Consider the following 72089-nt stretch of genomic DNA (forward strand, 5'->3'; position numbering starts at 1 on the left):
TTTGCGCATGTAGCCCAAAGCTAAGAACCTCCCCCCTGAAAGCGGCTTTAAACGCGTCCCACACGAACCCCATCTCGGTACTCTCCCTGTTATAATTAAAAAACTTGGCGATCCAGTTCATCATATAATCCTGAAGATTTATATCCAGCAACAATTTATGATCAAAAAAGAATTCCTGGGACTTGCTGGCTGAGCAAATAGATGTTAGAGAAAGAACAACAGGGCTGTGATCAGATGTGGCTCTCGGATAAACCTGTATTTGTGCACCAGAAAGCATGTATTGTGGTGCAAAAAAGTAATCTAACGGCACTAGCTTCTGGTGAGGCAAAGAAAAAAAGGTATAGCCAGGATTGCTATCCCTGAGATAAGACCATGAATCAACCAGTGCGTGCGCAATGAGAAGTGCTTGTAGTGACCTAAATACTTTTGGTTTTCTTCCAGTATACACATAACTGTCATTGCGCAGCAAATCCGGTTGAAGATTTATATTGAAATCCCCACATATTATAGCACGGCTGATTCATCGAAATTAGAGGCGTATATGGAACATAACGTACATTTTAAGGAGCCTATAACACATTCTGTTATTGTCCATCTACGTCAGCCGTCCTCTAAAATCCGACCAGTACTAATAACATGTTTGTTTGACAAAATGGCAACCCCACAACAAGTACACGTTTGTTTAGTACATACTAAAACATTATAGCCCAATTAATTTAAGAAATTCCATTTGGACGACACTACATGCGTCTCTTGAAGACAAATAATATCGCAGCGAAGCCACTGAAGTTCCCTAGCTACACGTTGTCTTTTATTGATGGAATTGTACTTAACCTTAGAGCTCTAGCAGCCATTCCATAATCTCAAATACAAAATAATGTCATTCATCCACCGTCTTGCAAGCCACAAGTAAGAAAAAGAAGTGTGCTCATGTACTACTTTTATATTTAACCCCCCCCCCCACCCTGGCTGCCCTGAGCCAACCCCACCCTCCCTTCCACCCTCCCCTCCCCTACCACCCATAACAGCGCTTAAGGACACTGTCCTCAGTGATGAGAGTGTGTGTTTGCTCCCCCTCTCCAGGGACCCCACCAGACCTCCACCTGTAGTTCCTATTTTTCCGCTTCTTGCGTAAAAAAATATTTCTGACCTGACTAACGCCACTATATTAGCCAGCATACAGTATAGCATATCCAACTGAGAGGAAATCTCTATTGCAGTTAAACCTTTAATAATAAACAAGAGAGAGAAAAGAAAATGTTGCCAGCCAGTCTGATGGTCTCAATTATGGATAGTCCCGTTAATCAACACGGAAACACAGTTTATTAAGCATGGAACTAATCTGTGGTTGTGCTACTAGGATTAGAAAAAAATATATAAATGGAAACTCCAGAATCAGCTGGGCTTCAATGTGGGACCTAGCACAAGAAGAAGAAAAAAAGAAAAAACAGCAGCAACATAGTTTATATTGCATTGCAAATTTAGGCATCCAGGGACTTCAAGTAATCTTGCGCCTGAGCTTCAGATGTAAAATGTTTAGTCTGGCCCTTGAGAATCACCTTCAATTTGGCAGGATTTAAAAGAAATACTTGTGCTCCCTTGGCTTGGAACAACAGAATCAGCTGTCTTAATTGCCATCTTTGCCGCACCATGGCAGGACAAAAATCTGGGCGAACAAAAAATTTGCAACCATCGCCTGTGCGGCGTCCGTCTGGACGTGCTAGATCGTAAATTGCCTCTCTCAATATGAAGTTGCTAAGACATATTAAAATCGCTCTCAGCTGGGCAATTGACCCCCCTGCCACACTGGAGTCTCCATAGTGCTTTCGCTAGGTAAAAGGAAATCTGTGTGCCCTGATGATCTTGTTCTCCAACTGCCAGTCACTTACCTCAGGGAAAGCTTTTGTAAATAATTCGATAATAAACTTGCAAACATCTTTCCCTTTTGTAAATTCGGGTATACCCAGGACGCGCAGGTTATTGCGCCTTGCGTGATTTTCCAAGTCCGTTAATTTCCATTCAACATCTGATCTTGTTGTCTGCAATGTCTCTATAGCTGCTTGCTGTTTAGTCAGCGAGTCCTCCGCACTAGAAATACGCTCCTCAGTTTCAGTAACTCTCGTAGTCAGCTCATTGTAAGACTTTACAATACGCCGCATTGTATTTTGAAGCTTCCGGCCTAAAACCCAGCAAAACGTGGGGGTAACCATAGGAAGCAGATCCTACTCTCCTACATTATTCACAAGGGGGCATTACACCACTTACTGTGGCTTAAAGTTAGCTTGTAAATAAGGCCCTACTCACATAGCCGCTTGTGTGAAATAGGCTTGTACTGTGTGTTGCAGTGGGTGCTTCACAACAGCACCCATTGCTGTATGATGTTGCCCCATCTTCACATGATATGGGGCTGTGCAATATATTTCAACCTGGAAAAACCTGATATGAAGCAGGCGATACCATGAGAAATTTTATATTTCTCCTTGTATTATGATATTCCCATATGTGCTGAATTCAGCTGCACACATGTATATAGCAAATCTCTTGAACAAATGGATTATGTATTGAAAAGTGTCCCTTTATGGACATGAACAATTGTCCTTGCTGCCAGACACCCTAGCAAAATAACACTAGGGTGTCTGCTCTGGCCCTACGCTGCTTCATTTGAACCTTTAAAAGGGTAACGCAGGGGTGAGTCACATTCCTGTACTTAAGGTGCATCCCTGCATTTTGAAACTGTGGGAGCACAGCTTTACCAATTAAGACATTATACTGCACTCAGCACCTTTCTCTTAATTATGTCCCTTCATGTGAATAAATTGCTGGCACTGCGCATGTGCCCCAAAGGAGGTACTCCATCTACAGGCATGTGTCATTTCCAGGTTAAAATGTGCATTACAGTCCCAATTCCTTGCATAAAGGGAGTGTTATGCAAGGCTCTTGCACAGCTTTCATTTACAATCTTACAATGTGCCAAAGTATTCTGAGAGTGAGTGTCTTGTGAAAGAGCAACATAAAGTGATAGGCTTTTGATGATCCTTGGCATACCACCTCTTATTTGGCTAGCATCTTTGATGTCTGCCATGGCTTACTCTGTTTTGCTAATCCCTGGTAGGTATCTGCTGCACAATGATTTGATTTGATTTGATTTGATTTGTCCACTTATAAAGCGGGCAGATGCCCGGAGGTGTCTTGGCGCTATGACAGACCGGCGACTATCGAGACCGGCAGCTAGAGCTATGCAGAAAACAACCAGGTTTTGACTGCCTTTCTAAAGGATCCCAAAGATGGACTGTTTTTTATGGCGAGAGGCAACCGATTCCAGGTTTGTGCTGCATGCACCAGGAAGCTTCTTCCACCCCAACTGGCTCGTCTAAATTTTGGGACCCTGATGAATTTCAGTTGGCTGGATCTGAGAAGTCTGGTTTGTTTGTATTGTTTTAGGTGGGACTTCAGGAATTTTGATCCTGTTCCCTGAAGTGCCTTGTATGCCAGGCATAGTGATTTGAATTGCACCCTTTTTGCAATTGGAAGCCAGTGTAAAGTTCTTAGTTTATGGCTGATTGGCTCGAATTTAGGCATGCCGAGCACCAGCCTGGCTGCTGCGTTCTGCAGGCGTTGTAGTTTGGCTAGGATTTTTGTCCTAGCCCCAGCGTACAAGCCATTCCCGTAGTCCAGTCTTGACAAGGCTAAAGCTGTCACGACTGTCTTGCGAGAGTCCTCTGGTAGGTAAGGCAGTATTTTTTTTATCATCTTTAATATGAACCAGATTGTTGAGGCCAGTTTGCTGGCTTGGGCGTCAAATGAAAGACTGGTTTCTAGAGTAATGCCTAGATTCTTCACTTTTTCTGATGAATCTGGACATCTGCCCAGATTATTGGGCCACCATGCCGGGGACCAGATATTTGTGTCGCCCACTAGTATCATCACCTCGCTCTTATCCCTATTAAGCTTTAGGCAGTTTTTTTTCATCCACTGGCTGACCTGTAGCATACATAGTTGAAATTTTTCTGCCATCTCCTTCACATCCTTGCTGATGGACACCACGATTTGGGTGTCGTTGGCGTAGGATATTGGAGTGAAGCCAAAATCCCTCATAATTTCTGCTAGAGGAGACACATACAAGTTAAAAAGGGGGGGGGCTCAGAGAGGACCCCTGCGGGACCCCACATGGTGAGCTAAATGGTTTAGACTTAGTATCTCCTAATTCCATGAGAAGGTTCTGTTACCTAGGTAGGAGGCAAGGAGGGCACATGCAGAATCATGAACTTTTGCTGCTCTCAAACGGGTTAGGAGAATCTCATGGCTGACCGTGTCGAAGGCCGCCGATAGGTCTAATAGCACCAAGGCGGCTTTCCCTCCATTGTCCAGCACCCTCCTAAGTTCTTTCACTGCTGTAAGTAGAGCGGTTTCGGTTCTGAGTCCCTCCCGAAAACCGAACTGAGAATGGTCCAGCCAGTTACCAACCGTCAGGTAGCGAGATAACTGTTTGTTTAACAGTTTTTCGAGGATTTTTGCAGCGAAAGGAATCCTGGCTATTGGTCTATAATTGCCTGGTTCCTTGCAATCCAGATTTGATTCTTTTAATAAAGGCATAATCGATATAATTTTCCAGTCGTCTGGGAAAGTGTTGGTTGTTAGGATTTGAGCAAATAGTTTTTTTAGTACCGAGCTCAGCTGTTCTGGCCAGATTTGCATTACTTTAGGCGGGCAAGGATCCATTGGACTGCCTGAATTAGTAGTAAGCACCTCTTGCCGAATTTGATCTGCTGTTGGTGGGATGAAATGGAACAGTGTGGATTGGGCTGATTGTTCCGCTAGATTTGTTAGGTGTGAGAGAGCCTGGGCTGCGTTATCTGGGTGGTGACTTTTAAAGGACTCATAAACTGAGGATACCTTGTTGACAAAGAATTCACCCAGTGTGTTACAGAAGTCTGACAACATTGCTTCCGAACTTTTGTTTTCAATTTTTTTACAGTGGCAAAGAGAGCTTTACTAGAATTTTTTGACTCATTGATTTTTTGCACAAAGTATTTGCTTTTTTCCGTCATTGTTAATTTTTTATAGCTGGCTAGGACCGCTTTATATTCTTGTTTGAGCTTGGTGTCGTAATTGGTTTTCCACTTTTTCTCTGCCCTTCTGCACGTCTGTTTTTGTGCCTTCAGTGCTTCTGAGAACCATGGCTGTGAGGGGGTTTTGCTTTTGAAAGTTACTCTCCTTTGTGGGACTCCGACCCCAACTGCGGCATCCAACCACCCATTAAATTGCTTACAGGCTGTATTGCTGTCCGCATCAAGAACTGGGTGGGATGAGCGGAGTGTGTCAAGAAGAGCCTGAGAGTTGACTTTTGACCAGTCGGGATATGTAGTATTCTTAAGAATTTCAGCGGGCCTCCCTGTGTCTTCTTTAATTTCTAATGAGAAGAAGACCAGCTTGTGGTCTGACCATGGGACCGGGAGAGTGCCAATTTTGTTTAAGCCCTGACATGAGGTGAAAATACCATCTAAGGAATGGCCAGCACAATGAGTGTCTAGGTATACCTTTTGGTCCAAGGCAAAGTTTGGGAAAACAAGGGGGAGAGCAAGGGATTGTGTCCACCCGCGGTGGACGAGGAATACTCCTGTTCCCCTGGTCACGGATATAGAAAACAAAAGAAGGAGTATCACCCGAAGTTAGAATGAAGGTTTTCCAAGAGGAGGAATAATTATTCCTTTTGTAAAAAAACCCTCACTCACCACCTAGTGGTGACATGCTTCATCAGGAAAACTCCCGGTATTCATCAGGACCAAGGAGATGGACGGTGTGGGTCCCCTAAAAGACTCACCCTATCCTACCTCGGTAGCCGAGCAGCGGAAGGTAGAAGTAGGTTATGGGCCTCTCCCCACGCCAGTAAACTAATACGTTGTACCTCGTGATGTGCCTACCCCCCTGCCCGCCGAAGCACTATAAAGAACCACAAATGGTTTTTACTTAAGCTCTACATTTTTTGAGCATTCCACCTTTGGCCAATTTGCCAATGGTATAGAAAGGATTTAGGATAGGGTGAGTCTAATTATTCCTCCTCTTGGAAAACCTTCAGCCTAACTTCGGGTGATACTCCTTCTTTTGTTTTCTATATCCAAGGCACAGTTTGCCATTGCATCCTTGAATGAAGCTACCTTGGGATCAGAGGTTTTCTCCAAGTGTAGGTTAAAGTCTCCTAGAATTGTGTAGTCAGGACCTGACACACTAGATTCTAAGAACGGACTTAGAAGCTCAATTAGAGGCGTTTTGGCCCTGGGTGGTCTGTAAATTAATAGGCCATTGAACGTGTAATTGTTTGTGATCTTGATCTGAAAGATCAGGGTTTCACAGTCCGGGTTACTCCCTTTTTCTGAACTCTTGATCCTAAGCCACTCTCTTGCTATGATTGCTAAACCTCCTCCGCGTTTCATTTTCCTGTCGGCTCTATAAATGGAGAAGCCCTCGGGGATAGCCAAGATTAGATCGGCATCCGAGGCTTCATCTGCCCAGGTTTCCGTAACAAACAGTAGGTCAATTTTTTGGCTTTCAATCAGTTCCACTGTGTGGGTGTTGTGTTTAACCAAGGACCTGAAATTGATTAAGCCAGCCTTGATAGTGGTGAATCTATAATTTGGCATCTTGGACTGGATTTGGGGCAGGTTTAGGTCCCCGATAAATGCAAATACAAAGGCGAGTGAGCAAGATGGACAGTTTTTACCTTCCTTCTGTAACTCGATAATGGAGCATGTAGCTCTGGGTCTTAGCAATAGGAGCTCCTGGCTGGAGTAACTCAGGTGCCCGCTGTAAGGGAGATTTTGGACAGGGAGTATGGTCCTGGGCCAGGTCCCGGCGCGGACGGGCGCGGACAGGCTTGCCTTAGGCGCGCATTCGGCGCGCCCGCTGCGCTCGTCCCCTGCGCGGCCGAGGGTGTGATGTCATTTTATGCTGTCCGGGGGTGGGATCGTCCTGCCAAATGCACCGTCACCCAGCACCTTCCCTAAGATGGCGGCAAAACTATCAATCAGTTTCCCCTCCCAGCGCCTGATCGGCTGCAGAGGGCAAGGCCACTAAATTAAATGGGTAAGGGTGAGTGGGATGTGCAAAATGAGCAATATTACAACAACAATGTAAACATTTTTAAAAACGATCTTTGAGCTGCTCCCGGCTTCCGCCTCAGGAGACAAGCGCTCTGTCAATGAAATGCGCTGCTGAGGAGGCGCCTTAAGTACTGACCGGGGGGGCGGGGGGGGGGGGATCGTCCGGCCAAATGCACCATCACCCAGCACCTTCCCTAAGATGGCGGCAAAACTATCAATCAGTTTCCCCTTCCAGCGCCTGATCGGCTGCAGAGGGCAAGGCCGCTAAATTAAATGGGTAAGGGTGAGTGGGATGTGCAACATGAGCAATATTACAACAACAATTTAAAAAAATTTAAAAACGATCTTTGAACTGCTCCCGGCTTCCGCCTCAGGAGACAAGCGCTCTGTCACAAGCCGTAGGGATGTGTAGATATGATGTTGTATGATACAATACCCTCAAAAACACTGACACGTAGCCTACACAAATTAAAATGTGGACCATTACGGACGATTACAAATATGTGTAAGATGATTATTTAATGGTGTTTGTATGCAGAGGGCCTCCGAAAACCATTACCTGCATATGTTTAGGAATTCTATATGTGCAGAGCATCATCCAAATCAGCTACATGTGTGTAGCTCGGTTAAGATGTCTGTCTGCAAAAGGCCAACTGGTGCATGTTTAATAGTTTCACATGCATGTATGACTAACCATCCTAACAAATGTGTGTCTTCCAGGTCTGTAAATGTGTTATCTGAACACTTACAACCTGAGCGGCCACATGGCCAATAGTGTAGCATATGTAGCGTGGTGTACTTGCATTCCTAGGGGCAGATTTATGTTAACTGGCACATCCCCAGGGATGCGCCAGTTAACATGCGCCACAGTGCGACACAGCTACGCCACCCATGGTGCGCCGCATTTATGATGCGGCACACCATGGGGCAAAAACGGCACAGATGCGTGACGCATCTGTGCCGTAAAAGTGACGCATTGCTGGAGTTGCGTCGCAAGCGCGACGCAGCTCCAGCAATGCTCTGGGGGGGCCTATTCTTTCAATGCTGCCTCAAGCCTTACGCCTGCTTCAAGCAGGCGCAGGGTTTTGACGCAGCATTGCCCTGAAAGTGACTGAGTGAAATCTCATAGATTTCACTCAGCCACTTTCAGGAGGCGTTCCTGCGCAGGAACGCCCCCCCCCTGCACAGGAACGCCTCCTCATGGCGCAGTGCTGTACAACGTGACGCATCTCCTAGATGCGTCACGTTGTAAATAGGGTGCAGGGATGCGCCACGTTTCCGCGCCGTTGCGTCACGCAACGGTGGCGTAAACGTGGCGCAAGCCCTTCATAAATCTGCCCCCATGTATGTGAAAAACAGTATTATAATATCTTGTACATGTTATGTTTTGTAGATGGACCTCTTCCTTTCAACTTCAGCAACCCCAACTTTACGGGTGAGTGTCTCAATCTGTGAACTAAGTGTTTTACAAGGAGTCAGTGTCATGTTAGATGTGTATGCCTGAATCATTGTTCAACCTGCTCATCAATTGGCTTCTTGAATATATGGAAAAGGTAGATCGATGTGGCCAAGTGTTGCACGTGTATCACCTTCTGAATAGTATTGATGGTTAAAAGTTGACTATCTTGAAATTACAAGATGAAAGTTGTGTGTTAGGTGTGAAATTTTCATCTGTCTGACAATGCTAATTCATGTGGTAATTGTAGAACAAGTGTGCCTGAATAGGGTGTTATTGCTACAGTATGTATGTCATATGCACATGTTGAAAACTTTCGTACATGTATACGGGGTTGGTATGGTCAACTATAGAGTTCCATAATGTCAAAAATGGACTTGTTTACAAGCCACTGCCTGATAAGGTGCACATTTCCTGCATCCATTATTACATTTTGTGCTTACAAGGTTATCTGAATAAGAAGAAATGTATCCTCAAAAGGTTTTTTTGTCCCATCTATTCCGAAATATTGTGATGCAAGTAATGTGATAGCAAAAGACACTTAATTGATGGACGGAATGCAGAACAAATCAAAACATTCACCCCCAGTCAAGAGATCTGGGTTAAATTAATCATTCTTTTGCTCACCATGCCCGACCAATTTACACCGGGCCATATGCAAATCAGTCTTGACCCTGTGACTCGTGGGAATAGTCTAGCCAGAACTTCAAGCCAGGTCCTGCCTGGACCGAAAACAAGCATCCTAGGACCAGTTTCGGGGTTTGACCCCTCATCAGCGAGTACAGCTTGAATCCAGTGGCAAGGTGAGCCCGGGACTACCCGGCGCACTAAGGACATGAAAGCAAAAGACACACAATTGATGGATGGAATGCAGAACCAATCAAAACAATCACCCCCAGTCAAGAGATCTGGGTTAAATAAATCATTCTGTTGCTCACCATGCCACCCTAGTTTAGACCTGGCCATATGCAAATTAGTCTTAACCCTGTGCCTCATGGGAACAGTCCAGCCCAACTGCAAGCCAGGTCCTCCCTGGACTGGAAACAAGCATCCTAGGATTGGTTTTGGGGTTTTACCCCTTATCAGCCAGGATACCTTGAATCTAGAGGAACAGTGAGCCCGAGACCCGTGCCTGGGCATACCCAGCGCACTTGGGCATGAAAGCAAAAGACACACAATTGATGAACGGAATGCAGAACAAATCAAAACATTCACCCCCAGTCAAGAGATCTGGGTTAAATCCATGATTATTTTGCTCAACATGCCACCCCAGTTTAGACCCTTCCATATGCAAATCAGTCTTGACCCTGTGCCTCATGGGAACAGTCCAGACCGCACTGCAACCCAGGTCCTCCCTGGACCAGAAACAAGCATCCTAGGACTGGTTACAGGGTTTCACCCCTCATCAGGAAGGGTATCTTGAATCCAGTGGCATAGTGAGCCCGGGACTCATGTCTGGGCATACCCTGCGCACTTAGGGCATGAAAGCAAAATACACACAATTAATGTACAGCATGCAAAACAAATCAAAACATTTACCACCAGTCAAGAGATCTGGGTTAAATCCATCATTCTTTTGCTCACCATACCACCCCAGTTTAGACCTGTACATATGCAAATCAGCCTTGACCCTGTGCCTCATGGGAACAGTTCAGCCCGAACTGCAAGCCAAGTCCTTCCTGGACCGGCATCCCAGGACCTCTTTTGAGGTTTCACCCCTCATCAGCCAGGATTGCTTGAATACATGTTACTGATTGAACATTATAGTAGCCACCTTGACTTTGCACTCAATGCAAATCACATAATAGATGTTTCAAAGATTACTTTAACTCTCACTGACTATCATTGTCCCTGAGTCTACGGACACAATGATAACATTTCTTTCAGTATGTGATGAAATGGCTGCATAGATTATCCATTGGTCAGACTTGGTAACAGACAACACACAGCTGGTAATTCAAGGTGCAAGGTGCATTAATTTCCATGCGCAAATTGAATTGGCTCACACAGGGACAGTTCACTGTATACCAACCCCAAAGGATGTTTCAAGCCATTGGATGTCCAGACAGAGTCCTTGTGGGAAACATGTCATGGGACATTTTGAGGATTTTGAAATTGTCAGTCAGGAGGATGAGCGCAGTGCCATTGGGGACGATGGCCTCCATTGACAGGCCACAAATGTCCAAGGTGAACATGGCAAAGTCAAGATGAGGACAGTGATAGCAGATGTTCCTAGGTATGTTGGTGAGTACAGGGCCAAGCAGAAACTGGACATTTGATACAGATGAATGCTACTGCACACTTTTTCTTTGAAAAGAGGTACTGTCCACATCTTCCTCCTATGTTGTGTGTGGTATCTCTGGCGAGGTAGTTTTTGTAGTTGTGGCAGGTGAGGTAGGTACAAACACATCACGGGCATAGGAGGTGGATGCTGTTTCTGAAGCAGCATCCTTCTGTGCCAGCATAGGAGGCATCACTGCAGTGAGGAGGATCTGCTGGTTTTGCAATACAGCAGCAATGTTGCAGTGCTTGTCAGCCATGTGGGAGTCCTGTTTCCGCTCCATTTTCTCCAAGATAATTCCAATTACCCCCAGCTCTTTGATCACATCCCGGGTGCCACTTTGGCAGTGCAATTGTTAATGGCTTTGCCTTAAGACATCAGCAATACCAGACTGGGACTTCTGGAGGACACTGAGCAGAGAATAGGCCCATGGACCCTCTCTAGTGTGGCAGCCAGAGTCTCCATCCCCACCTGCACCTGATCTGCCAATTCTCGCTAGACTCCTGCAGCAGTACATTGGAAGATGATCTGTGGGTCCTCTGAGTCCCGGGGTGTGTTGGTAGATGGTGCCTGTTGGCTGTTTACAACGTATGTGGGGAAGCTATGGTGCTGCTGAGCCTCCCCGGATTCTGGATATGATGTTCTAATGGAGTTGAGGAGCTCGTGGAGGGTGTTGAGGTCGACGGTTGATAGGTTTTCATTGTCATCGCTATCATCAGTGATGTCTGGGACAGGGTGCTGACCAGGAGGGAAGGGTTCATCCTCGGCAATGGAAAGGGGAAACTACTATTTTTGCTATCTGCTACATGTTGACATGTTGTTAAGCATTTGACAGTCAAAGTGCATGACACTTTCCATTCTCCTTTGATAGATGGTACACCTTTTACACTAGGCTGTAGATGGTAGTTTGCACTGTCCATAAATGTTACATATCAGGAGTTAAGGATTATGATCATTACCACTGTTTGCAAAAAAACCTGAGTGGATGAAGCATATCCTAGTAGTGAGAAAGGAATCACTGACATCCATTCTATTTCATTATGTGCAGAGTTGGTCATCTGCAGGATGTTAGGCAGCTAATAGATTTCTACCACCCATTTGTATGTGTGCATTGACCCCTCTGTGCATTCAAGAAAAGATCCAGACAACCAACGTACTGCCACACAGTGATGACAAAATGATCATGAGTGACTTATCCTGTTCCTGCTACACTTACATGATGTGTGGCTCCCTCCAACAGACTGTTATTGCAAGCTGTTACAAGGTAACATGTGTCATGCAGAACCCCAGATGATTGAATGTTTTGGGATGGTGAGCTGTAAATACCGAGGGTCCTTTTGACAAGATTTTTACAAGACATGGCACTGCAGGCACTTTATTTATGCAACCCAGAATATTTGCACATAAACAGGGCAGCATCGCACAAAATGAGTGTGCCCTTCCCTTGTGTTGTCCATGCACTGGCAATGATGAAGGCAGGCAAGCAACAACACACATACCTTTGACCAGGGTGCAAGGATGGCTGCAATGGTGCACAGCTGACCTTTTTGCAGCCGCACAGGGGTGTGCACAGGGATGACTATTACTCTAGTTTATATGGCCCTCATAAGCATTTGTGAAACGATATATGTTTACACACAACATTTTGTATACATTTGCATCCTGCCACTTTTGACTTTACCTATGGCCCATGTTCCACATATTTAGTAGGTTTCATTCATCCTCAAATTCAGGGGCATAATTACAAGTATATATCACCTCCAGAACGTGACTTTTAGCGACATTCTGGAGGCGAGATCCCCTTCTCCTTATGTACAATGACGCCACCTTGCAAATAAGCCCCCTTTTCATGCTTCACTAAGCATGAAAAGGGTGTGCAATGGGTGTTGCAGTAGGCATTTCTTTTTTAGGCTGCCCCATATTTGCAAGCCCAGGACAGCGCCAACAACTAAGGCCAGGTAAAATCTGGAACTAGGTTGGCGATACATGGATCAGCACACATAGAAACAGGAAATCGCCTGTAAGGATTTTTTATATGCAGGAAGGGAATCACCCCTGCAGCACAGGCACCCTTGCAACATGGCGCAAGGGTAACTGTGTTGGCGCTAGGCCACTATTTGAGCACCAGCACTATGGGAAATGCAGGGGTGTGCCGTATTTTAAAAAAATACAGCGCATCCCTGTGTTTAAAAAATAGATGGAGCTTGGCGTTACCATTTTTAAAATGACACTACACTCCGACATTATATTGTAAATTCCCCACACCCCTATTCTTTTCTGTGTAGTGGAGAGGTGTTCAGGTCGACCTTGCCATTGCAGCTGACCAATGTGTATTCTGAGTATGCATGGAATGACAGCTGTGTAGCAACTAGTGTGCTCTAGGTGAGTTTTGAAGTGAAAATGTCCATGTCCTCATATATAGGTACTAGCCATTGGCCACAGACCCCCCATCCCTCAGGTCTATAGTTGATCCTGTGAGATGGCATTTGTATGTTATGTATAACCAGACTTGCTTGTTGTGCATTGGCCCAGGTGTAACGTAGGGACATCATTGAAAGACATCCGTTAGTGTGCTGCACAGCACAAGAAAGGATTATGCTGGCTCAAACTGTGTGAATCGTTAAGTGCAGGTTTGCGCTGTGTGTAGGTGTTAGAAATGGGGGTCTCTTATTGGCAATGGTTTGCACCTTTGTCCAAGTAGGGACCCTTGCTTCTAGTCAGGATAACGGATTATGTCCTCAGACAACCCCTGCTCACCCCATTGTTAGCTTTGCATGAGCAGACAGGCTTAGCTCAGAAGCACTGTGTAAAGCATTTTTGCACATATACTGGAATACAATGAAAACACAACAAATGGACACCATGCCAGCTTAGACAAATAACTAATCTTTATGGAAACCAAACGACAAAAATCCAACATACAGTAATCTTTGATATGACTTTTAAAAGGCAAAAACATTTCTGTCCATAGCAAACTATAGATGCAAGACTTTCAACACAAAGTACCTTGGATGTGTCAAAATCAGAAGCAAAAACACCTGCAGGGAAGGTGATGCGTTGGTTCCTTATGCACAGGGAAGGTGATGCGTATGATCCTTGCTCCAGGGGAGGTGATGCGCCGGTACCTTACTGCTACGCAGCGGAAGTGATGCATTGGTTCCTCACTGAGGAGGAGGTGATGCGTTGGTTTCTTAATGTGCGATGAGATAATGCGTCATTATCTTACTGCAGCCCTGGTGCAATGCAAAGGGATTTGGGAGGAGTCGGCTCTCAATGTGGTGGCCACGGCGTTGCGACGATCTCTCTAGCTTTGGTCCGCCAATGCGTCGGTTCTAGCAGCCGCTCAGCAGGGTCTGCATCTTAGTCAGTGTGGTGATCTTAGACTTCAGAGATCAGTGCCCAATATTTGGCATGCAGTGATTTCCCCAGCTGTGGGCAGGTTCTTCAGCGGCACTGTGGCGATGCGTGGGAAGTTCTTCTTGCCCTAAGGTGTTGCGTTGGAAACAGGTACAGATGCGTCATGCCAGCTCCCGGCGGCAGGTACAACCTCCAGAGGCACAACACAGGAACAGGTACCTCTTGGAAGGTCAGAACTCCAAACAATGGAGTTTAGGGGAGCTGGTGGTGAGGTCTTTGTGTCCCTGAGACTTCAGAATAGGAGATAAGCTCTGCTTCAAGCCTTTGGAGATCTTATTCATGCAAGATACCAAGCACACAGCAAAATATTTGTCCGCTCCTTGGCAGAAACAGTCACTGCAGGCCAACCCCAGACAACAGACAGCAAAGGGACAGAACTTCTCCTTCCGCTTTTCCAGCTCTTCTCCTTGGCAGAGGTTCCTCTTGAGTCCAGAAGTATTTTAAAGTTCTGGAGTCTGGGCCCCAATATTATACTCAATTTCCCATTGTTCTCTTTTGGCAGAGAGGCTCCGTGCTCAGTCAAAACCGATTCTGTCTTCCGTGGCCCAGCTTCCCGGCAGGAGGTGAAAACACAATTGTGTAAGGCAGACCAGGCTTTTTCAGGTGCATGGCAATCATCTCCTCCCACTACTCTAAATGCAGCCCAGATCTATTCAGCCCAGCCCTGACTCATTCATGAAAGGCAGGACACACCTCAACTCCCCCAGTGGCTTTCTACAGTGAATGAACATCCCCAGCCCCTGTCACATCAAAGCCAGACAGTGAATCAAGAAACCAGAAGAGGCACACAGGATAGCTAAGCAAGAAAATACAAACTTTCTAAAAGGTCGTATTTTCAAAAACACAATATAAAAATCATTTTTACTAAAAGATGCAGTTTTATATTCTGACTTCAGGCATACTAAACTCCATCTTTCCATCTTGTCTCACTTAAAAGATGTTATAAATAAACTCCCATTCTATCCTATGGGTAGATAGCCTTTCAATAGTGAAAAACAAAATACACTGTATTTCATTATCAGAACATGTCACACACACCAGTACATCTCCTACCTTTCACATACACTGCACCCTGACCACAGGGGTACCTTGGGCCTACTTAAGGGGAGACTTAAATGTAATAAAAGCGAAGGTCAGGGCTTGGCAAGTGGGTGTACTTGCCAGGTCGACATGGCAGTAGAGACTGCTCGTAGACACTGCACTGGCAAGTCTAAGACCCCTTTGAAAGGCTGCTTGCGAGGTTGGAAGAATCAGTGCTGCAGGCCCACTAGCAGCATTTGACTTACAGGCCCTGGGCACACACAGTGCACTGTTCTAGGGGTTTAGTAGTAAGTCAAATAAGCCAATCATGGAAACAACAATCCATAAACACAATTTACATGAAGAGCACATGCACTTTAGCACTGATCAGCAGTGGTAAATTGTACAGAGCAATAAAACCAACAAAAACAGGTCAGAAACAGGAGGCCAAAGTGGGGGCGTGGCCTAGCGATCCACCATTGCGGTCGCATTGTAGATGAGCTCCGCTGAGCCCGCTGCTGTTATCCTCCATCAACTCTGTTTGACACTGTGAAAGTGCCGTGAGGGTGTGAGACCTGCTACGGCTACCTGGCAGTGGGGCTATCGATCAGTCCCGGGCACTTTTCAGGATGTCCAGCCGAGGTGTGCAGCTGGTGGGCCTTGTGACCCACTTGAGGTAGTGAGGAGTAACTGGGCCGGGCTTGTAGGAAATTGGAGACTTGCGCTGCCCTGCACCATATCGCCGACATCGGCCCTCGGCGGTGGGTCCATTGACCCGTATAGAAGTGGCGGATTGAGCAGCATCGATCGATGGTAGCAGAGGGCGTGAGGTGACCAGGTAAGTTTGCGGAGCATCCCCTACCCCCGGCTCTCCTGCTACGTTCTGCCGCCTTGAGCCCTGTGTGTCCTTTGCTCCGGCGGAGTCCCTGGCCTGTTGGCTTGAAGGGTGTGTGTGTCCCCTGCCCCTGCTTCGATGGTCAGGTCGGGCTACCCGGGGGGACCAGGTGCTGCTTAGTCGGACCTCAGTGAGGGACTGTACTGGCGTGCCATTGAGGCGGGGGGGTGAGGTGGCCCGGTAGGCCTGTGAAGAGTCCTCCCTCTGCGGTCCCATCAATCTTGGCAGCCCCCTAGACCTCTTCCCTGTTGCCCTGCCACTACTTTGGTGGCCAGATCAGGCCACACGCGGGCTGACTAGGGGGTGCTTGTGTTGGGGTGTCAGGCTCTGTGCCAGCTTCTGCAGTTTCTCTCCCCTCCCCCCGGACGTGCATTCGGTGGTCATATTGGGCCATATATACATTTGGGGGTTTCTCTGGATCCTCTGGTGCAACCTTTGGCCTTGTGGGGGCTACGATGGGGCTGAGATTTCTCCTCCCTTCTGTGTGATTCGGTGGCTGGGTCGGGCCACGTGTTGAGTGATTGCTTGGAGCGTTTACATCCTTTAGGGTGGTCCAGTGGGACCCTACTTACTGCTAACTGGTGGCTTATATCTGTGGGCTGCCAATGTGCCCTTGCAGCATAGGGGTGTGGCCCATTGTTGGTGCTGTATATACTGTGGCATTGAGGGTTCATCCAGGATTGGAGATCTAGCACCATTATGATATGGGACAGGCTCACGGGGGCTCGACCAAGCAGAGCTCTATGGAACGCTTTGCGGGGCCTACAGCCTCGCCTGTGGGGCAGAGGGGTGTCTCAGTGCCTATTATAATCACGGGTCCCACTCTGCAACTCTGGGCAATAGCTTGCTTAATCTCCACAACGGCCCCAACAGCGCTGGGATGCCTGGCTTCACCTTGGGGGTGCCCATGAGTGGACATTCCACAGGGAAGAAACAGGAAGGGTTCCTAAACGGTAAACTGACAGCACCGGGACACCTAAGTTGGAGGTAGCTGTGCGCTTTACAAATGGCGTATACATGACTGCATCTCCCGACACTACCAGACTCCTGAGTTTGTGCATCAGGATAGCATGGTTGATGGTATCAAATGCCACACTGAGGTCCAGGAGGATAATGGCAGCAAGGCCTCCCTGATTCAGGATCCTCCTGGACTCTTCTGCCACAGCTAGGAGAGCTGTTTCTGTACCATGACATGGCCGGAACCCCGTTTGTGAGGAGTGGAGCAAAACGTTTGATTCTGCAAATCCAGTTAAAGTCGAATTGACATGCCTTTCTAAGATTTTACTAACTACTGGGAAATTGGCTGATAGTTCCCCATTGTTCTAGGATCAAGATTAGGTCTTTTAACAATGCTTTAACCGTGGCATTTTTCCATAAAGAGGGGACCACTCCAGAGGAGATAGAACTGTTGGTAAGTTCTTGGATTACAGAAGAGTGGTATCCTTTGCCAAATTCAAGATGTGTGGGGGGCTGGGTCACGGGGTGAACCTGATTTAACCTTAGTGAAAATGGATTTGAGAGCACTCGTGTCCAAAAGGGGAATATGCTCTAGCTTTACCTGTACATCTGGGGGGTGGACATATCCGATGGATATGAGTGGATGTGAACTACTGAACCCGGGAATGTGAGATATATATTGTGAATCTTTTTATAGAAGAATTCAGCAAGGTCATTGCAGCGCATGGGGGCCTGTCTGTGCTAGCTGGTGGTGCGGGAAGTTTAGTAAGAGTTTTAGCAATGCGGAAAATTTCCTGTGTTGCATTCACGGCTAGAGTGATTCTATCCCCCATAATATGAGGCTTGTGCTTTTTAGGTCTCGCCTACGCAGCACGCATGGCCTGCATAGGAAAGAGACCTCTTGAGATTGATGCAGCTTTCCAGGCAAAAATGTGCATGTGGTGCATTGCTTTCAATGCCGCGCGGGCACGTTTTGGCGATTTCCTTGCGGGAGCGCGCAGCGCCATTTGGTTGCAGGCTGCCACAGGGGAAATGCTGCCTGCTCTCTGCCGCACCCCCCCTTGCTCACGCACGCCTGTGCGCAAAGCTTGTTTTAGTAAGCATTGGCCAAGCGCACACACAACTCCCGCTTCTCCCCCTCCCCACCTCGCACGCGGCCAATGCTTGTTGCTTTAGATGTTGGAGTCCTATTGAAATCAGGTATTCGGTTGCTAACCATGTTTGAATTTGTACATGTTTTTCCTGGCGCTGGGCCTGTGATTATTGAGCGTCCGTGAGCTCTTGGAGGGTATGCCACAGTGACTGAAACGGCGTGGCCTCCCTTGCATCTTCTCACAGTCCGCAAATCACTCATACGGGACCTCAGTGACACGGCCATTCTGAAGGTCAGATTATAGTAATGTCACTGTTTGGCAATACTAGCTGAGCCCCTGAAGGTTAACAAAGAGTATTGCTTTTGGTAATCTTTTTGGGCTTAAATACTGTACCTCTGGGGTGTTTGTAGATGACAGGCCGATGCGGGAGCGATGATTTACATCCTGTAGTGTGACCTTGGGGATGAAAGGTGGTCTTGAGCACATGTGCTCTTAATTATCAGATGTACAACGATAGCTCAGGTCTCACAGCGTGCACGACCCCAGACTCCTGTTAGAGACAGCATGTTTGTTTACAGTTTCCTTCGGTTCTATAGGATGAATTAACAGAAATATTATCAACAGTCTTTATTTGTTACAGAAAGTCTGCTGCCGTCAAAAAGTGAATATGGGTGTTTCAGCACCCTCCCACCCCTTTCCATTTTATATAGCTCATTTAGCCTCCCCAGTCCCACACATTTAGTATGGCTGTTTGCCCCTCCCCTAATAATTTGATTGATCTAAACACTATTCAATTGCCACAGGCCATGCCCACTGAGCTTTTTGGTGCAATTCACTTGATAGCGAACCATAAGGACACCCAGAATCAAAAAGACCCAGGTGAGGGGGCCCTGACAGTGCCAGTTTAGGTGGAGACAGCGAGAGAGGTGCGTTCAGAGGCGTAACACTCCCCGCCAAAGAGACAGGAGGAAACAAACTGGTTCAGTGCTATTTTGTATTCTTGTTGTGAAGTTTCCTTATACATTCTGCTATCCCAAAATGCCTGCTATTCCTAAATTTACATGTTCTAAAGTGAATTGTCGGGAGCTCCTGCGCGGGCCAGGACTGAGCACCACCCTCCCTCCGAGAGCCCGTGCTGCACTTCCTGAAACCAGGGTGGGTATGGGTTTTTTTGATGGTAAGGGTTTAGGATATGTGTGTTGCGTTTTCGGCTGGTAAGTTATTTTCTAGGGTTTAGGGTGTGTATGGGGTTTTGGACAGCAAGAGTATTTTTAGGGTTTAGTGTGGGTATGAATTTTTTTGTGGCAAGGGAATTTTGAGGATTTAGGGTGGGTAGGTGTTTTTCGGTGATAAGGACTTTTTATGGTGGGTATGGGTTTTTGGGTGGCAAGGACATTTTTATGGTTTAGGGTGGGTATGGGTATTTTGGATGTTAAAGGTTTTTATAGGGTTTAGGGAGGGTTTAGTCTAGCAAATGTTTAATCCATTGATTAAACATGTCATTGGCCACATTCAGATTGTCATTTTTAGGGGGTAAAATGCATAATAGTCTTCTTGGATAGAGTTGGTGGTCCCATAGTGGCCCATGAGAATGGAATTAAACAATGATCAGACCATGAAAGTTGGATTGATGTCCCTATCCAGAGATCCTCAATATTGGTAAAAATTGGGTCCTGGACGTGGCCTTTGATGTGCGTACATCCGGACACTTTTTGATTGAACTGAAGAGCTGAGAGGTTCTCAACTAATTCCACAATAACTGGATTGTCAGCCTCATCTAAGTGCAGGTTAAGATCTCCCATACCTGTAAAATTGGAGGGAGTGCTGGGTAAGTTGGTGACCATTTTGCTGAAGAATTTGAGAAACATTTCCGGTGTTCCCCGGGGATGGTCAATCATTGTCCTGAAAATGTTTGTGTCAGTGAAAAGCTAATGGAGATCATAAAGTTCTCACAATTGAGCAATAGGCCAGGTATGACACCACAGGAAAAACACTCCTTATATATAATGGCAATGCCTACACCAGAGCTGGGTCAGAGTCGCTAGACAGCCAGGTCTCTGTTAGAAATAATGCGTCGGGAAGCTCACCTTGTAGAAGCATGGCAATTTCAGTTACATGTTTTATCAAAAACCTACAATTCAGAAGGAGCATCTTATAAGAAGTCTGTTCTTCATTTACTGAGTCTTTACCAAGCAAAGGTGTGAGTGTGAATGAACACTGTCGACAGATTTAATGAATGATAGCAATTTTCATGTGTCTTCCCTCTAAGAAAACGGAGATAATTAGTTGTATAAGTGCATATACCTGTAGTAAAAGGTGCAGCGTCTGTGGCCCCTAGTCCCATCTGGGCGCGGACGGGCGCGGACGGGTGCAGACTGGCTTGCCTTTGGCGCGCCCGCTGTGTGCGTTCTCTGCGCGTTCTAGTAGTTATGTGGTTTTTACCGGCTCAAGCAGCTGGGCTGCTAACCCTAGGCTCCTCCCCCTTAACTCCCCTGAAAATGCCGCTTCTGAATGCCCCTGCTCCCTTCACTCAAATGGGACAACCTGCGGTGGACCAGGGAGTGGGAAGTAAGAGGCAGCCGGCTGAAGAACATTGCTGAGGGAGGAGTGTGCAAGTAAGTAAGACTTTGCTTAAAAAGTATGAAAAGAACTTTAAAAAGGTGCAAATAATACAAGGTACCAGATACGAAGGAGCTTAGTGCTGCCTGTCTAGGTCGTGCGTCCGCTGCGCGTTCCGGTAGTCATGTGGCTTATATCAGCTCAAGCAGCTGAGCTGCTAACCCTAGGCTCCGTCCCCTCAGCTCTCCCGGAAATGCCACTTCTGAATGCCCCTGCTTCCTCCACTCAAACGAGACAACCCGCGGTGGACCGGGGATCGGGTGGTAAGAGGCAGCCGGCTCAAGAACAGTGCAGAGGAGAAGCGTCAACTGCAGACCAACCAACTAAATTATCTTCTTTGGTGTCGGGTCTGGGCTGGGTAGACTCCTGGCGATGACAGCACACAAAGGAGCAGGGCTACACTTATTTTTCAGCGGTGCATGAATCATTTTCATGGTTAGATTATGTCTTCATACCAACTGCCATAGTTGGGAGAGTGTCGGACAGGGAAATCCTCCCCAGGGGTCTGTCAGAACACCCCCCGGTTGCGCTTAGCTTATGCTCTGCTCTTCAAGGCCCCCCTTTTGTTGGCATCTCTCCCCCTGGCATTTGCAGGATGACCAGAACCGGGCTCATTTGGGGCAGGCCATTGCACGTTATCTTGATGTTAATGTGGGCTCGGTGACGACTGCTGCACTGCTGTGGGAAGCAATGAAGTCGGCTTTTCGGGGTGTGCATATAGCCTAATGCTCCGTGGTGCGGCACTCCAAAAAAGAGCCCTTGGTACACTCGGAGGCCCATCTGTTTGAATTGGAATGCTCTGGTAGAGAGGAGAGGGGTCGCTGGCACTTCAACAACTACTAGTGGCGAGGCAATCGCACGCCAATTTGTTGCTGGATGCGGCCCAATTGGCGTGGCTAGTGTCACACAGTAGGATCTATCAATGGGGGGATAAGTCCATCAAATTGCTCCATCGACTATGCCAGGGGAAGGTGAGTTCCCTGGTTCGGCCTGGGCTTCTGGGGCCAGATGGGAAGACATTGGGTGATCCCTTAGATCTTGTTGAGAGCTTTGCGCATTATTATGCAGATTGTATGGCCCTTGGGAGTCCCTGCCAGAGGACATGGTTCGCCGTTTTATCATTAATCTTCCGTCTTGGTCTCTCCCTGATGAAGCTCAGGATGCATTAGATCTCTCGCTTATGGTGGAGGAACTGGATGCAGTGTTGGGTGACCTGAGCTCCTGGAAGACCCTGCGGCCCAATAGATTCCCCTGTGAGTTCTTTGAGCGATACTTCTCTCAAATGGGACCCCATCTCCTACAGGTGGTGGAGGAGGCGCGTGAGTGTAGGTGCCTGCCGCGGGACTGGAGACACGCTGAGGTGGTTGTTTTTCAAAAGGCGGGCCTCCCTCTAGACCAAAACTCTTCATACTGTCCCATTTCAATGTTGAATATTGAGGCCAAGGTATTGGCCAAGGCGTCGGCCACTCGCCTTCGTTCCCATATCACTTCGCTGGTCCATATGGACCAGGTGGGCCTCATGCCTCAACAGGCCACACGGCACAATATTCAGCAGAAGCACATTGCCATAGACATGATTCGGAGGTCAGATGTCCCAGCGGCGCTTCTGTTGGCGGATATGGACATGGCTTTTGATTCCCTTAGTTGGCCATATCTTTTTGTGATCCTAGATAATTTGAATCTGGGCCCGCGCTTTTTGGCCTATTTAAAACTTCTACATCCACAGCTCACAGCGCTGGTCGGGGTTGCTGGAGCTGTATCTTTTACTTGTCAGATTGGGTGGCGCACTCGGCAGGGGTGCCCGCTGTCGCCCTTTTTGTTCGCACTCGGGATGGAGCCATTGGCGACTTGGGTGCAGATTGATTCGAAAGTGGCGGGCTTCGAATGGGCGTCGGGACAATCGGACCATATTGCGCTCTACGCGGGTAATGTTCTTTTCTTCTTGATGAATGTTAATAGGACAGGCCCTAGATTGCTGCGTATCATGGAAATATTTGGGGAGACTTCCGGCCTACTTATGAACGCAGATAAGTCCGTGTTGTGGACATTAGGGCGTCCGGTGGAACTAGGCCCCTGGGCATTTGCAGTACAGGTTACCTCAGTCGGTATGAAATATTTGGGTGTCTTTTTATCCGGTTCAGCAGGCGAGTCTTGGGACAGTAATGTGGCACCGGTTTGGGTACATGTGCATGACCAATTGCAAACTTCTTCTCGGAGGCCCCTTCTCTTTCAGGTCAGTTGGGCATTTTTAAAATGGTCTTGTTGCCACAGTTGTTGTATCAGCTACAAAATTATCAATTCCCTGTTAAGTCTTCTTGGGGATGGGAAAATAGCTAGGGTGGCACTCCGGACTTGTTTTCAGTCCAGTCCAATTATGTGGTCTCGCAATGATTGATTGTGAATGAATGGTAGTATGTGGACCGCTCAGATCCAGTGTATGCAATGTAACAGTGTTAGATGGGATCCTTTTCTTTACACACAATCCTGTATTCGGCTTCTATTCGCAGGACGCTGCCGTCCGCTACAAGTGTACTTTTCCAGACGTGGATGCAGGCCCTGCACAGGATGCATTGGTGGGGCAGGTTGACACGGGAGACTACCCTGTGGTCTAATGGTGGGCTGCCGCAGCTCGCGGGTCTGTGGGGCTTCAGAGATTGGGATAATATCTGGATTTCTACCCTACGGGATGTTATGAGGGCACCGTTCTCAAATCTTTTCAGGATCTTCAGTGGGAATAACAAATGCCGAAAATGCAATTTTTCAAATATCTGCGATTTAGATTTGCTATTCTTCCCAATGTAGCGGAGTTGGAGTCTCTTCCCGGGTTTAGCCCTGTTGAAGCCAAAGTATTTATGGGGGACCTGCAAGATCATAAAGTCTCTAACACATATCAAATCCTGGTGACAAATAGTCCCACCGCACTAGATACTCTTAGGGAGAGGTGGGAAGATGACCTGGGTCCCTTGGATGAGGAGGATTGGACGGAAGCGCGTGCGTCCCCTCGGGGAACGGCGATAGCCATGCGTCTTTGGTTGATCCAATTTAAATATCTACACCATGTATGTTTTACTCATGTTCGGTTGTGGTGGGCTGGCCTGATAGTGTCCCCGGTGTGCCAGCGATGCGGCTCAGAGGATGGTACTCTATTTCTCACAGTTTGGCAATTCTCGGTAATAGAAAGGTTCTGGTGAAGAGTTGTGGCTTGCCTCTCAGAGGTTTTGGGGTGGGAACTCCATTACTCCCAAAAATTGGTGCTGTTACATGTAATGGAGGGGATGGAGGGAATATCTAAATGCGCCACTTGATGATGCTGGGCTTTACGCTGGCTAAGCGGGACTTTGCTCGTACATAGAAGGCTGAGGCTCCACCCCCTTGTTGGCGTGGAGAAATGGGATGGACTTTAATATGGGTCTGGAGGTTCCCATTTTTCAGGCACGTGGGTGCCCCATCAAGCATTATAAGATCAGGAAGAGATGGGCATTGTATCGGGGCTTAGATTTAGAGCCCCCTGTTGTGAGAGATGTGACACTTGAGGGATAAGCTGGGCAGACGTTGAGGTTCTGGGCTAGTTGGGTCCTGTGAATGGTGTTTTTTTATGTGGGGCGACTGTGTATTAATATCGGTGAGTAGAATGCATCCCTATTCTTTCCTTTCTGCTAGTATACAACTGGCTGTGTAGGACTTACACAGGTGCCTATTGTACTATGGTGCAGGCATTCCAGCATTGGTGTACCATTCCTATATGTGTCCCAGCACATGGAGTTACTACTGGAAAGCACAACAATGCACATGAGTGCTCTTATATTGTGTGTTAATATTGCCCAAGGGGGAGACTTGCAACACTGGTGTATCAATCAAGCAATCAATCAATCAGAGTACTTGTAGAGTGCGCTACTTACCCATGAGGGTCTCAAGGCGCTGAGGGGAGGAGGGGTGCTGCTACTGCTCGAAGACCCAGGTATTGAGGAGTCTTCTGAAGGCGAGTAGGTCTTCGGTCTGCTGTATGTGGGTAGGGAGGGTGTTCCAGGTCTTGGCGGCAAGGTAGGGGAAGGATCTGCCGCCGGAGGTTGTTCGCTGGATGCGGGGGACAGCGGCAAGGGCAAGGCCGGCGGAGCGGAGCTGGCGGGTGGGGGTGTAGAAGCTGAGTCTGCTGTTCAGGTAGGCTGGTCTGGCATTGTGGAGTGCTTTGTGTGTGTGAGTAAGGAGCTTGAATGTGATCCTCTAGCCGACGGGGAGCCAGTGTAGGTCTCTCAGGTGGGGGGTGATGTGGCTGTGGCGGGGGACATTGACAATCAGTCGGGCGGAGGCATTTTGAATGTGTTGTAGTCGTCGTAGGTGTTTGGCTGGGATTCCTGCGTAGAGTGCGTTGCCGTAGTCCAGTCTGCTGCTGACACAGTTCTTCTTGTTTCTGTCAGGATCCACTTGTAGATCCTGTGGAGCATGCGGAGTGTGTTGTGGCAGGAGGAGGAGACTGCGTTGACCTGCTTAGACATGGAGAAGGAGGAGTCGAGGATGAATCCTAGGTTGCTGCATTGTCGGTGGGTGTTGGTGCTGTTCCCAGTGTGGTCAGCCACCAGCAGTTGTCCCAGGCCGAGGGGGTGGGCCGATGATGAGGACCTCCGTCTTGTCTGGGTTCAGCTTCAGACGGCTGCTCCTCATCCAGTCGGCGACGGCCTTCATTCCCTTGTGGAGGTTGATTTTGGCAGTGTGTGGGTCCTTAGTGAGGGAGAGGTGAGCTGGGTGTCGTCGGCATACAACAATGCAACTGTGAAGGTAGAACGCCGGACTCGCGGCTGGGCGCACATTAAGGTTAAGGTCCAGGGACATACGGACTTATTATTGGGACACGTAAAACACGTTTTCAGTTGACCCTCTCGCCTACATTGGAGCATCCATTTATAATTACCGAAGATACACGGGAAGATCAGCTACAACTATTGAACGCACAAGATACCCTTACCGGGTTGGAAGTATCACTGGTCAAGTGGAATTACAATATACGCCATCATTTCAAGAAAGCCCTGAAGAGTCAGAGCAATCTGCACTCTGAGGAAACACGTGTCGGCTGGCGTAAGGTCTTTTGGGCAATAAACAACAACAATTGCTCAAACAGAAGAAGTGAAATATTATTTTCGAGGACTAAACCTATTTGATGTCTGTTCAAAATACGATTGTACCCAAATTTATACGTTGTGTGCATAGGAAATTGTGTTGCATATAGTCCAGGTGTTGTTTACGACACCTTGTAAAGGGTTCAGAGGGCACCACTGTTAACGTTGTCTCTAACCTAACAAGTTGTCAGAAACTTATGTAGAGCGCAAGTAGTCCCTGTCTATAAAACCCATTGCCTTTGAGAATATGGCGTAGGAGATGATGTTGAGGTCGTGCTGGCGGGCCATTTGTGCGAGGGGGGCCATGTAGACGTTGAACAGCGTCGGGCTGAGGGATGAGCCCTGGGGGATGCTGCAGATGATGTCAGTGGCTATGGATCGGAAGGGTGGGAGGCGGACTCTCTGGGTTCTGCCGGAGAGGAAGGATGTGGTCCAGTCAAGGGCCTTCTCTTGGATTCCCGCTTCTAGGAGGTGTGTCTTTACAGTGCGATGGCAGACTGTGTCGAAGGCTACCGACAGGGCCAGGAGGATGAGGGCTGATGTTTCGCCGTTGTCTAGTTGGCACCTGATGTCGTCTGTCGCGGCAATGAGGGCTGTCTCAGTTCAGTGGTTTCGTCTGAATCCAGAATGGGACTGGTCCAGGATGTTGTTGTCTTCCAGGTGGCGGGCCAATTGCCTGTTGATGATTTTCTCGATGACCTTTGACGGGAACGGGAGCAGGAGATGGGCCGGAAGTTCTTGAGGTCATTGGGGTCCGCCTTGGGCTTCTTGAGGAGGGCGTTGATTTCGGCATGCTTCCACCTTTCCAGGAATGTCATTGTTTCGAAGGAGATGTTGATGACCTTCCGTAGTTGGGGTGCGATGGCTGAGTCTGCTTTGTTGAATACATGGTATGGGCACGGGTCTGACGGAGATCCTGAGTGGATGGAGTTCATGACCTTGCATGTCTCGTCGTCATTGACGTTGGACCAGGAGGTCAGGCGGATGGCGCTGGTGGCGTTCACCGGGGAGGTGGAGTCTGGTGTAGTAGGGGCGGTTGTGGTGTCGAAGCTCTCGTGGATGTCAGAGATCTTGCGGTGGAAGAAGCTGGCTAGTGAGTCGCACAGTTCTTGTGAGGGCAGGATGTTGTTGGCATTGGCGCTGGGGTTGGAGAGTTCCTTCACGATGCTGAAGAGCTCTTTGCTGTTGTGTGCGTTGTTATCCAAGCGATCTTTGAAGGAGGATCTCTTGGCTAATCTGATGAGGTGGTGATGTCTGCGGGTGGTGTGATTGTGGGCTGCGTCTGGGTTGGTGGGGTCGATGGATGGGTTCTGGGCGAGGGTGGTCGCCGGCTGGTCTTCGGTGACTTTGCTCCAGCAGCGGCGAGGCAGCAGTTGGGTGCGGTGGTGCATGGTTGGTTTCTTGAAGGTGAAATGAATGCAGCGGTGGTCGGTCCAGTGGAGTTCGGTGGTGTGGTTGAAGGCGACATGGGTGCCTGTGGAGAAGACGGTGTCCAGCGTGTGGCCGGCGGCGTGTGTGGGTGTGGTTACAAGTTGTCTGAGGCCGAGGTTGGCGAAGTTGTTGATCAGGGAGGCGGAGTTGGTATTGTTGTTGTTCTCGAGGTGGAAGTTCAGGTCCCCAAGGAGGATGTAGTCCATGGAGGCAAGTGCGTGGGTGCTGGCGAGGTTGGCGATGGAGTAGCAGAACTGAGCCCGAGGTCCTGGGGGTCTGTAGATGAGTGTTCCTCTGAGGGTGGTGTTGGGGTAGGTGTGGATCCGGAAGTGCAGGTGTTCGGCAGTGTTGAGGGTGTCGTCTGCGTGGGTGGCGACCTTGAGGGTGGACTTGTGGATGATGGCTATTCCTCCTCTGATTCTGTTGGCGCGATCCCTGCGGGTGATCTTGTAGCTTTCTGGGATGGCTATGGCGATGTCGGGCCACCATGTCTCGGTCAGGAAGGCCACGTCAGGGGCGGAGGTGTCAAACAGATCCCAGAGCTCGACGGCGTGTTTGCATGCGGAGCGGGTGTAGAGGAGTATGCAGCAAAGGTGGTTGGGTCCAGTCCTTTGTGGTTTGGTGGTTTTCTTGCAGGTGAAGTTGCAGGTGCGGCAGGAGTGGGTCCGTTTTGGGGCGGCCTGGAAGCAGGTGTGGTTTCAGACAGCATTAAGTGCGTGGAGGGTGCTGGTGTCGTAGTGGAGTCTGGTGTTGTGGCGTTCGCTGGGTCCAGGGGCTCTGGCGCTGGGCATGGTCCAGGCGCAGACGGGCTTGCCTTAGGCGCACCTTTGGCGAGGTGGGAGGGAGGCACAGCTGGGAGGCGGGAGCAGCGAGTGGGCAGGGGGCGGGGCCGCAGGGGGCACAGCAGCGGGGAGACAATGGGACCGAAGGCAAAAGGGGCACGGGGGAAGAAAACCGAGTGGCAGAGGAGAAACAGGGCAAAACGAAGGGGAGACAGTGGCACAGAAGCGAAGGGACGGAGGACACTACCAGCGGTAGAGCAGCGGCACCAAGGGCACAGTCGGTGCTGCGTGGAGGGGGTACGACCTACCATATGCAAACATTTGTGTGAAACACGCGTGATATTCAATTGTTATTATTTCTACACATAGAGTACCTAGGTGGCTACTGTTTGACCTGTACACAGTGTGGGAGAGCACTGAGGCATAGGTGCCTGGACTGGACAACATGACCTATTTCCTCCCCAAGTCCCTTGTTGGTACTTACCATGTTGAGGCTGTAGTTGGTCATAGTCAGCGCTGTCCTGTCCCTCAACTCCAACCACCAACTCCTCACAGATCACTGTGTGCACCTGTTCCTCAAAGGGATCGAGCTTCTATTGGGACGCTGGACTACCTCTTCCAGTCTGCAATGCTGCCTGTTGGTTGGTTGTTTCTGCTTAGTATTGCGCTTGACATCGTACCAGCGCTTCTTGCAGTCCATCACTGTCCTCTTGACTTTTGTGATGTAGTTCACCTTGTCCGCTATGGACTGCCATATGGACTTTTTGGTCCCCAATGACACCTTAGAGCTGACAAAGAGCTTATGTTGATGTTCTGTCACCTCAGCAATCAGGATCTCATTCTTCACCTGTCTGAATCTCTATTTCCTCTTCCCCTTGGGCCTGGCTGTTAGTGGGGTGGAGGGTGGTTCTTGTCCTCTGCTGACCTAGTGGCTGGTTGCTCCATTGTGCATTCAGATTTTTTGTTTCTCCGCTTTAGCTATGTTTTTGTATGTTTTTTGTCATGCTGGATGCTGAAATGTGACATTCGGACGCATAGTGTGATTTTTCGTCTCGCTAATTGGCCGACAGTCTCTTTTTTCATGGGTATTTTTTTGATAACTTGACGCTACCGTTAGGGTAATTTTTTCCGGCTGCTACCTGTTCCTAATGTCACATAGCGCTGTACTGTAAATCTGGCTTTAGAATGGTATTAGGAATTGGCACACAACAGTGGCAAAAATTAGGCTAAACAGCGTCAAAACAGCAGGTTGACAATTCTTGTAAATATGCCTCAATGTCTTTTACTATTTTTACTGCAAAGGTTTTAAGCGTAGGATAAGCAAAGTGTCATTCATGCAGATTTGTAAAAAGACAAAGGACTTTCACCACTCCAGGCACAGTATTACAGCTTTGGATTTGTAAAATACTATCCAAACCAACCTGAAATAAACAAAAGCAACCCCTGACACTTGTTCCGCCATCCTTATATTTGTTCAGAGAGGGCTAGCGTTGTCCAGACACATGGAATTACCCAGTATAAATCAAAACAATTTCCCTTTCAGGCTTAGAGTACTGTATAAATTATGCAAAAAAGAAACAGAGAACTTTGGGTAGTTCACTAGTTTAGTAGGACAATAACTCCTGTATAGAACACCCTACTACATCAGAGACACTCTGATTTGGCTCACCTCAAATGTCTGCTTTTCTTTGAAAGTTTTTAAACATAGGATTAGAATAGTGTCATCCATACTGAGATAGAAAAGGGCAAAGGCTGTTGCCATTTCTACAGCAAAGACTTTAAGCATTAGATAAGCACTGTGTCATCTATGCCAAGCTGTTAAATGACAAAAAGCCTTTTACCATTCCAGGCACAGTATTACAGTTTTGGATGGCTAAAATAGTATCCAAGTCAACTTGAAATGAATAAAAGCAACATATGACATGGTTCGCTATCATTATAGCTCAGCAGAGAGGTTTAGCTTTGCCCAAATACAAGGGTGCACAAAGAATAAGTCAAAATAATACAGTTTAGAGTGCAAAAAAGAAGCAGAGAACTCTGGGTAGTTCCCTAGTTTAGCTGGAGAGCAACTCCTGTATTGAGCACCCTCCAACACCAGCAACACTCTGAACTTTCTCACCTCGAATATCTGCTTTTTCATCAAAGTTTTTAAGCTTAGAATTTGCACAGTGCCATTCAGATAGAAAGGGACAACGTTGTTTGCCATTTCTACAGCAAAGGCTTTCAGCATAGGATAAACATCATTCACATCAATATGTAAAAGTAAAAAAAAAGCCTTTAACCACTTTGGGCACAGTATTACAGCTTTGGATTGGAAAAATATTATCCCAGCCAACCTGAAATGAAGAAATGTGATTCGATATCATTATAGCTCTTCAGATATATACATATATATATATAAATAAATATGTATATTGCTATAGTTAGGATTTCTTTCAATGTTAAATCTCAAAATTCTATTTGGAATAACTTTGGCGCCGGTTGACGAATCTGACAGAAAATTTCCTCAAAATGGCCTCGCGGCGTTCCGGTCCTTCCCTGAAAGTTTGGGGGTTATTCGTCAAGCGGGGGACGAGATAAAAGGGGGGTCCCAAAACGCGTTTTACCCATGTTAATTTCCATAGGGCGGTCAATTTCACTTTTAGCCCGAACGGCTGAATGGATTTCAACCAAATTTGGCAAAATTGTAGGGACTGGTAGCCCGATGTGCCTTTTCTATGTCTCAAGATATGTGCTCCAGTGGATTTTGAGTAATTTAGGTTTAAAAAAATATATATATCTGTAGGCGCGCCCCGGTACGCGCTCCGGGGAGTGCCCCGGGCGCGACACGCGAGGTGCGCACGGAAATCTGATTGGCTCTTGGGTGTCTGTAAACATTCGAAACAGTCCGGAGCGGCCGCCATCTTGTGTCTCGGTAGTATCGAGACACAAGAGGTGGCCAAAACAAAGGGGGAAATGACCATAAGGGGGCAGGGTAGATCCCCCCTGACCCCCTAAGTTTGATGTGGGGTCTTAAAAAGGGCCCCGCAGGGCAAAACATTTTTTTTTTTTGTTTGGCGCGGGGGGCGTGCCCGGTACGCGCACCGGGGAGCGGACCGGGGAGCATACCATGAGGAAAAATGAATGATAGAGTTTTTTTTTAAATGTTGCCTTTTTTTAGAAATTGGAGGTAGTTCTAAAAAGAACTGTTTTTTTTCTTCTTTTTGTTGTTTTATATTTTTTATATTGTTTTTTGAACATTTTGTACTTTTTTGGGATTTTCTGAACAGTTTTAGATTTTTTTTGTATTTTTCATGGGGAATAACGAAAAAACAGGGAATTGAAAATGGCTCAACTGGAGCAAAAAACTAAAAGAAAAGAAAAAATTAGAGTTGATTGGGGCATTTATGGTTGTCCCCAGCAAGGACGATGAGCTTTACGCTCTGTTCTCCGTAGGAGATGGTCTTCCCACAAAATTTACAGATAATTCTGAAATCTGCAAATCGGGGCTGAATGCACAGCATCGTCTCACTTTCCTCTGGTGCAGACGCAGTGGGTTGTTTCCTTTTTGAGCTGGTTCTTGTTGATCGGGAAGGGTTACTGGCCAGTTCCCTCATTTCTGCAACAGAATAGTTTATAGGATGTTTGCGCTGCATGTGGCGTATCAGTGTGTAGTTCCCAAATGAATATTTTTTTATTTGGGTTTCCCCTGGAAAGTTCAATGCCACAAATTTTGCAACTGACCTTGGGTGCATTTACTTTTTTTTTCCCTCTGGGAGAGTAAACAACTCCCAAATAATGTGTGGTCTTGGCTGGTATGGGGTATTGTGTTCTTCCAGCCATCTTAAAGTCCCCTCCTCCTCCTCCTCCTCTTCCTCTTCTTGAAGACTACCAATGATATCTTGAGGAGGTCCTTTTGGTGGTTGTGGTGGTGGTGGTGGTGCAGATGCACCAGCTGCTGCTACTACTGAAGCCATTATTTTGAGCAAAAAAGTGGAGAGATCTACAAACAGGTCTTCCTAAGTCAAAGGACAAAGTCAGAATAAGGAAAAAAGGTGGGATCTTTCATCCTTTTGAAAAAAAAAATGAATTGAACCAATGAAAAGTGTTATTTTCAGGTCACATGACCCGACGCGCTTACGCTACGCACCCCGGGGCGCGCCCCGGGATGCGTTGCGTAATCGCGTCAGATGTTTACGTTGCGCGATCGTATTCGCTCGAGTACTTTCGGGTGCGCTTACGCCGTGCGTATCACGCTGACGCGGATACGCGATATGTCACGATCATGTTTTCGTTCGCGATATTGGCGCTTACGGGACGCTCCCCGGAGCGCGCCCCGGGGCACTTTATAAAAGTACGCTTTTTGGGGCGCTCCCTGGGGCGCGCACCGGGAGCGCTCCAAAGCAAAAAATAAATAAATAAAATAAAATAAAATAAAAATTGGGAAAAATTGTAGGGACTGGTAGCCCTTTTCTTAACTGGTTTTTACGAAAATTAACTTTGAAAAAATATATATTGTGCTACATTGGGATATATATATGTTAGAGCCAACATGTAGCCCAAATGTAGCCCAATGTAGCCCAAAGATGGCCACCAGGGACAAAAAAAAATATAGCCCAACTGTAGCCCAATGACAGAATGTACCAGAGTGTTCTAAACAACTAGAGCTCTAACAGTCTTACTTATAAAGTGAGACTTATAGTTAGGAATTAGCATTAAAAAAACCTACAAAATTCATTGAAAAAATCATAGGTTTCAGACCAGTTATAGTTAGGAATTAGCATTTAAAAAACCTATGAAATTCACTGAAAAAACCATAGGTTTCACACCAGTTATAGTTAGCTGGAAATTTTACTGACATAAAACCATTGAAATTAACCGTTATAGTTAGTTGGACTCACTATAACTTGCGCGTGTAATGCACTGCTGATGACGTCACATATTACATCATTCATGACATAGTCAGTGACATCACTCATGACATCACTGATGACATCATCCTTAGGACAGAGTGACAGACCTCCTTTCACTGTAATGTAACCCATGAAAAATTTTAAAAAATGGAGATACCCATACCAGTTACATCAACCAATTCAATAATTCCACCATCTATATACACATTCACTCATTCACTAACAGTTCTATATAGTCACTCATACATATACTCACTCATCATATGTAGTGATACACCTATACATCCTGTTACACACCGACAGTCATCCAAAAGTTACTCACACACATACTCACACATGCAAATAAACTATTGAACATCCATTTATTTGCATATACAGCTATACACACACTACCACCTTACTTCTAAGGAAACTTACACATACTTACTCTCTTAAACAATCACTTATAGAAACACATACTTATTTAAACAAGAACTCTTGCAATCTCTCACTCTCACATATACTCACTCATATACATCAATACTCACATATACTAGATTAAAACATATGTAGTTACTGATAAAGACACTAATGAGACAGTCATTCACTCACTAACACACGCATATACACACTCATCCACCCATACAGTCCTGCACATATGCCGTCTTCAAAACACATACAAACAGTGAGTCAGTCATTGATGCATCTATGTGCTAAGTAACACTCCCACCAAACCATACAGACACTCATACTGATACTAAAAAAAACATCTAATAACCCATATACACACACATGTAGCTACTCACCAACCCATGCAGCCATTTATACACAAAGTGAAACACTGATACATATATTTAAATATTTAAACATTACTCGTTAATATATGTATTCACTAAGATACACTTAATGAGCCAGTTAACCAATCATTTTTTTAAAAAAAAAACATCCATTTACACACTTATTTAAACATTTATTCTTCCATCGACCTTTACATATACATATATAAAACATATTTATTTTTCAGAAAGGCACACATTCACTGGATGGTGTCATGAGTGATGTCATGAGTGATGTCACTGACCATGTCATGAGTGATGTAATATGTGACGTCATCAGCAGTGCATTACACGCGCAAGTTATAGTGAGTGCAACTAACTATAACGTGGAATTTCAATGGTTTTATGACAGTAAAATTTCCAGCTAACTATAACTAATGTGAAACCTATGGTTTTTTTAGTGAATTTAATAGTTTTTTTAAATGCTAATTCCTAACTATAACTGGTGTGAAACCTATGTTTTTTCAGTGAATATGTATATATATGAACAGAACATCCAGCTTCCACAAAGACACACTCCATGGAAGAAGGCACAGGCACGAAGTGGTTTCAGGATTCGGCATCAATTTAATTAATCATGTGCCCTCAATCCCAGGTACAAGAGACGCGTTTCAGCCTGCACAGAGGCCTTTGTCAATCTAGTTTGGCGCCATTAATCAAGCACATTATATATCCCTTCCCACTGGACCTCATAGTGGACATAGAAAACACATTCTTGTGTAACCAATCGTTACAAAGCCCAAATAATGCATGTGTGTGTATCTGAAATACAGCTTGAAGTCTGCAACATAACAGGTCGAACATAATGTAAAAAAAATATATATATATTTATACCTATATATCATTTATAGGTATAAACATATATAAATTTATATAGTGGTGGGCACCACTGGGCAGTTATAGTTAGGGCCATGCTTTCATAGAAAAAGTACTTTTTGGTTTGCTAATAACTCCAACTCCTTCGAAAATGGTTTTGGGGTGATCCTTCCAGTAGGGGCCAAAAAAGGGGGGCACACAAAATGTATTTACCACATGCAATTGTTCATAGGAAAGCTGAATAGCAATACCACAAACATGGCTGAAAAGAATTACACCAAGTTTGACAGAAAGCAAGATCTTGGTCCAGAAAGCATACTCTTTGTGATTTGGTATAAATCTGTTCAATGGTTTTAGAAAAAGGACGGTTCAAAATGTATGTATATGTCACACCCCAAAGGATCCTCAGAACCAGCAGATCTAAAGATAAGATTTTATTGACTGCCAACACAAAGATGTGGTGACAGTCATTTTAGGACTTGGGTACTCAGTCATCTGCCCTAAAAAAAGAATGAAAAAAACATATTTGGGATTGAGTAGGGATATCTTGTCCCCACAGGCCTAGGGGGGAACCTGGGGCAAAAAAGTAATTTTTTTAACAGTACCCTGGATTCACAGCACTGGTTTAAAAAATGCCATCCTGGGTGGCTAAGGCCCAAGGGGGTCAGTGCAATGCAGTTTTCTTGGGGAAGGGCAGCATACCACATGACCTCCCTGAGTCTTGGCAGGGCCCCAAGGAATCCATCCCCTAGGCCCTTTACTTTATTTCGGTACGGGGCATGCAGCCCCCCCCCCCTGTCTGAGTCTTCTTAAGACTCAGGGACCCCATCCAATGGGGATGTACTGATAGTTTTGTGGGGGGGGGGGGGCATCAGGGCTATAGGCCCATAGGCCTTGGGCTCCCCCTATATCCCCAGGACTGACCAGTTGTGGGTGCCCTGGGTGGGCATTGCAGCATCCACTCTGAAAAATTGGCTAGCTCCCACAGGCACCTGCTATTAGTACTGGCTGGGCAGCCATCAGGAGATGCATAAGCCTTAATCAATGTAACGTTTGGGTATCCTGGGTTGTACAAGGGCACCCCATAAAAAAATTAATAAATAAAAAGAATAATAAATGAATGGCAGGAGCCCCTCATTTATTATTCAATGCCACAGGGAAGGAGCACCTCATAATGCCTTTCAAGGGTTTTTAAATTATATTTTTTGTTCCTGGTGGTTCCCTTAGAAGGGTAGAGTTCAAGTTCAAGATCAAGTTCAGAGATTTGTATAGCGCACTACTCACCCAGAGGGTCTCAAGGCGCTTGAGGGGGGGTGCGTGCTTTACTTATCGAATAACCAGGTTTTTAGCCTCTTTCTGAAGGAGAGGTGGTTCTGTGTAAGGCGGAGGTGGGTGGGGAGAGAGTTCCAGGTTCTGGCTGCTAAGTAGGAGAAGGATCTTCCCCCCATGGTGGATCTATGGATGCGCGGATTTGCGGCGAGGGCTTGATTGGACGATCGTAATTGGCGGGTGGGGGTGTAGAAGGATAATCGTGTGTTGAGGCATTCGGATCCTAGGTCATAGAGTGAGGAGATGGTGAGGAGAAGGAACGTTATTCTCTTGCTGACGGGGAGCCAGTGGAGGTCTTTCAGGTGACCGGAAATGTGAGTTTGACGGGGGATGTCCAGTATGAGTCTGGCTGAGGCGTTTTGGATGCGTTGGAGTTTTTTCTGTAGTTTGGCTGTGGTTCCGGCATAAAGGGTATTTCCGTAATCCAGTCGGCTTGTGACCAGTGCTTGGGTGACCGTCTTTCTTGTTTCGGTGGGGATCCAGCGGAAGATTTTTTTGAGCATGCGTAGGATGTTGAAGCATGATGATGAGACAGCGTTGACTTGTCTGGTCATCGAGAGGGAGGAGTCCAGGATGAAGCCCAGGTTACGTGCGTGATCTGTAGGTATGGGTGCTGTACCCAGGGCTGGTTGCCACCATGAGTCGTCCCAGGCAGAGGGGGATGATCCTGGGATGAGGACTTCCGTTTTGTCCGAGTTCAGTTTTAAACGGCTGTTCTTCATCCATTCGGCTACTTCTTTCATTCCTTCGTGTAGATTGGTTTTGGCGGTGTTTGGGTCTTTGGTGAGGGAGAGGATCAGCTGGGTGTCGTCTGCGTAGGAGATGATGTTGAGGTTGTGTTGTCGCTCAAAATATGCGAGGGGACTCATGTAAATGTTGAAGAGGGTGGGACTGCCGCAGATGACTTCGGTGGCCTTTGATTTGAATGGGGGGAGGCGGACTCTCTGGGTTCTTCCGGCGAGGAATGAGATGATCCAGTCCCAGGCGTTTCCTTGTATTCCGACGTTGCTGAGGCGTTGTATAAGGGTGTTATGACAGACATTGTCGAAGGCGGCGGAGAGGTGAAGTAGGATGAGGGCAGCTGTTTCTCCGTTGTCCAGAAGCGGTAAGGGCTGTTTCGGTGCTGTGTTTGGCTCGGAAGCCTGACTGCGAGGGGCCGAGGGATTTGTTGCATTCAAGGAAGGCGGCGAGCTTATTGTTGACGACTTTCTCGATGACTTTGGCAGGGAATGGGAGGAGCGAGATGGGGCGGTAGTTCTTAAGTTCAGAGGGGTCCGCTGTGGGTTTCTTCAGAAGGGCGCTGAGTTCGGCATGTTTCCAGATTTCCGGGAAGGTAGCGGAGTTGAAGGAACAGTTGATGACATCGCGGAGATGGGGTGCGATGATGGAGTCTGCTTTGTTGAAGATGTGGTGGGGGCATGGGTCGGTTGGTGATCCTGAGTGGATGGAGTTCATCAGGCGGATGGTGACTTCAGTAGTGATTGGATTCCAGGCGCAAAGGTTTTTATAATGCTGTTTTGGTTCGGGGGTGGGAGGAGTTGACTGGTCTTCTGATTGATTTTCAAAGCTGTTATGTATGTCGGCGATTTTGTTGTGGAAGAATGAGGATAATGAGTCGCAGAGGTCTTGGGAGGGAGTGATGTCGTTGGTGCCGGCGATGGGGTTGGTAAAGTCTTTTACGATGTTGAATAGTTCCTTGCTGTTTTGGGCGTTGTTGTCAAGTCAATCTTTGAGTGCTGATTTCTTGGTGGATCGGATCAGTTGGTGGTGTTTGCGGGTGGCGTTCTTGAAGATGGCCAAGTTGTCAGTGGTTGGGTTTTTTCTCCAGGATTTCTCGAGGGTGCGGCAGAGCTTCTTGGATTTCTTAAGGTCATCGTTGAACCAGGGGGCTTTTTTGCTACCTTGCTTGATTTGATGGTTTTTCAAGGGTGCTAGTTTGTCGGCGCTGAGGGTGATCCATTGTGTGAGGTTGGTGGCTGCTTGGTTTGGGTCCGATGATTTGGTGGGAGGGTTTAGGTGAAGCGAAGAGGAGTGCTGGGCGGTGGTGATTTAGTTCCAATTTCTTCGGGGGATAGGTTGTGGGGGGTTGTGGGTCGTGGTCTTTTTGCAGTTGAAGTGTACGCAGCTGTGGTCCGTCCAGTGGAGAGCTGTGGTGTGGTCGAAGGAGATGTGTTTGCTGGAGGAAAAGATTGGGTCGAGCGTGTGTCCGGCAAGGTGGGTGGGGGTGTCAACAAGTTGTTTGAGTCCGAGATTAGCCAGGTTGTCCAGAAGGGTGGTGGTGTTGTTGTCGTTATTCTTTTCCAGGTGGAAGTTGAGGTCTCCCAGTAGGATGTAGTTCTCGGAGGGGAGGGCATGTGGGCTGATGAAGTCAGTGATGTCTTCGCTGAATTGTGTGCGGGGTCCTGGAGGTCTGTAGATGAGGGTGCCTCTGAGTGTGGTCTTGGGGTCGGTATGGATCTGGAAGTGAAGGTGTTCGGCAGTAGCGAGGTTATCGTCGGAGCTGGTCGTGATGCGGATGGTGTTCCTGTGGACGATGGCTATGCCTCCTCCCGTTTGGTTGATGCGGTCCTTTCGAATGATCTTGTAGCCGTCCGGGATGGCTATGGCGATGTCGGGCGCTGATGAGGCATTCATCCAGGGTTCTGTAAGGAAGGCGATGTCTGGCGATGTGGTGTCGAGTAGGTTCCAAAGTTCAATAGAGTGTCTGTGGACCAGCGGGTGTTGAGCAGGATGCACTTTAGGTGGTTGTTGTCGGAGCTCTGTTTTGAGTTAGTGGATTTGGTGAGGGTCCTGATGCAGTCAAACTTGCAGGAGTGGCAGGTGAAGGGTCCATGGGTGTGTCCTGGAGCTGCTTTGTAGCAGTTAGGGAGTGGGCCGGGGTTAAGTGCTGAGAGGGTTGCGGCGTCGTATATTATGCGGGTGGAATGGGATTTGCATGGGCCAGGGGGTCTGGCACTGGGCGCGGTGCAGGCTGGACGGGCGTAGACGGGCTTACCTTTGGTGCACCTTCGGCGCGCATGGGGCGCGTCCGCTGCGCGTGAAGGCTGCGCGCAAAAGCTTCTGTCATATGTGGATAGTGGAAGGGGAGGTGCGAGGGAGGGTCAGCTGGGAGGCGGGAGCGGGGTGGAGATCAGGGCAGGGAGGCACAACAACAACAACAAAATGGCAGCAATCCAATAACGAAACAGGACTGGGGCACAATCCGAAATAGCGCGATGCAAATGGCAGTGGCGCCGGCACAATCAGGCACAAATAAATCTGCAGGCAGCACAGCATAATTTCGAATGTCGTACAAGCGCACCTTGGCAATCAAGCGCTACGATCTAATTAACCTCAGCGATTTAATAAATTATAATAGGCAGGTGGGGCAATCTAGCTCTACGAACTAAATTAAATAATTATACAGGCTAAAGCAGTTGTGGGTGCAAGGCGAGATCGCTACAATACCAAGTGAGGCAGGGAGCAGCGTGTGGAGCGACTGCTTCTGCTGGGAGCAGGACGGTCACAGCACTACCACGGCAGAGCAGGGTAGTCAGTATCAGTGGAAGGGAGGGTCAGCTGGGAGGCGGGAGCGGGGTGGAGATCAGGGCAGGGAGGCACAACAACAACAACAAAATGGCAGCAAGCCAATAACGAAACAGGACTGGGGCACAATCCGGAATAGCGCGATGCAAATGGCAGTGGCGCCGGCACAATCAGGCACAAATAAATCTGCAGGCAGCACAGCACAAGTTCGAATGTCGTACAAGCGCACTTTGGCAATCAAGCGCTATGATCTAATTAACCTCAGCGATTTAATAAATTATAATAAGCAGGCGGGGCAATCTAGCGCTACGAACTAAATTAAAGGCTAAAGCAGTTGTGGGTGCTAAATAATTATACAGGCTAAAACAGTTGTGGGTGCAAGGCGAGATCGCTACGATACCAGGTGAGGCAGGGAGCAGCGTGTGGAGCGACCGCTTCTGCTGGGAGGAACGTCCAACCATTTTTTTTTATGTTGTAGAGGGTTACAGGGGTTACAGGGAGTGCAGCAATCCCGTAGCAACAATGAATAAAACCACAGAAAGTCTCCTGGGTTATTGAATCAATAAACCCAGGAGAGCTTTCATATTCTTTTTAAAGAACTCCATGCTAGTGCTGTATGCAGGGACCCCTTGTTTTTGGTCCAATGGCTGCCCTTTATGACCTAAAAATGTTTTTTAAACTATCACAATTATTGAACATTGCAATGTGCGGATTTCTGAAATATACATGTGATTATAGTTATTATAGTTATTTGTGTTCTTAGACAAAGCCAATAGGTCTGCTTTACATATGTTGATGTGCTGACCCCTTGATAAGGTTCATAGTCACCCCACATTTTATATTTTGGTATTTTGATGCTTTGACATAGCCAGTTGGCCTGCCTTACTTAAATGGCACACTTTATATTGTTGCATGACATATTCAGCGGTGCACAGCAGGGGGGTTTTGGCCACAGTGGATCATACCCTTATTACCTCCCTCATGAGATGTTTTATGACATTTTTGCCCCCCTAAAATTACATCATTGATAATATTATTGCAACACCTGAAATTACCTCATTGATAACAATACTGCCATGGCCGAGGCACAAGTTATAGTTTCTTTAGGACACAAGTTATAGTTACTTCAGATAATGATAACTGGGGAATTTCAGAGTTTTGTTCATTTACAATGGTGTGTTTAAACTGACACTTTCACCTAACTATAAAAAATATGTACAGTACTTGACAAACACGCAATAAGGATTTTAGCATAAAAATGTCAATTGCTTTTAGTTTTTGTCGTCAATTGCATTAATAAATATTACATGATTGTGCATTAACTAACAATCACTAGCAAGCTGTAATGGCATATATTCTCCCTTAAATTAGATTTGGGTAAACCAAGAAGACTAATGAAGCCTTGGTTGCAAGTTAAGCCTCTTCCCATTACAAAGATATTTCAATACATGATCACTGTTAGACATTTATGATGTTAATTGTTAGGAAAAACAACTGTAAAGGGATTATTACTAATGAAAATGCATTTAGATGTGGCAAGAGTACAGTTTTATAGGGGTCACTGTTACAGAATGAGCAACAAAGTTTGGTCAAAATAGTTACCAGACAGGATAATCTCATAAGTAATTTATTTAAAGTAGGCACTTACACATTGGAAGAGAAACAGAAAGACATGCTATAGCACCTTTGGGGCTTGTTCACAAAGGCATTTTGGATTATTTAAAGTAGTACTCTACCAGTAGTCATTTACAGACTCCTACAGAACATGATCTATGTCGCAAAAATACAATTTAAGGATATACATAATTTCATTATAATACAGTAGCCGTTAGTGATCGGGTACGAATTAGCCACGACCACGCCAAATATTTTGCTACACCAACCACATATAATGTTGTACAGTCTGATGCAAGTATCCTAAGGGCTTCAGATTGGCTTCGGGTTCCTAACTTTAAGCACACCGGTTTTAACCACTTACGTCTGGGGGTCAGATACAATGGACAACAAAACAAGAAATGGGAGATGTGTTCAGTTTCCTCATTACAATGGTGACAATGTTCATCCCATGTCTGGGACCAATGCTTCTTAAACACATTTAAAGGTAATGTACCAATGCGGAATTGAAAATAAAGTTTTCTATCATAAGGTTTTTCAATTAGGTCCCAAAAAGGTTCATATGAGGGGTACATTTTTAAATTTAAAAAGCGAGATGTTAGATTTACGCTTATACTGTCACTAAACATTGCAAAATATATCATTTCCCAATATAAATCTTTCAGTTTTTCCTTAGAAGGGAAGCAAGTTGGGTCTTTGTTGTCCCATAAATGATCCAATTTCAATTTTGTAAGTAGTCCCCGCAACTCCCTTAACCATGGGATGGTATGGAAACGATCGAATTTGATGACATCCATCAATGCTGCTGCATAGTGGCCTAGTTCTGGGGTCACCATAATTCGCCTCCAATATAGGAGGAGCCGAAGCCTCGCTATATCCACAACCGATTTTCTACCCAGGTCTAGTTTTAACGGAATTGTTGGTGTGCTTTGGGGGACCATTACGACCCCTCTTAGGAACCTATTTTCAGCTCGGCCCAGTTCGCTCAAGTTTGAGAAACCCCATAATTCAGAACCATATAAACAAGCCCCCAGTACTTTCATAGAATAGATTTCCATAACACAATTCACAGGCTTAGTCAGTGAGGTTCGGTGTTTTAGCGAGATGGCACCTGCTAGCTGTCTAAATTTTAGTAGGGTTGTGGTTATGTGATGCTTCCAGCTCATGTTTTCTTGCAGAGTGATACCTAGGTATGTAAAAGAGTCCACTCTTTCTAAGGTTGTTCCTTTGTATTTTATTACACCCTTGAAAGAGGACTGCTGATTGAGGCACATAAATTTCGTTTTGGTGGTGTTTAATTCTAGGCCCCTTTCATCACAATAAACACCAAAGGCATCAACTACTTTTTGTAACCCACTAGGGGTGCGGGAAAGCAATAATGTATCGTCCGCAAACATGAGAACTGGTACACGAGAGCCGGCTATTACAGGGGCGTCACTAGCAATCTTCTCTAGATGTTTAACGATACCATTTATATAGATAGAGAAGAGAGTTGGCGCTAGGATAGCACCTTTGGGGCTTGTTCACAAAGGCATTTTGGATTATTTAAAGTAGTACTCTACCAGTAGTCATTTACAGACTCCTACATGTCTTTGTAGATTAGCTCCAAAAACATCTAAAATGAAATTCTCATAGAATTTTCCTATATAGTTACTACTAATAGAAAGGACTGGGTCCTCTTTGCAATATTGCTAGTAGGGAGTTGGATATTTTTTCTGATTATTCCAGAAGGCATATACAAGTATGTAAAAGAGTACACATGAAGTAATACTTCCTGTTGTCCTACTAATGAAATTGCTTTGCATTTGAGGGATAAATGGGTAGGAGAGTAAAATATGTGGAGAAAGAGAACTCTTAAGTATTGTAAACTATTTTATAAATATGATAATGAAAGTTGAATGATTTGTCTTCCTACCAGTTTAAATGTATTTAAATTTCAATCCAAACCCTCATATAGCCTTCCTTCATATTGATATATTTATCTTCTCAATCTACCAATCATCTTTTCTTGCTTACATAGCCACAACTGCATTGCTGACTGACTACTCAAATATTGGAACCACACAGTATTTTTTGATCTTCATAGCCATAGAAATTCATAGTTATGGTTTACGGTGTTGGACAAAATCGTAAAGAAGGCTGTTGCTACCTATCTAATCTCATGTATTAGTAACTTTGGAAACATTAGTGACTTCCATGGATGAGTTTCTTCAAGGCAACATATTATTTCATCTGAGATTCAATTGTATGCTAGCTTTTTTATGATCCAATCAGACCAACTTGCCTTCTGCATTGGCCAAATAACATTGCATTATGCACAGGGACAGAATGTGAATAAGTTAAAGTTATAGATTCACCCATTACAAAGGGAGACCAGGATGTGTACTTTCTTTTAGATTGAATTGTATGGCTATATCTACTAATTACCCCTCTTAGTGATCATGATATCCCAATGCACATTAGCCCCCCTCTATCATTTTGATGGCTATTGTAACTTTAAATAACTCACATATGTAATTACATAGTATGGTACATCCCAAGCATAGGCCTAACTTTTTTTAATCATTCTCCCTTGATCGTGGAAGATCTAGTCATCTTGTTGCATGTGTACCAATAAAACTCAGCCTTCAAGGTGTTTGTTCTGTGAGTCATTGTCAGTACTTGAATAAGGGATGGTCAGGGTGCGTGACTCCACTTTTGCCTCTTTCGTCCTGTCCTCTTCTAGCTCCCCAAGCTCCTATTCTCATTTGGCCAGTTGGTTTATTAGGGAGTCTGGTGTATTAATTACTAGGAAGCTATACATTCCATAGATTACTTTTTTGCCAACTTACTGCAGTATCAGCTTTAGTTCTAAAACTCTACACTAGCTCCCAATGTGTTCCAATGAAGTTTGATAGCATGATGCAGCTGCAGCTATCAGAAGAATTGCGATGTGTGTGGTGGGAAATGTATGCATAGTTGTTTAAATGATTTAATGAACCAAGAAGCCCTTTCATCCCATCAAATTCGATGTACGTAAGACTTAGCCCTTTCTGTTTTACAATATGGTAGAGGCATGTGTATGCCACAGAGGAGATTCATTTATTAACATCCCCTCCATTTGATGTATTGAAGACCACTGTGGCAACATGTAAAGGGGGCCACTATCTATCAAACAATAGCCAGTAATTTATCGGAAGTAGCTGGGAGGCATAGGAGTATAAGCAAACAACAGCTATCCCCAGCCCATAAACATAAGGGTCCCGTACCTTTTGAGGAGTCCATTGGAAGCTCTTCAGTCTATAGAAAATTGCTTATTGTGGATTGCAACTCTGTAAAGAAATCGTGCAGGATTGGGCACAGGTAGTTTTGGAGGGTGTTTAAAAAATGAGCTAGAATGATAAATTATTTTAAAAAGTGTTCCCCTTCCCAATATAGAAATTGGAAGAGGTGTCGACTCCTACAGGTCTTGCATTGTGCACTGGAGTAGAAGGTTAATAATCAAATCCCAACATTGACACAGGAAACTAGCCACATTTATGCTTCAGTATGTGAAGTAGCTTTCCGTAATATGCAACAGGGTATGTGTCAGACATGCCGACTTGTCTACTTTAATAGAACGTAAGTTGATTCCCCCCCATTTACTTAGAGGTGTGAGGTGTCGCTATTGGCCTGTAGTGGTTTAATGAGCCTTGGAATTGAATTATCATATTGTCGGATGGATAGCTGCATATCACCAGCCTTCGGAATTTCGAACATTTTAATGTAAAGCATAGATTGCCAGTCATATACATCCTCTTGAGGTCCAGAAAGACCATGAGCCAACTCATAGCGGACCAATTAGACCTGGGCGTGGCTTCCATTCTGAAACTTCTGATTTCTTAAGCAACAGTTTGCTCATATTACTAAATCATTTGGCATCAGCAGTGCTCATGTCATTACTTTGACCAATGTTTAACCCTTTGATTCCAACCTAAAGTTCTTCTTGAGTCTTTGGCTCGGACAGTTCTACACTAATATTCTACAGACAGAAGCACTAGATGTTACCCGAAATTGGCCATAATCCAGATCTCACCTGCACTCTATACCAACGGATTGTGTTGTGGATCTGACTCATTTAGTTTTGACTCCTAACTACTTCTTGAAAAGCGATTTTTATTGACAATTTCTAATTGTGGATTTTTTTGAGAAACAGTACATCTATATCCAATACATTCCTTCTGTTATGAACAGCTATCATTGGTTAAGCTATATTGATGGTGTTTTTATGATCTGAACTGGCTTCAAGATGATTGTTTGATGGAATCACGTATGAGTTTTGCACGCATGCCTTTTCAACGCTGGCATTAGAATGAACACATTGTTACAAAGCGTACTTTTGCACGCAAATTGTTGCAACAACTTGCCTTAGGGGGCGCTGGACTTTGGATTAGTATTATCTATTATTACAATTCCAGTCTGGGCAACAGTAGTGAAGGTGTGGGACTTTAAATCCAACCTGGCACACAAAAAAGTAACCGGATGGTAACCAGATGGTGTATGAGAACAACTCTACAAAAAGTCAAGGGGAGGGAAGGAGGGACAGACCTACTCATGTGTGAAGACGAGAACCCTCACTCACCCTAAGGTGACATGCTTCATCATTGGGTAATGCAATGCAAATATATACAATTTGCATTGTATCACTGGCCACATTTTAATTTGTTCTTATCTTTCGCCAGGTCACGCTGTGTTCTTCACCCATGTGTCCCGGCGACGTTCACTGTCACTAGCAAGTTCAGTGCACACTTGTGTGGTATGGTCACTGTATAATAATAAATTGTACTGCAGTGCTGTTACAACTACCTACAAATAATATTTTTCCCTTTGCCAATTCCGTTGTGGTCTCCCTTCTTTTGTTCTTGCCCCTTGTGATGTATACTATTGTTCTAATTGCCCTGTTCGAGTGATTTCCAGTTGAGACATTGTTGTTTTGTTACAAACTTCACCCGGTCTTACCTGGGTTAATGGGTTTACTCCTGTAATTTTTTCATTCCTCAATATTGATCCAGCGCTGCTCTAAAACAAACCTCTAAACCATCACTATATATCCTAGGAGCTATCACACTTTACTCGTCGGTGGGGCCCATAACACCACGAGTCACTCATTCACACAATCACCCTGCTCCCAAGATCAGTGAAAACCAGAGGATGAGCTGCTGGAATAGCGAAGTGTCCTACTTCATCTATTTAGTATAAATTCTATACATTATATACATATGCATTTTATTAGATCTTACCATGGTTTTAATTCTCGATAAAACATTTAAGACACCTCACTGTTTGTTCAATGGAGCAGCTAGTAAAAGTTAACTAATGGAGAACAAGACCAGCTTAATTCTCCATTTATTTAATTTTTATGTACAATTTTTAAATCTCCTAGCATGATCTTATTTTATTTAACCTTAAGTTCGAATCCAATTAAACATTTTATTAATTCACCTAAAGAAAGAGAAAATTAAATACAAACATTTATTAGCAGAATAGTTCAGAAAAATAAGTCAAATTCATATTACCAATCTTTTCGACAATAGAAATCAAGATTAGAACAGCAGAGTTCCCAAAAACTGCCTCTATATTCTTTCTCGATGATCACCACCTATCAGGACTCCGTCCCCATCAAAAGTTAAAGTCAGGAAAAATGTCGAAGTCTTTGCAACAAGGAAAAATCAATCCGTCCAACAACATGTCTTGGTGCGTAAGCAAGCTCTTTTCTCTCTTCAAAACAACCTATTTAATGCCCTTTTTCCCTAACTATCTAACTAAAATTTGAAACTTTTAGGGTCCACATTCAATTCTCATTGTTGCATTCAGGGCTGGACTGGCCATAGCGGGCACCGGACGATCCCCCGGTGCGCCACACGGGTGGGGGACAGTTTTGGGCCACTGGGGCCGTTTTTGTTATAGGGCCGTTTTTGAAGCATAGCTGCAAAATCGGCCCTGTACCAAAATCGACTGAAAACCGGCTCCGGCAAAGAGCTCATCAGGACCTCCAACCCCCCATGAGTAGGGAGAGGGGGCCGGCCGAGCACTTTGCCAGGGCCGGTTGTGATTCACAGTCTGGCCCTCGGTCCATTCAAGGGGTGGATGAGGATAACCTCATCTCCCCATTGCCCATATTTCCGCCTAGTCATAGCTCTAAGCACAATAAAGTTCCAATTGTTTGTGCATACATTCTTTCACCCTTGTCCTTTAACTTGTCACTCCTATGTATTTTCCCAGGCTCACAACACGGACATCTTAACTTGGCACTATTCTGCTCTTCAGGCCACGCTGACCTTGACACCAGCCGCACAGGCTGCTTGTACATCTCCCGAGCACAGTCTTGCATGAGTAGAAAGACATTCTCTTGGAGTTTCACTAACCCTCCATGTTTTACTAGGCGGCAGAGGCCAGCACCGCCTGTGCCCGTTCTCTCCCTGGCTGCCCCTGTGTCTCTCTGCCGGTTTTCTCCTTCTGCTCCCCTCGCGGCCCCGTGTCTCTCTGCCCGTTTTGCCTTCTGTTGCTTAACTACCCCTACATTTCTGTGACCTTTCTGCCCTTTCTTGTGACCTTTCTGCCTCTGTGCCACTCATTTCCACCCGTTTTTTGTGACCTTTTTAACCCTTTCTTAGGACCTTTCTGCCCTCTGTGCCACTCGTTTGCCCCCGTTTTTTGTGACCTTTTCTGCTGTTTCTTGGGACCTTTCAGCCTCTGTGCCACTCGTTTCCCCCCATTTTTTGTGACCTTTTCTGCCCTTTCTTGTGACCTTTGTGCCTCTGTGCCACTCGTTTACCCCCGTTTTTTGTGACCTTTTCTGCCCTTTCTTGGGACCTTTCTGCTTCTGTGCCACTCGTTTCCCCCCGCTTTTTGTGACCTTTTCTGCCCTTTCTTGGGACCTTTCTGCCTCCTGTGCCACTTATTTCCCCCGTCTTTTGTGACCTTTCTGTTCTTTCTTGTGACCTTTCTGCATCTGTGCCACTCGTTTCCCCCCGTTTTTTGTGACCCTTCTGCCCTTTCTTGTGACCTTTCTGCCTCTGGTCCACTCGTTTCCCCCCGTTTTTTGTGACCTTTTCTGCCCTTTCTTGTGACCTTTGTGCCTCTGTGCCAATCGTTTCCCCCCATTTTTTGTGACCTTTCCGTGCTTTTTGTGACCTTTGACCCTGCTTGTAGGCAGGTTGCCCCCACGCCGCTGCTCGTCACCTGACTGCCTGGTTCCTGCCTCCCTGCTGCCTCCTTGTTTCCTGGGTTTTTCCCTCCCCTCTGCCCTGTGCGCCAGTTCCCCCTTCCCTCTGCCACTCCCGATCCGGCCCTTTCCCTGTGGCCTGCCCCCCTTGCACACCCATTCACCTCCCCGCTCCCGCCTCCCAGCTGCTCCTCCCTCCCAAGCCACCTCATATGCAGGCCAAGAAGAGGCCGCTCAGCGGCCGTGCACAGCGGGCGCGACACTGGTGCGCCAAAGGCACGCCTAAGGCAAGCCTGTCTGCGCATGTCCGCGCCTGGACCACACCCTGCACCAGAACCCCTGGACTCTGCGAAAGCCATGACACCAGAATCCACTACGAGGCCAGCACCCTCCAGGCACTACCACCAAACCTCGTAGGTCTGGACCCAACCACCTCTGCTGCAAACTCCTCAATGCCCTCTCCACACGCAAACAAGCCGTTGAGGTCTGGGATCTGCTCGAGACTTTCACCCCAGATGTGGCTTTCCTGACCGAGACCTGGTGGAACGACTCCTCGGCACCTGACATCGCCATAGCCATCCCAGACGGCTACAAGATCACCCGCAGGGATAGCGCCAACGGAATCGAAGGAGGAATAGCCATCGTCCACAAGTCCACCCTCAAGGTTGCCACCCACTCAGACGAACCCTCGACACCACTGAACACCTGCACTTCCGGATGCACACCGAGCCAAACACCCCCCTCAGAGGAACACTCATCTACAGACCCCCCGGACCCCGGGCTCAGTTCAGCGACTCTATTGCCGACCTTGCCAGCTCCCACGCACTCGCCTCCACTGACTTTATCCTCCTCGGGGACCTGAACTTCCACCTTGAGAACAACATCAATGCCAACTTGGCCACCCTGATTGACAACCTCGCCAACCTCGGCCTCAAACAACTCATCACTGCACCCACCCATGCAGGCCACACGCTGGATCCCGTCTCAAGTCGCCTTGGACCACACCACGAACTCCACTGGACCAACCACCGCTGCATCCATTTCACCTTCAAGAAAACAACCACGCACCACCGCACCCAACAGCTGCCTCGCCGCTGCTGGAACAAAATCACTGAAGACCAGCTGATCACCTCCCTTGCCAAGAACACACCCACCGACCCCACCAACACAGACGCCACAGCCCGAAACCTCAGACAGTGGATCGTCGACGGTGCCAACACTCTCGTCCCACTCAAGAAACCCTACAACAGCCACGCCAACAAGAGAGCCACCTGGTTCACTGACAAGCTCCAGACCTCTAAACGTGCATGCCGGATACTGGAGAAGACATGCTCTACAAACGCACACCAGACAACCACGCAGCCCACAAGGACGACACCCGCAGACACCACCACCTCATCAGATTAGCCAAGAGATCCTCCTTCAAAGACCGCTTGGATAACAACGCACACGACAGCAAAGAGCTCTTCAGCATCGTAAAGGAACTCCATAACCCCAGCGCCAACGGCAACGACATCCCGCCCTCACTGTGCAACTCACTAGCCATCTTCTTCCACCGCAAGATCGCTGAAATCCGCGACAGCTTCCACACCACGACCGCCCCGACTACGCCAGACTCCACCTCCCCTGTGAACACCACCAGCGCCAACCGCCTGACCTCCTGGTCCAACATTAACGACGATGAGACACGCAAGGTCATGAACTCCATCCACTCAGGATCTCCGTCTGACCCATGCCGATACCACGTATTCAACAAAGCAGATGCAGCCATCGCACCCCAACTACGGAAGGTCATCAACATCTCCTTCTAAACAGCGCCTTAGACACGGTCTGCCATCGCACTCTAAAGACACGCCTCCTAGAAGCTGGAATCCAAGAGAAGGCTCTTGACTGGACCACGTCCTTCCTCTCCGGCAGAACCCAGAGCATCCGCCTCCCACCCTTCCGATCCAAACCCACCGTCATCATCTGCGGCATTCCCCAGGACTCATCCCTCAGCCCAATGCTGTTCAATGTCTACATGGCCCCCCTCACACAAGTGGTCCACCATCACGACCTCAACATCATCTCCTACGCTGACGACACCCAGCTCATCCTCTCCCTTACCAAGGACCCACACACCGCCAGAACCAACCTCCACGAGGTAATAAAGGCCGTCGCTGACTGAATGAGGAGCAGCCGTCTGAAGCTGAACTCAGACAAGACGGAAGTCCTTATCCTCGGACCCACCCCCTCAGCCTGGGACGACTCCTGGTGGCCGACCACACTGGGAACAGCACCAACACCCACCAACCATCCACGCAATCTAGGACTCCTTCCTCTCCATGGTCTAAGCAGGTCAACGCTGTCTCCTCCTCCTGCTAAAACACCCTCTGCATGCTCCACAGGATCTACTAGTGGATCCTGACTGAAAGAAGAAGAACAGTGACAAAGGCCCTCGTCAGCAGCAGACTGGACTACGGCAACGCACTCTACGCAGGAATCCCAGCCAAATACCTATGATGACTATAACGCATCCAAAACGCTTCCGTCCGACTGATCGTCAACGTACCCCACTGCAGCAACACACCCCCCACCTGGGAGACCTACAATGGCTCGAGGATCACCTTCAAGCTCCTCACCTACGCACACAAAGCACTCCACAACGCCGGACCAGCCTACCTGAACAGCAGACTCAGATTACACACCCCCACCTGCCAGCTCCGCCCTGCCAGCCTCACCCTCGTCGCTGTCCCCCGCATCCAACGAACGACCTCTGGCGGCATATCCTTCTCCTACCTCACCGCCAAGACCTGGAACACCCTCCCTACCCACATACGGCAGACCCAAGACCTACTCGCCTTCAGAAGACTCCTCAAGACCTGGCTCTTCGAGCAGTAGCAGCACCTCCCTCTTCCCTCAGTACCTTGGGACCCTCATGGGTATGTAGTGCGCTTTACAAGTACTCTGATTGATTGATTGATTGATTGATTGATTGATTGATAACAGGAACTATCATAGAAACAAACACAATTAAACGTTAGATTTCGAAGTAAAACCCTTCGGCTCACCCTGTTAGTGGTTACCTTGCTTTGAAGCCACATATATGCGTTGTTTTCTTACCATTCTCCATCATTTCTGCCACAATTATACATTTAAGAAGCATACATGCGTAGCCTTTCATTAGATTGTAGCATTTCCGCACTATATTAGGAAGACATTTTCACATAATTAATGGATTACGGTTTGCAACACAAGCAAATTAGTATCCCACGTGTATTTGTGTGTATGCTTTCTATTCTATGTTGGTTAGTTTTAATTTTAAAACCACACGATTAATACATTTACAGTTATGGGAAGGTGACTTCATGAGGGTTATACTAACGTTTTGTTTTCACCATCCCTCCATCAATATTCTAGACAGAATATGGTGGTATGGAAATCTTGGAGACTAATTGTCAAAACTGGAATATTGAACGGCAAGTAAGGATACATTTTCTATTCATAACTCAACGTATATGTACAATATATAACTTCAATGTAGGCGTATCTGAAGTTAGGACTAGAAAATCTATACTTCCTCCTAATGCAGTTACTTTTAGATGTTTTTGTTTTCGATACTTTGTCCATGAAATTATTGTATTGGTTAATCTTTTTGTCGATATTCAGTAATACAATCCCACGATCAAAGTGCTGGATGTCAAATTAATTGATTAAAAAATCTTCATTAGACGAAAACTAAACTTCAAAAATCTTTTCAGGGTAATACCCGTTTGAGATTTTTGAGAATATGTTGTAATTGTACATTACGACATGACCACTTTTCTGTCACTGACATCTAGGGAAACAAATTACAAAATTGTTATATTCTAGAAGCTTAATCAAACCAGCCTTTAAAAGGAAGTGCTACTTCAGCTTAAACTTAAAAAAACACTGACCCGGGAAACCAGGTAATTTGTGTGTCTTTATTCAATCCTGTTTCTAACTAACCTATCATAATCATGAAAACACTGCCTGGTATTCATTGTGGGCAATTCTGGGGCCTCATTTATGACTTTTTGGAATAAGGGAAGCGCAGCAGGCCTTCCTGCTGCGCTTCCCTACGGCAAAAGAAAAGGGCAGAAATGCGCCGTATCTATGAGATACGGCGCATTCCTGTCCTTTTCCCCTCCGCCGGCACACAATGGGCTGCCTGCGCCAGCGCAGGCAGCCTTGCACAATGGTGCAAGGGTGCCTGCGTTGCGGGGAAGATTATTTTTGTACAGGAAGGGAAACCTTTCTGTACAAAAATAATCACAAGAGGCTTTTCCTCTTTCTATGTGTGCTATAGAATGCAGCACACATAGAAAAAGGAAATACGAGGAGAAATAAAGACATTTCTCCCTGTTGCGCCTCCCTTACGCCTCCCCTGGGGAGGCGTAAGCTTTTGGCACTGCTTCAGAGTTACGATTTCTCGTAAATCTGGGGCAGTGTCAAAAGGCCATGGATGTTGCTGGGAACGCCCCCAGCAACACCCATTGCACGCCCCTTTAACGCAGTACACTGCGTTAAAGGGACTGATATTTATCAGGCAGCAGTACGCCACAAAAACTGGCGTACTGCTGCCTGATAAATACCACGCAGGCTTCTGCGCCACGGAACTTCATGAAAAGTGAAGTTCTGATGGCGCAAGGGGCCTCATAAATGAGGCCCCTGATATTCAGTTACATTTGAAAGATCATTTAGTGCATGCCTATAGGCCCACCTATCAGAATGAAACAATTGCTTCTTTCTGGGTCTTGCCACCTGTAAAGAAGCCTCACAAATGTGGCATTTGTTCTGATTGTGAGCTCACGAGTACCACGTTTTTGAAACCTGGTCAGTTTTCTTTATAGCTGTTTTCTTATTCTACATGCAATATTAATAAAGTCAATTCCTGCATATGGTTTCCAAGTGTTTTTATCTACTTGAGCCAAACAACCCAAAAAGCTGACCTAAGCAGCTCTCAACACCAGAGTGCAATTTGTTGCACGTCTCAAAATGCACACATGGTACTACACTCCATCAGGCAGACCACAATGAAAATGGCATGCCTAGCATATCATTGATGTGGCAAGAAGACCCTGAATATTAGTACTCTTCTGAATAGACAGGTTTGATAGATGTGACCTCATCGCTCATGGAATTAACAGCATGGAAGGACTACATTGTGTGGTCTACTTGTAGAGATTATTTCCTAATTGACAATGGGATTAAAACTATTAAGAAGGATCTGTTTGGAAGAACTGTACAATATCATCTGCGCTTTTATGCTACCATTTCTTTTATAATGTGAATGCTTGTACTCCTATTAGCCATGATGCAAAGTGGTCGCTGGCCTTATTGCCTGAATTTGTAGTTGGCGATCAATGCATTTCCTTTTATTCATCAATATCACATTTGGCTCGTACACACACAAATCCCAACTCATTGTACTGCGACTACATATGTCTACTTTTCCTTGTAATGCTGTTTTCTGTGACTATTCCAGATTGGCACCACCACAGCTGTGCCCCCAAGAAGATGGATTTCCGTTTGCTTGGATGTTGTCTGAGGTTCATCAATTCCTTCATGTGTGGTATTGTTCTTAGAGCATGCTGAATATTCCGGGTCATGAACAATCAAGACGTCTTCAGTCCAAACGGTGCCAACCAGGTGACTGCTTCGTTGCTCAAACCTTCTAAACAGTTAGGTTGCAAAAAACTGCCTGTCTGCAGACTTGCTCCATTTTTCTGTTTCAAGCAAGTTGAAATGCAAGGTACAAGGTTGATGAAGAGCAACATCATAGGTATTAAAACTGTCTGTCCACTGACAATGTGTCCCAGGGATGCTACCAAAAAATCATTCAACTCATTCTGGTTAAAACCTCTCGAGATCTATCTCAGGGGTTATCCCTTCCCTGTCCTGAAGCGCACCCTCGATGGATCCAACTAGAGGCACAGTCCCACAGGCATTCATATGAGCAAGTACTAAGATATCATCCACCTTAGTCCGCAGACCCTTAACTCTGCTGAGCTTTCTGGCAAACAGAGGCACCCTAACATGTAGGGAAGATAAGCTGAATCTTTATATCTGGCTAATACATGAGGTAAGTCAGTAGAACTTGGCTATAGTAATTTGGTAGTCTCTTCTTCTCTAGATTGGGTTTCTACAGTTTCTACAACGTTAGATGTACGAAAGTAACTCAGGTCCTGTCCCGCCAGCCTTCTGGACAGGCACTCAGGTAACCAAATGAATAAACTGTCAGCAAAAACAAGCATAACTATACCCTCCTGTCCTCGTCCCTTTCCTATAGTAAGTGGAGATGACCATATCCGCGACAGAAAAAAAAGGAACAGGAGCATGCTGGGATACCTAACCCACCCCCTCCCACTGGGAGTACATAAGTGGTACCAGCCCAGCATGCAGCCTGTTCTTTTTTCTGTCTTCTGACAGAATGGGATGTGGTTTGCTTGTTCTTACCTGATGGATTCTTCAGTGGATGTCTCGTCGGGCTGCTGGGCTGTCCTCGATGTCCTGTTCCGCATTCTCCTAGCCTGCCAGGCTTGCCAGGAGCCGGGTGAGTGGCGGCCAGACCATTGTGGCGCCTTTCCTCCCGGTCTCTTCTGGGTTCCTGAGCACGTCTTCCTGTGGCTTGGCCAGTCTGGAAGACGCACTGCTGCGGCTGTTTGGTGAGGCCAGGGGCTGAGCTTGGTGGTGCTCCGGGTCTCCCTGGCTGGCTGTTGTGGTCTTTTCATCCATGGCCCCTCTGCTGTTCTCTGTGGTGGTGCATGGGCAGGCCTGGCTGTGGCCTTGTGTGTCGGTTGCTGCATTCTTCTTCCTCCCGGCACTGGTTGCTGGAGGGCACCTAGGCTGGCGGATGATGGCGGTGACATTGTGTCTTTCCCTGCCACTGTGATGAGTACCGCGTAGAGGTTCCTGCTTTTACCTGTCACCATTCCTCCCTGGGATCGCCTGATCTTGGCTGTTCTCTGGTGTTGTGCAGCGGTTGGGCCTGGATGGATGCCGCCTGGTTTACCAGATGCTGTCGGCTGTTACTTCTCTGTGGCCCCAGCTGACTCGTAGCTCATGGCTCTCTCTGTTCCTGCGTACTGTGTTGGGTACGTGGCTTTCTGCTGGGACTGTCACTGCCTTGTCTGGCGTGCTGCATGGGGAGGGTCCTTCGGGGGATTCCTCAGCAGGTTGTGTATTCCTGTGCCTCCTGGCTTTCCGCTTGCTCAGCGCTTGTTGGTGTCTGGGCTGGATGTTGTGGGTCGGTCTCTATGTGGTGGTGTTTGACTATCCCCCCCCTTATGTACCGCATGGCGGTTTATTTTTGGTGCTGTGCTGCCTGTGCTGTGCTGCTGTGCCGGCCTATGGCCTTGGCTCCCTGTTCCCCCTGCGGTCTTTCCTGTGTTTGGTGGGGTCAGGCCTGGTTGGTTCCTGTCAGGGGGTCAGCTGGGTCTGCACTGCTGCTATGGGCTTCCTTGGTGTGTCCTGTTGCTTCCTGCGGTGGGGCCTTGCTTCTGTCTTGCTCGGCTGGGCCATGGTGGCGCGCTGGGGTGCGGTCTCCCCTTGGGGGCCTTGGCTTGGCGGTCCGACTGTGCTGCTCTGCGGCTGATGGGGCGCTTTCTGGCATTGGGTCTGGTCATCTGGGGCTGCCTGTCGGGCGTTTTCTTGCCCTTTGTGCTCCCACGTTTCCTATCCTTTGGGCGTGCTGTTTCCTGGGCTCCCTTTGGTGGCCTATTGCCTTTCCGCCCTGTTGGTTACTGTCCTTGTCTTGCAGGTACGGGCCTGGTTCGTGTCTGTCTGGGTGCCTGCCTAGGGCTTCCGGTTGCTGTGCGCTCCTTGGTGCCTACTTGGGCTGCTTGTGTGGCCCCTGCTCTGGGGTGTCTTGCTTCCTCTTGGCCTCTTCCGCCGGTTTACTGTGGCTGTTGGGCCTCCCTGTTCTTGGGTTCCCTTGTTTTCCTGGGGGGTGGGGGGGATGGGAGCTGTTGGGTCCTCCCTCTGTCCTGGTGGGTGGTTGGCTCCTGGGCGGTGGCCCTGGTGGGCTGTCTGGCTGGTGGTGTTGGTGTTTTCTTCTTGCCTTCTGCCAGTTTGTGTTGCCCTTTAGTTGTCTGGTGGGGTTGGGTTTCCGGTTTTGGTTTCCTTCTCCCCTCTTGTGTTTCTTTTTGTGGCATGGTGCTCTTTTTGGGGTCCTTTGTCTCTCGCCTGCCACTTCCGTTGCCGGCCGTGGTGGCTGGGTGTCGTGGATCTTCCTTGGCTTCTGACTTGGGTGGCTCCTTGTTCCTCGGATGACAGCTCCTGTACCCCGCCCTGTCTGCTGGTTCGATCTGCCCTGCGCCCTTTCCCTGCTCTCTGGGTGCCCCTCTGTGTGTCCTCCTGGCTGTGCCTGGTCTTGTCCGTGGCCGGTGGGTGTGTTGGTGGGGCTGCTGGTTTGGGGTCTGGTGTCGGCCTTCACTGGTGTGTGGGCCACGTTGCAGCTTTCCCGCTCCTCCTTGTTGGCCTTGTGGTTCTAGCTGACTTTGCCTTGGCTCTGGGGCTGTGGCTTTCACCTTGTGAGCTGTCTTTTGGGCTTGAGCCTTTTTTCGCTCCAGTGCGGGCTTGTTTTTGGCCTGTGGTGTCCTTGCTCTTTTGTTGGCTCTGCGGTGCTTGGGTCGGCCGGTGTTCTGTCTTCCCTTTTTCTTTCCGCTCCCGCCCTCCTCGGTGGGTTGTGCACATTTGGCTTCTCCGAACTCCTCTCCTTTGGTTTTGGTGGTGCCTGGGGTGTTCCGGTGTGCTGTTGGGGCCTGGGTTTTGCCTCTGCTGGGTTTTGGCCTTGCTGTCTCTGTGTTTGGCCGCTCGTTTGCCTGTGTGGTTGGGTCGCTGGTGCCTTGTCTGCTTGTGTGTGTCCGGCTTTTGGGTTATGGGGCCCTTCGTTGCTTCGGGGTCCCCTCTGGGTCCTTTCTTGGCTGTTCTTTCTCTGGTGCCTTGGTACTTTGTTTGGTGGAGCTTTTTTCGGCCTCTTGGTGGCTGGTGGCTCTGGGCCTGGTGTTCCTGGGTCCTGGGCTGGTCTTCTGTCCTTTTTCTGTGCTGCTCCTTTGCGCCTGGCTAGTGCGCTGGATCCTTTGTGTGGGTTGGCTGGTGTGGGCTGCCGGGCTCCCTCCCTGTTTTACTGCTGCTTCTCTCTTGGTGGCTTGGCTGTGGCTGGCTCCTGTGCCTTTTCCTGTGCCCCTTCTTGCTTGGGGGTTTTTGGGGTTCGGTCGCTTGACCCTTTGCCTCTCCTTCCGGCCCCTGAAGGCGCCGTGTTGGGAGCCTCCTGGTTGGCTGACCTGTCGGTTTGGCCTGCAGGCTTCTTGGGTGTTTGTGTGGACACATGCGGGGTTGGGTAGTTGGCTGCCCTGTTTGTCTCTCCTGTTTTGCCCTCCTGCTGCTTTTCTTGGGGTTAGCCTTGCGTGGTTCCTGGGTGACCTCCTTTGTTCTCATGGCCTTGGGTTGGCTCATGGTTGGTGGGGGGTTCTTCCTTCCCGGTTCTGGGGTTTGGTCTTCCCCTGTTCTGTGTTTGGCCCTCTGTTGTTGTCTCTCTTGGTTGTACCCTGGTCTTGAGTGCCGTCTGCTGCAAATTGCGCTTCGGGGCTCTCCCTGGCCTCTGTTGGGTGGGTTGCTGGGTTCATGTCCCGGTGCCTCCCGCTTTCGGTGTGTGTGCCTCGGGCCAGGCTAGTTGGCCGGTCCCTCTGCCCCAGGTTCTTCTCTGGGTTTGGCGACCTTTCTGCGGCTCTCCGATGTCTCAGCTGGGGTAGGCCGCTGGACGTTCCTGTCCTGTGGCTTGGGCCTCCTGCAGGGTTTCTATGCCTCTGGGTTCTCTGTTGCTGGTGTTGTCAGCTTGTGTTCACTTCCCCCTTTCTTCCTGGTGTTCCTCTGGGTCTGTGCCTGCGTTCTTGTCGGGTTCCAACCTCTTCGGCCTTTGCGGCTTCGCTGGTGGCTTCCCCTGGTGTGTTGGGGTTGGTCCTGTGGTTGGTCATGTCTTTCCTTGGTCTCTTGCTTTGGCGTGCCTCTTCAGTCTTGTCTTCTTTCTCCTCGACTTTTGGTGTTGTTGTTTGTGTGTTTGTGCGACTGTGAGTCACCTTCTTCTCTGTTCTGGGGTGTTCGTTCTCTGTCTTTCCCCTGTTGTGTTGACAAGTGGTCTTTCTGGGCCTTTGGCCGTGCCTCCCTGCTCGGCCTGCTCTTGCCTGCTCTTCCGCATTCAGATGGGTTGGCTTGGCTTATCCCTGGTTGGGCGGCTGCCTGGTGGTGCCTAGTGCTGTGGGCTTCACCCTTGGCGGTTTCCTCCCTGGGACAGGGGGTAATGCACTATTACTTACTGGTAATCTTCATTACTCTTGCTCCTGTTGTTCTCGTCCCATTCCTAACCTCCTCTCTCCCTCCAGAGGAGCCGGCCTTCCCGTTGGCTTGGTGTTGTGAGGCTGCATGCTAGGATGGTACCACTTATGTACTCCCAGTAGGAGGGGGTTGGTTAGGTATCCCAGCATGCTCCTGTTCTTTATTTACTGTCGCGGAAATGGTCATCTCCACTATCTATAGGAAGGGGATGAGGACAACGGGACCACTGGTAATGAAGATTACCGGTAAGTAATAGGGCAGATTCCACTATGAGCAAGGTGCAACGCATGCATCAAAGATAGATCTTCTCTCTGATTCAAAATATATTAAAGAACAAGGGTCCTTCTGGAGCTTATTTACAAGAATAATAAGACAATTAGAAGTGAAATTACTGCATAGAGTACATATATAGATATGTAATCCAGCATGTATTTATTTATTTCAACCCAACATTTATAATAAATATGTCAAAATATAAATTTCTAGTGAATCAATATTCACACAATAAGAAAGTGCGCTCTGACCCCAGTGAAAATGAAAAAAATCCAGGAGTCGTATGGTTTAGTAGAGGGATGTCAGTGTAATTGTTAAAGAGCAGGTGTAGGTGTCACGTCAAGACGTGAAGGACACTCTAAGAGGTACTCAACAGTAATGAGCTGACACTGTCAAGTAAGAAACGTGCAGGAGTGTGCAGGGCCACGAGTTCGAATAGCCTCAAGGAGCTGAGATCTTCGCTCCTTGTAATTCATTCACCCCTGGTGTCACTCTGTCTGGTTCGTTATCATAGGAGAGGCCCTCTGGATGTCATGCATACTGCTAATGAACACAGCCAAGCAGTCTATCATTAATACTGACCACGGATTATAGTTATTCCAATCTCCCATATAGGTGTACCATATACCTAGCTGTCCTGATGAGGTCTCAGTGCTGCAAAAGAGGTTGAAAGGGCTTCCAAAACCAACAGTACACAAACTCAACAAGATTTAATCAGTTCTTACATAGGGCTATGCTTTCAATCTCAAATAGACTGTAGTTGTATGCTTCAAACATACACACAGACACAGCTTGTTTCACTCACTACATATTCACTCCTTTTCTATGTGTGTACTTTTTTTTCACTGGGGGCATTTATACACTAACACCGGCTCAAGTCTTGATTAATCTGCCAAACCGTCTAAGCAAATGGTGGACAGTACGGGCCTTATTTATGAGGCCATGCAACAGTTTTGCGCCGCTGTTGCGCCACTTTTTGTGACGCAATGGTGGCGTAAAACATGACCCCTGTTGCGTCCAATTTACAAAGTGACGCATCTAAGCAGATGTGACACTTAGTAAACCCCTGCACTACATTATACCTGCATCAGGTATAATGTATGCAGGAGGGGGCATTCCCATGCCAGTAAGCCTCGTAGAAGTGACGCAGTGAAATCTATGAGACTTCACTGCACCAATTCTAGGAAGCAAATGTGTCAAAACGTTATGTCTGCCATGCATAAGGGTGACACAGTGCTATATTCATAACACTCCCCCCTGCATTGCTGGAGGTGCGTCACGCTTCTGACACAACTCCAGCAATGCGCCATTTTTGCGCTGACAGATACGTCAGTAAAACTGACGTATCTGTCATTCCTTGCGACGATGCGTCATACAGTAAATATGAAGCATCCATCATGTCGCAAGGAAGGCGGAATGAAAAGTGGCGCATCACTGTTTTCACACAGCGATGTGTCACTTTTCATAAATAAGGCCCTACATTATTTAAAAAACAGAAAAAGCAATAAATTGCTTTTATTTTTACAGTGTCAAGAGGGCCTATGGAATGTCTTGATGATCCCAGAAAACCTCAGCACTTTCTTAGGAGCTGGCCAGTAAGACAATGCTTAAGCTATTATTCTCGTTTTCACTTCACCTTCTTTCTATTAGCACATCCCTCTGGACTACTTTATCAAGGAAGCAGACACACTTCAGGAGAGATTTACCTTTCTTTTCAGAGTTATAGCTAAAGATTTTCCCTTGTTCAGTGAGCATTTACTGACTTACAGCCCCCTGAAGAAAAATCTGGGAGGATGGCAGAAAATATACACAGTTAATTGTTTCTTGCTTTGATCTCCTGGTATTTTATAGATCCTTAATGGCATCGCCTGCAATTCTATGAATACAAAAGAAGGGTTGAACTGTGTCTTATAATGAAGCTGAGGAAAGTGCTTTTTAAACCTCAGTAACATTCGGTGCATCTGACAGCCATTGTTAAGTCTATTTTTTTTATTGTTTATATAATGAACAAAGTTACCAGGTGTCTGCTTGAAAGTATATTAAGAACCATGGTGTATGCAGAAGGTGTTTCTTTGTAAAGCACCAGGAAGTCAGTCATTTATTAGGTGCTTACTTGATAGCCCATTGATTAACCAATATGCTGATTGCTAGTCATTTTCTTGTTAACTTCAACCACCCTGAGGGTTAATTTATTACAGGGAATCAAAAGGGCATTCAGTCAGTTTCTATCGCGTTTTAAGTTTGCATGTATACCTTTTTTTAGCTCTTGGATACAGATAGTCTGTTGCAGACCTATAGGTTACATTACGTTCCATAAACTTAGATTGGACTTTCGTTCAGTCCCTTGCTGTATTGATGTGCTTGTCCTGCCCGAAAGTATTTAAATCTCTGACTGATGTATCTTTTCACTGCTGGTGTAAGTAAGACCTTAATTTGCAGTGCATGGGAAGGCTGGGAAGGCATCAGGAGTATGGGCCCGATGTAGGTGGCCCAAATACTGGTCGGTAAGGGGGAAATTCGGTAAATTTCAAAGTTACCGACCGGTATTTAGGCATGTGTGATGTAGGGGAGGATTCGGTCCAAATTACCGATTTCTAAATTACCAAATCTGTATTGCTGATTCCTTATTTACCGAATTGATAAATAAGAAATGGTAAAAACGATAAAAGAGATGTAGGTAAATTCGGTAATACCGAATTTCATGAAATTCGGTATTTAGGTGTCAGTAATTAACACTGACTGAAAGCAGGTGGTAATTAGCTGCAGTGTATATAACAGTCCCAAACGCAACAGTGTGATCACTGTGGCGGCTTTCTATGTGATTGCAAGGCGGCATTGGCTGCAGGCAGCAGGAGTGAGGATCTGGAGGAGGAGCGCGTATACAGACAGCGCATCACACTCTTCCAACTGACTGAGGCTGAGATCCATGAAAGGTACAGGCTACAGGCTACACCCCCACACCATCCTGGACTTGATAAGGGACCTGCACCCATTCCTGCAGCACCCAACACCAAGGGCGCACGCCATACCACCACATGTGCAGGTGCTCTGTAGCCTACACCTATTTGCATCTGGCACTTACCAGGGGGTGAGAGCTGCGGTAGGCGGGGTGTCACAGAGTTGCCTGTCCCTTTTCCTTAAGAAGTTCCTGGATGCCAAGATGCAGAGAATGCATCACTACATTAGCTTCCCATACACACAGGCGGAACTGCCGAAAACCAAGACAGACTTTTACCAAATGAAACAGTTCCCGCATGCCATAGGGTGTATTGATGGCACACACATTCCAATCTGCCCACCTGCAGCCACTGAGTATATCTACAGGAACAGAAAGTCCACCCACTCCATAAATGTGCAGGTAATCTGCGATGCTGCCAACATAATCACTGACATTGTGGGCACATTTCCTGGGAGCCTCCATGACTCATACATCTTCCAGAACAGTGGCATCTACACACGCCTGGCTGTGGGAGAATTTGTAGAAGAATTCCTGCTAGGTAAATCACTGTGAGACACCCTGGTAGATACTGCAGAGGAATGTGTTTTGGTATAAGTAATTAATGGCACTCTCTTTCTCACCTAGACCGTGCGGTCATTTATCCTTACTCCCTACCTAATCTCATCAACCCCGAGTGAGAGACGATACAATGTGGCACCCAAATCAACACTCAATGTTGTGGAGCGCACATTTGGACTATTGAAAAGCAGGTTCCGCTGCCTCCATAAAAGCAGAGGCGCACGTCAGTACACAACTTGTGCTATGCTTCACAACCTTGCCACTAAGAAAGGAACAGAAGTTGAATTAACTGACTCTGAGGACGATGATGATGAATTTGCACAGCCAGAGCCCAATGCACCAGATGGGAGACAAAGACGGGCAGAGATCACACGCAACTATTTTTAAGTAAGTAAGGAGACACAGGCAGTTGTTATATGTAAATGACATAGCTTTAATAATAGGGCACTATGCCACTACACAAAGGACTCAACCAGCCAGTTCAGATTGTGACAACCCCAAGAGGATGTCATGGGTTACTTCACCCAATTTTGTGCACAAAGTGCGGGCTTCATCAGCGTCTGCGGCCACGCACAACAGTGCTGTATTTCATCAGCTGACTGTCTTCATTGGCTGTTAAGCCAGTGCCAGCCCCATACCGTCTGCTGCTCCTCCGGGTGTCAGTTGCAGGGGGGGGGTTAATGCTGCTGCGACTGGTCATCTCCTCACTGTCCCCCATATACACAGGACCAGAATTGGCAAACTGAGTTGTCAGCAGCACCTCAAGTGCAGTTGTTACCTTGACCAGCTCCCTAGAGACATCACGGCTGCAGTGTTCCAGCCCCTCCTGCATGGTATGCACAAGAGGGATCCCAGTGTAATGGAATATTTGCATAGGGGAAACAACTTAAATCAAACCATTTAATACCAGAATTTGCAAAGAAGCGAAAGGGCACGTGAATTGCATCCAATGTTATTTAATCACATTGGTGGAAGTAATTGTTTACAAATATAAATTTAGCAACATAAATCTCAAAATTACTGAAAATGGCGGTGCCCGGGAAGGGGGGAAAGTGCCAGGTAGTTAGTGATGGGTAGGTTGGTTGGGAGGTAGTGACAATATATCACAAACAACTCTGGTATAGGAGTGCTTTTCATACCAAATAGACGACATCTAGACATTAACAACAAAAATGCCATACAGAACACATTGACATCACAGTTACTAAATCACTGTTGAATTGTTGTTGGCAGGTTAACATAAAGTCGACGTTTTGACCCCTTGTTTGTAGGTATTTGAGCCCTTACTCCTAGGGTCTTCATCAGGACTAGTGTAGTGTGACAGGGACGGATGGCACCTAAAAAGAAAGGGCGGTGTGTAAATACTGGACTAAGAGTAAATAATTAAATAAAAATCCCAGGGAACTGGGTCGAACTACTAGTGTTTACCATAGTTTGGCGTCGGGGAAGTGGGGGGCTCTCACAGTCCGGCTGTTGGAAGAGGGGGAGGTTGCAGAGCTCTCCAAGAATTCAGGTCGGTAGAAGTAAGACGTCACCTGAGGGATCAAGGTGAAAGTTAAACAGGGGACACACGATACTTCAGTGAAAGAGAACTAAAAACCAATGTTGTTCTTTTGAGCACTTACTATTCGTGCGATGGAGTAATACAAACCGGCATTGGTGATGCACTGGTCCTTATTACTGGGACTTCAGAAACTCATTCAACTGAGTTAATCCGGGTAACAGAACAGAATCAATCTGGGGAGGAACATAACCAGCCAAACATTAACCTATGCCAGAAGGCAGAATGTCGTGGCTTGTACAAAAACAACTAGCGATGGGCATGGGAAATCTATTGTGCGGATGTTAAAAAGAATGTAAGTCGCGTTTGCTATGTCTCCAAACTGGTTGCTGGGACGCTGCTGTCAAATAGGCAGAAGGGCGGCAGTGAGATCATGAAAAACTAGGTACAACTGAACAAAAGAACGAAGTTAACTCTCAACATACGACTGTCATAGGTGAAAATAAATAGAATCTACTTTGTGAAATATAGAGCAAGAGCTGAAAACGACTTTGGTTCTAGAAAGTCAACCTGAAGAGCCGGAACAGTGAGAGGGGGCTGTGCGAATGAATGCATTGTGAGGTCGGGGCACCATCGTGCGTCTAGTACAAGCATAAACGGCGCTCTCTTACCTGGAGTGTTTTTCGGCAGACTTCCAAAAAGGGTGAACTGCCTTAGTCGGCGGGTCGCATTAAAGAAGGGCTGAAGTAACGCTTCCAGCGTGCACGCTTGGATTGCAGTGTGACGCGGGGGCGTGGGTAAACACTGAAGAAAGACTAAATAGTTTGTCTAATGTGTCGGTGGACACTCAGAGGTCTGTGGTTGCTAGGGGTGTGGACATTAAATGAAAAAACGCCCTCTAATTTTAATGTGAAAAGAAATGAAATTACAGGGCTCAAAACAATTATTGATCGTACAAGGGCGGTTTGGAAAAAGGGCAATTAGTGGAACAAGGCTTGCTTGGCAAGAACTGGCAAGTGTCAGTGAAAATTGATACACCAATGCTTATTTCATGTAAAGACGTTTCGATGATTAAATGCAGCAACATGATGGAATAGATTTGTAAACACATATCACTTGTTAATAGTACTGTACCCACAATTTGATGACTATAAGGAACATCAGGATGAGAGAAATTCATAGATCACAGTTGCATTAACGGGTTACTTAAGAAAAATGTTCCCAACCCACAACGATCTTAAACAACGTTTTTAACGTACATGATTCATGACAAAATGTGCCATAACATAGGGAAAGGCTTCACAACAGATGGTAAAAAAAAAACATATGGTGCACAGTAAGGTATCATTAGTGTAGGCCCAAAATTGCCAAATTGCCAAAGCGCCTGCAGAGCAGAGAAGTGGCAGTTGCTAGGCGGTTCACTGCCTTTGTATGGTGTTCCATCCTCTGCCTCTCCCTGCGCCATGCTACCCTGTCCTAATCCAGTTTGCTACACAGCAGCATCACTGGCTGGGACATGTCCCGCATGCCCTCAGCCATCTCCTTCATGCCACCAGCCAGCATGGAGGTCATAGTGCTGATGCCCTTCTCAATGTTCCCCATGTTGTTGTTGAGGTGCTTCATTTGCCGCTGTACAGGCTGAATTGCCTTGCCTTGCAGAGGCTGCACCTTCACCATGTTTGCCTTCAGCCCTGCAAAGACACCCTGATCATCACCCTGTGAAGGTGGACTGCTTTCCCAGGCCCTGCGGCGTCTGGCACCTGTGTGTGCCCTCTCAGAGGTGGCCTGCAAACCTGCATTACTGCCTTCCACTGGCACAGTTGATGTTTCCCCCTTGTGTCTTCTGAGGACGACTGCATCTCATGGAGCGTGGCAACAGCATGCCTCCTGGGTCTTACCACTGCAGGTGGGGTTGCTGCTGGTGAGGCTAGCAGTAGTGGTGACGCTGGCAGTGGTGTTGAAGCTGGCAGTGGTGGTGACGCTGGCAGTGGTGGCGAGACTTGCAGTGGTGGTGATGCCGGTGGTGGTGGTGTGGTGTGCCCTGCACTTGCACTGGCCTCCTCTGCTCTTTCCTTCCTGGGTGCCCTTCCTGCCTTGCTTTGATCAGACCTGCGCGATGTCTGGCCTGTGGATAGAAATAGAACATTAGCTCAGTAGTCCGGCAGCCCTGCATAGCTATAATAAATTTACATGTCTGGCACACTATCTCAATGTCCTCTGTTGGCTTATCACTGATGTGTGTCACATTCCTTGTTGTTCAGTGCGATTACTGTCATGATAGGTTTTTCACTGACTACATCTCCCATAATGCATTGCTGGTCTTTACTAAAACCTGTACTGGAGTGGGATTCACACAGCCTAATTTGGGATTTGGGATAGGGAAGGGGGGTGTACAATGCTGTGCATGCTTCTTACCTTGTTTGATAGCAGCTCTGGCTGAGCTGTCTGCATCCCCGATTCCACAGACACTTTCTGGCTCTAAGTGGACTTCACAAGCTACTCAAGTGCAAACAGGGCAGGTGCCCTGTTCCTTCCTCCTCCTATCTGGCAGGCTTGTTTTTTGTTCTCCACCATCTTCTTTTTGGTGATGCTCCTGATGTCATACCACCTTTTCTTAGGCACTTCAATGTCCCGGGGATCACTCCTATGGCATTCACCTGTGCCTGAATTCCCAGCAAGATCTTCCTTTTTTCAGATTTAGCTACTTGCAAGGACTGCTTCCCAAACAACTTAGGGGCATATTATCAAGACAGGCGATACAATTATCGCAGCTTTAGCAGCAGAAAACGTCTGCTAAAACGACGATAATGGAAAGGGGCGACCACTCGGTCCCCCCGAACGTATGGTGGAGTATCCCCATCCCCCGGGAGGCCATCTTGGGCGGGAGGCGAGCCTCGGCTGGTATGCCCGAAGCGGCGTAGCCGGGGCGCGTTTTTTCCTGCCCTGGAGTGGGTTGTCCTAGACGCTGACGCTGCCGACCACGCCCCCGGAGGCAGGCGGAGGCGGGTTTACGCCCGCCCGAAGACGGATAAAAGGAGCAACAAGCCAAGGAAGCATCCTCTTGTTCCTGTGCTCTGAAGCTGCACCTCCCCGCTGCACGTGAGCTCGAGACGGAACGAAGAGAAAATTTTGAGCGTTGTAATTTTGTTCTTGTTCTTTCAGATATCTTCGTTGGAAAATGCCGGGCAAGAAGGCCGGAAAGCGGGTCGGTACCAATCAGATGCTCCGCATGCTCGTGAAGGACATGGCCGAGATGAAGAAGCAGATGGTGGCAATGAATGGGGTTGGAGGCCCTAAGCGAGTCGTCGGACCAGCATTGCCGGGAGTAGTCCCCAGTGGGAGAGGCAAGAGGTCCAAGAGGGGGGCACCTGGGGGGGAGGCCCCGGTTCCCGATACTCCGAGGGAGGAGCCAATCCCGGTTCCAAGGAGGGGCAACCGATCCCCGTTGTAGTTACCCCAGTGAACGGGGAAGATATGCCTCCCGAATTGGCCGCACAACTGGCAGCGTGGTTGGGAAAAGATAGTGCGGGTGCCACGGCGGACGACGCCAGGGCAGTAATGAGGCAATTACGGGAATCTAGAGAGGCTGCGAAGGCACCATCTTCTGTTCCCCCACAGGTTCCGGTGGCTGAGACCGCAGCAGGCGCGAATTCGGCAGCGAGTACAGCACCTAGTTCAGGTAAGGGATGTATGTCGTTACAACGCATACTTTTACTCCGCATACCATTACAACGCGGTTTTTACAACGCATACCATTACAACGCATAGCGCTTTGAGGTGCTGGATAGTGGTAAGTATAATTTACTATTCTAACTCCAGTCCCCGTGGACCCTAGGGAAGGTGTTGGATAGTAAATTAAACTTACCTCTTATCCTAGAGCGCCCCCCAGCGCAATGCGTTGTAATGTCATGCGTTGTAATGCCCGCGTTGTAATGGTTGTGCGGAGTAAAAGTTGCGTTGTAACGGGTGTATACCTCAGGTAAGCGGCTACTGCCGATTGCGGGGGAGGGGTCTGTACCCTCACGAAGGGAGAAAGTGGCCCAGCATGTTCCACTTGAAATTAAGGAAAAAATTTGGGCTGATAAGTATGTGAACATGTTTTCTTTTCTTACTGACCATTACGAGATGGAGCATGTGAAGGGCCAAAAAGAGCTTATGCATCCAAGTGTTTGGCGCGCAAAAATGGCCGCCTTTAAGGTTGACGAAAATATAGGTACGTGGGGCAGAGCGTTTGGCATTTTTACCTCCATTATGGGTGAGCGAAGGCCTGAGTTGTTGACGGAGTTGCCTATTTACCAGACACGTATCATGGAGTATTCTCTAGCATACGAGGGTAATCAGTGGTTTTGTTATGACAATATTTTTAGGAAGGCTAAGGAGCACGACCCAGCTCTAACATGGGATTGCTATGACTCCATTTCTTGGCAAAAAATGGAGAATTCAGGCATGTTAAAGGTACCATTGTCGGGGGGTAAAGGGGGTGAGTCTTCCCGCCAATCCTCGGGTACGCCCTTTCGGACGGGTACAGGTAATGAGCATCACTCGAAATCGAGTGGCAACGCAGGAAGAAAGGGGATTTGTTGGAATTTTAACAGGGGGAAATGTACAAGGCCCCAGGGGTCATGCAAGTTTAGACACGAATGTGGGGGGTGTGGACAGTCCTCCCATCCGGAGACCATGTGCAGAGCCAAAACGGGTGATAACGGTGGTAGGGGAAGCGCCAAACAGGTCTGAGATAGGCCGAGGGGCGTCTTTACCTACCCCTGTTGATACCATGGCGATGATTCCTTGGCTCAATGAATACCCGGATCATGTCTCAGCTGGGGTGTTGCGAGACGGTTTTTCGTATGGTTTCCGCATCCCAGTGGGGGACTTTCAGGGTAAAACAAGTTGTAAGAACCAACTGTCGGTCCTGCAGCATACGGCGGTGGTACAGGTAAAAATTGGGAAGGAAGTGTCTCGGGGGCGGGTTGCCGGTCCTTTCCTTTTACCACCAGTTGCCAACTTTGTTTGTTCCCCCTTAGGAGTGGTCCCCAAGAAGGACCCGGGTGAGTTTAGGCTCATACATAATTTGTCAGCCCCACGAGGTCTTTCCGTGAATGATGCAATAGACCCGGAAGTGTGTTCGGTGCGGTACGCATCTTTCGATGAGGCCGTCGCCATGTTGAATCGCCTGGGGCCCGGGGCGCTGATGGCGAAATCAGACATCGAGTCAGCGTTCCGGTTGCTCCCGGTACACCCAGACGATCAGCGCCTCCTTGGTTTCATGTTTCAGGGTCGCTATTACATGGATAGATGTATGCCAATGGGTTGCTCCATATCTTGTGCTTATTTTGAAAAGTTCAGTTGTTTTTTGCAATGGGTATTCACAAGAAAGACGGGTTTTCAGCATGTGATGCATTATCTCGATGACTTTCTATTCCTGGGGGCAGCCGGGGATCCAGAATGTGGACAGGCTTTAAAAGAATTTTGTGTCTTAATGAATCACTTTGGCGTGCCATTGGCACCAGGTAAGACTGTCGGTCCCTCGACTTCACTCGAGTTTCTGGGTATCGAGCTCGACTCGCAGGAAGGTTATTTTCGGTTACCTAAAGAGAAGGTGTTAAAATTCAGGGCATCCCTTGAAACATGTATTCGGGAGACTAAGGTAAACCTGCATCAATTGCAACAAACGGTGGGCCAGTTGAATTTTGCCCTTAGAGTAATCCCAATGGCCCGCCCCTTTTCCCGCTCGATTGCACAAGCCATGGTCGGCCTGAAGGAGGGACATCACCGCACGAGGCTCTCGGCAGAGATTCGCCAGGACATGCGCATTTGGTTGGCATTCCTGGCGGATTTCAATGGTTGAATTGTCTGGAATAAGCCGGCGGGTTCTTCCGATGAGCTGGGGCTGTAGACAGATTCGGCGGGAAGTATAGGTTTTGGCGCCATATTTGGCACGCAATGGTCAGCTCAGAAATGGCCGTCATGGTGGCACGAGTGCGGGCTGACGAGCAACATTGCTTTCCTCGAGCTCTTCCCTATTTTATGGCCCTCAAAACATGGCCTGAGGGGTTCCGAGATCACTCTGTGGTGTTCTGGTCTGATAACATGACCGTGGTTGAGTGTATCAATAGTCAGGCAGCACGTTGTAAATGGATTCTGAGACTGCTTAAAGAAATTGTATTGTTGTGTATGCAGTTGAATGTGCTCTTTAGGGCGCGACATGTCCCGGGGGTGCTGAACCAAGCTGCTGATGCACTTTCTCGTTTCCGTATGCAGGCCTTCTGGGGCTTTCTGCCCACAGCGGACCCGGTGGCGGCACCCTTTCCCGAAGCTCTCTGGTCTCTCGGTGCCCGAGCTACAAAACCTCGTGGGAGAGAGTTTAGCACCCAGGACGAGGAAGGCATATGAAGGGGCGTTTCGTTCCTATTGGTCCTTTTTGGGTTCTGATAGGGGGGAGCTTTGGGGCCAGGAAGAGCTTGTCGTAAAAGTTTTGCTGTCCTTACACCAGGCAGGCAAATCAGTAGCTACGGCCCAGAGGCATCGGGCTGCCATCTCTTTTATGGCAAAGGCTCATGGGATCCAGGACCCGACAGCGTCTTTCGTGGTGCAGAAAGCGCTACGTGGGTGGCAACGCCTTGAGGGTCGCAGAGTAGATGAGAGACACCCAATAGGCCTGGATAGGTTGGCCCTGTTATTTTCTGTACTCCCTGCGACGTGTTCATCCCAGTATGAAACAGTGTTATTCCGAGCCGCTTTTGCGTTAGCATTCCATGGGGCTATGCGGGTAAGCGAACTAGTGGCGAAGAACAAGTAGGATACAGTGGGGGGACTGTGCCGAGAGCACATTCAGGTTAAGGTGGAGACGATGACTTTCTCGTTTGTCAGGTCCAAGGCCGATCAGGGTGCGATTGGGGACTGCATAGTCATAAATAGGATTCCCGGATCTCCCATGTGCCCGGTTGTTTGCGTAGAGGATTATTTAGCGCAGAGGGTGGCATCATGGGGGGGACCTTGTTGAGACACTCTGACGCCACCCCACTGACGAGGTTTCAGTTCCAGCGGGTGCTTTCAATGGCAATTTCGGCCGCGGGCTTGAACCCCGGCGAGTTTGGGACCCATTCCTTTCGGATAGGGGCTGCTACTGAGGCTACAGCCAGGGGTCTGAGTGTCGAAAAAGTGAAACGTTTGGGGCGTTGGTCCTCGAATTGTTACAAAAGGTATGTGCGGTTGCACATGTTGTGAAGCTGTAATCATGTACTCACGCTTCTTGTTTTTGTTTGGTTTACAGTTTCGCAAGCTTACGAGGCGGGACGGACTGGGCAGTCGACCCGACACCTGGGAACCAGCGGTCAGACATCACCGGCTGCGGAAAAAGTGGTGTGGGTCGTGGGCCACTCATACGTGAGGCGTGCCGCGGACGTATTCAAAGCAGGTGACATGATTCACATGGCTGGGGAATACGGGTACAGGGTGACCTTCTACGGAAGGGGCGGGCTCTGTATTGACCAGTTTCAGTCGTTTTTCGAGGGTTTGTTAGGGCGGACAAGGTCACCGCCGTCTATAATCATAGTACATCTTGGGGGCAACGATTTGGTGACCACAGGTAGACGACTTCTTCTCGAGGCAATCCTTTCTACAGTAAGTTGGTTGGCGAGAAGGGTTCCAGGGTGCACAATTGCATGGTCCCATATGATTCCACGAAAAGTGTGGCGGGGGGCGAATTCGGTTTCTGCTCTGAATCACTCAGTGAAGAAAGTGAATAACAAATTGGGTAGATTGTTTCGTTCAAGTACACTGCAGTCTATTCCGCATGGTTGTATCAAGGGGGACAGTATGTATTTGGGAGATGGGGTCCATTTGTCCCGAGTGGGGAATGAGTTACTCATAGGAGACCTCATTGCTTGGCTAAAGAGTTTAAAGCATGACCTTTAGGCAGGAGTTGTTGTGGGGGGTCCGGATAGCCGGTCAACTATCCGGCCTGTGGCGGTAAGGTCATGATCGGTGAGCAGTAATTGGAAGATCCCTATGGGGGGGCGTCACCCATTACGGATGGGAGCGCCCGGGGGAGGTGGCCATTGGCCCCTCAACGGGGAGGCGGTCCCTTCTAAGGATGGGCCGCCGAAAGGAAAGGAAAGGCGGTCAAG

Source organism: Lissotriton vulgaris, chromosome 3_2, assembly GCF_964263255.1.
Source record: "Lissotriton vulgaris chromosome 3_2, aLisVul1.2, whole genome shotgun sequence".
In the NCBI taxonomy this organism is placed as follows: Eukaryota; Metazoa; Chordata; class Amphibia; order Caudata; family Salamandridae; genus Lissotriton; species Lissotriton vulgaris.